Below are 72,089 nucleotides of genomic sequence, written 5' to 3'. Positions count from 1 at the left end.
TTCTCCACAGAGAGGTCCCTGCAGAGGGCATCCTCACACAAGACCTTCAAACGCTCCAGGCCATACTTGTCAGCAGCTGCCAGAACAGCATTTGCCATGCTGTGGAGGTCTGGTGCCTTCCCGGTGTAAATGAATTCCATCATTGCCTTGAAAACTTGCGGCTCCAGATCAAGGATCTCAACGCGTTTTTTTCTGCTTTCCTCCATGTCATTTTCAAACATAGCTCTGAAAACTGGAGAGCGAGCTGCTAAGATGGCCTTGTGAGCTCCGAAGTCCTGGCCAGCTACCACCAGGATGCAGTCAGTGAAGAGGGAATTCTCCCACAGCTGTCCTAGGTCATCTGCCATCGTGCACCTGGGAACCAGGAAACCTGGCACCGTGCTGTCCTCAGAGTTGATCAAGGAGTCTTGGACCGCCAGGTCCACATCGCAGAACACAGTGAGTTCATTGTCTGGGAGAAGCCAAGACTCCAGACTCAAGAGCAAATCTCGATGGATGAACTTTTTGAATCCCCAGTGTTGATTTGGTGTGAACTTGAAGAATCTTGGGCTTATCATTCCATTGGTTTTCTCTCTGTCGCCACTCCTGATCGAAAACTGGAACCTTGCCCATACTGGGCTCAATGTTAGGTGAACTGACAAGTAATCTTTGCTGTCTTCGTCGATCCCGTTAGTCCATACTTTCAAACACCATTTGTCGTTGTCACTGGATCCAGATGAGAAGGTTGGACTTTTAATGGCTTCCCCTATTTCCTGAAGCAGGAATCTGAAGTTGCTTATGGTCCAACTGTAAGAAAATTTCTGGACACTGATCTCTGTGTAGCCCCAACTTTCGGCTACCCGGTCTTCTGTCATATCTACTGAGGTAGTTTGAAAGTTAACCTGGATCCAAAATGAAGAAATAGGACTTTTCTTCTTCAACCTGGTGTCACAATTGCAGAGATCTGTAACAAGGAAAACAAATCCTCAGAGACTCATATAGTAGGAGGTTCAAACTTCAAGCTGAAGATCAGCAAGGCAAAGCAGCCAAGCCACTAGCTCTTGCCTCCTCATCAGGCACCATGAGCTCTCAACAAACATCACACTGCTGCTTCTCCTCAGCTTAACTGGAGACAACTATAGGACTGACTGCTGAAGACCACACTCCTAATTTTACACAATCTAGTGCTGGATAAAGGGCATGCGCTCTGTTAGTCCTTTAATTTGGTTTAATCTCATGTAGCCCTGGGTGTACTTGACCACAAAGAGAACCATCTGCATTTGTCTCCTGAGTCCTCAGAAGAAAGGTGTCTGTGTGGCTTCTCTGGGTAACTAATATGGGCGATTTCTAATTTTGATCTCCAGTGGCTTCAGAAATTGTAGGCTATATCTGTACTATCACAGATAGCGTTTAGTCATTTATTTCTGTTTTCCCCTGTTCCCACTTCTATGGGGCTGGAAACTTGGATATCTCTCTGAAAATTTCTATCAAGATTTCAAAAAGTTTCAAAGAAGAGAGTATAGGCTACTATGGAAAGTTACATCACTCGGATTTCTTTTCTAGAATGAATCTTAGGTCAATAGGTAACTATTTTGACAATTTTACTCAAATGTTGAATCATATGGAACATTTTATACACTTGTACCCAAAAGTGTTTTACTAGGCTTCTCTAGAGCAACAGAACATATTGAATGGACCTCTTGTGTGAAGAAAGGAGATTCACTAGAATGACTTAGGGCTGCATTCCTGTCAATCCCACAATGTCAGCTATGAAGGAAAAGTATAAGAATCCAGTACTTACTCAGTCCAGGAGGTAGGATATATCTGGTGTTCTTCAGTATATGCTGAAATTCAAATAAGCATTCTCTAATGGCAGTGAAGTGATGGACTTGCTGAAAGGTTAGTGCAAGCCGTCAGAGTGCTGCAACTTCCTTCTTGCATGTCTTTTATATGCTTCCAGAAGAAGGTGTATCCCAATTTAGGGTGTGTCTCCTAGCCTAAGATCTGGATTAAAGGTGTGTGTCTTCAGGCCTGGTGCTCCTGTTCTTATGCTTGTGTTTTCTACCTTCAAATTCAGTATTTGAAATGGATCTCCTACTCCAATTCATGCAAAACTTTCCTCACTGTTGTGCCATCCATTTTAGGATTTTTTAGTTAATTCCAGGGGTGTTCTATTTGGGAAGCAAGAATAACCATCACAAGTGCATTTTGCTTGCCCAAATTATTCTTCTATAAATAAAGAAATGATTTCATTTCCTACACATTTGTTATTTACTCTTCTTATGTTGTTAAACTTTCCTACCGCCCCACTGTGGTGACATATACCTTTAATCCCAGCCCTTAGGAGTCACAGGTAGGCATTTCAAGGCAAGCTTGGTATACAGAGATAGTTCTACAGTGACCAGAGCTGTTACACAGAAATACCTGTTTCTGAAAAAAGTTATCTTCCCATGAACATGATCCAGGAAGAGGACTTTTATTTCTGTCAGTTTTCACAATACGGAGCTCAGGATGGAAGAATCCATTCATGGTGGGCATTCATCAGGGTCAAGCAGGATCCTGTGAAAATGGCTGTCACCTTTTCTACATTTCATTTCATCCAAACTCACTTTCCTTTGGATGGCTCCACCAAATTTCACTGGTGGTCTTGCCCTTCATCTTTTGTTAATCCTCCTTGAACACAAATTCTGATCCACTTAAGTGTGTGCTATCAGAAGTCCCTAAAGGCCTCTTATTTTGCAATGCTAGTTGCCAGAACTAAGCTTATATTACCTCATAATTTTCATCCCTCACTTGTAAGTCTGTCCTCTTCAATCTTTGACCTCCCAGGCTTACTCTGCTAGACTTAAAATTTTAAAAGCCTTCTGGTTTGCAAAGGGTTCCGAATATATTCAGCAATTACGAAGTGCATCTTCCTTCAAATATGGGGTCTTGAAATTAACAAATATAATCCCTTCAAAGGAATGTTTTCTGAGATGGAGTACCTACTACCCTGACTCTGAATCCACCTAGCGAAAAATCACCTATGCTATTAAATGGCCAACTGCAATAATTCTACCAAAGTAACAAAAAAAGTAAAAATAAACAATCAAACCAATTGATTGAATTATCTTCTACTGACTGATAAGTAGTGTTGCAGACAGATTTACAGAGTGTCAGACTGGGAATGGCTGTGCTGATTCAATCAATGAACTTATTTCCTTATAGACTATGCTTAGAGATACTCTCCAAGATAAGATAACTGGAGAGACATGACATGTACAGAGAATTTTGATCAACACGCTACAGAAATCCCCTCTCTCCATGGTTTCTGTTGAACATAGTCTGAATTTCATGGAAAGTAGAATAATCTCTCATTTTAGGTACCAGAAGAATAAGCATGGAAGTTCTGTGGTTGAACAGGATAGAACGTAACACTCCACAAGGGGGCATATGACCTACTTAGACACAATGTAAGTGATTGACAGGAGAAGGATTTAGGATATTTATTAACCACTCTCATAGATGGGGCTGAAATACTTTTTCTAGGCATGACCCACATATAGCAGAGTCATTCATATTACTAGATAGCCAACTATAATAGATTGCAAAGTGAAAAAGCAAAAAATCAGGGATCTAAATCAATTGATTGATTTATCCTCTATGGAGGAAGCAGCAGCTTCGGGGCAGATTTTCAGGAGACCTAGGCTGGGAATTCCTGAGTGGATTGAATCACCGTGGTTATTTTCCTGGCCTTTAGGCGTAGTGAGTCCCTCCAGACACAATGCACTGGAGAGAGTTGACAGAAGAAGGGAGTAATTACACATCACATTCTAAGGGAAACCATCTCAAAATCCCATCTTCAGTAACTCTTGATTATATTCTGTGTCCTTTCAAAGCCAGAATACTGTCTCCCTTGTAAACATAGCACAGCAAGCCTAGAAGTTCAAAGTTAAAGGACAGAACCCACAAGTGAAGGACTAAAAATTATGAGGTAATGAGAAGCTAAATTTGGCAGTCAGCACGATGGCATAGATATATTTAGGATCTTCTCCACGCACACTTGTAAGGAAGAGTGTTTCCAAGAAGGATTACCTGAGAAGGAGGGGCAAGACCATCAATGAAATTTGGTGGAGTCATCCCTGGTACTGTGAGTCTGGAATACAAGGCAGTAAAAAAGTAGCTATTAAAAGAGTGGCCAGCCTGGCTCTGCTTCCTGCCACCGTATAAGAATTATTCCACCCTGACCTTCATATTTTGAACACTGAGACCCTTTCGGGTCAAAAAGCACCTCTTCCTTATCCAAGTTAATAGGAGGAATTTTTTCAAGACAAGATCTTTCTGTGTGACAGCTCTGGATGTACTGCTACAACATCTATAGACATGAGTGGTCTTGATTTCACAGAGTTCTTCCTGGCTGTGCCTCCAAGTGATTCGATTAAAAGGTTGGGGCACTACCACCAGTCTGGGAGGAATTCATATAACAATATGAAAAGAGCAAGTAACAACTGTGTAGGAAAGAACACCATTCCTTTATTTATGGACAATTCACTCCAGTAAACAAACTGCACTTGTGAGGGTTATTCTTGGTTGCCAAAGAGACCACATCCCAAATTAACTAAAATCCTAAAATGGAGTGGGCAACACTTTGAAATGTTTTGCATATGATCAAGAAGGCAGGTACACTTGAAACAGAAAATCTGGAGGTAGGGAGACACAAATATTTACCCTGGAATTCAAGGCCCAAAGACACACAACTTTAATCCAGATCATGAGGCCGGGAGACACACCCTAAATTTGGACACAACTTCTGCTGGAAGTATATAAAGGACATGGAGGAAGGAAGCTGATGCACTCTGCCTGCTTGCACTCACCTTGCTACAAGTCCATTCTTTCACTGGCATTACAGAATACTTGTTGGAATTCCAGCACATATTGTAGACCAGGGTACATATCTAAACTTCTGGATTGAGTAAGCACTGGATTCTTGGACTTTCCCTTAACAACTAGCCATTGTGGTATTAGTAGGACTGCATCCTGTAGGGAGAAATCCTGCTTAAAGAGGTACCTATATACTATGTTAGCAGTCAGCTTCATACCTAATATGATATCTCTAATCAGAGGATTGAGACACTGGGAAAAGGAAAATAACCTGTATGAATTATGGGCAGCTTAGAAAGGTGGATGCAAGATAAAAAAGTCATCCTTGAAAACATGATGTCTGAAATGCAAGACATGAAACATTTATGTAAGGAAGTTGAGGATATTAAGTCTGCCCATGCTACATTACAGACACAGGTAGAACACACTCATGGCCAAACAGAACCCAAAATTTGTTCCATGTCTGATGCCTTAAATGGAAAGAGAGCTAAGAACCAGGACAACATTAGCAATATGGCACAGATAATTTGCTCCATATCTCATGAATGTACTGCCACAGGCCAAAAGCTAGAGTCTGGGTTTTCATATTTAGAATGTAATTTACATGCCATTCAGATACTATCTAAGGATGGGAAGATTAAAGGTTTAGAAGCACATGTAAATGAAGAAACAAGACAAATGAACAATTCTATATAATTCTCAGAATCTTATATGATTCACCAGATTCAAAAAACAAACAGACAAGTAAATTAATGAAAGAATAAATATTATACATATATAGAGAAAAGAACTATCATGATAAACGGACATCAACATAGTCAACTTAGACATGTAGTAGTAAGGTCATTTCCAGACACTAGATCTCATTGGGACATGGCCTATCATATCATTAGTTTACTTAAAGTAAATTACCTAATTTTCACTTCCTCTTTTCCCCCAAAACAGTACTTATTTACCACTTCAAAGGGAAAGATTAATGCTAGGGCAGGAAAGATCGCTCTGTGTTATGAGCACTGGCTGCTTTTATAGAGGACCCGTGTCCAAACCCTAGCACCCACATGTGGGCTCACAACCATCTGTAAGTCTAGTTCCAGAGAATCCCAGGTCATCTTAGTCCTACATAGCCCCACATCTGCATGTCTAACTGACATCTGAGCACATAGAACTTGTGTGTGTGTGTGTGAGTGTGTGTGTGTGTGTGTGTGTGTGTGTGTGTGTGTGTATGAAAAGAAAATAGTAAAACGTTAAATTAAAATGGAAAATTAACATTTAGAACTTCCTTCCTGCAGGAAGAGGAGCTGACCAAGAGTAGCGATTCTTTTGGCCCCATGAATGTAGTTGTGGGACAGGAGGCTAGAAGTCTATGGGGTATCTGGCAGTGGAACCAGTATTTTCCCATAGTATACAGATGGACTTTGGGAGCCCATAACCTATGAAGGAATACTCTCGAAGCCTAGATACAATGGAATGGCCTAAGTCCTGCCCCTAAAGATGTAACAGATATTGATGGTCCCATATGGGAGTATTCAACCTCCATGAGGAGTAGATGATGTATAGTTGGGAAGGATGGGGGGTGGAGGATGGCAGAGAGAGAGAACTGGGATTTATATGTTAAATAAGATTTTTTAATTTAAATAAAAATTAATTTTACAGAAGAAACAACAAAATGACTAGAGAGTCTAAGTCTCATTCAAGGGCTACATCAAATAGCAATAATAATAACACTTCCTCTTCTTTTTTTTCTGTTTCTATTGGTTCATTCATGTTAGTTAACTGTCACAAACAAATTTCAGTGTTTCCCAAAATAATATACAAACAAAGGAAAAGTAGCCAGGAAGGTCTATTTCTTTCTTTAAACTGCATGTGACATGACAGAAAGCCAGCTACCAAGCAAACAGTGTCAGGTCTTTGTCCTTAACACAATGGGGAGCTTGGCTGTTCCTTATTTTCTGAGGTTCAACCCCAAACTCCACACTTGTAGACTAATTTGGAAAGTTGGAGTGGGGAAAAGAGAGTAAAGGGATTGAGTAAAAGGGAGACAAGTGAGGAGCAGATACCTACCCATTAGCCTGTTTGCACAAAGGACTGAATTCTCAATAGAGAGGGGAAGAAAGAAAAGCAAACCAATATAATCCCAAATCTTTTTCCCAACATCTAAAACCAGAACCATCTTTGTAGATCTCCCAAAGTTTCGCTAGTGCCTGATTTCTCTGTAACCCTAAAATGTCTCCCTCTATTATAGTATCTCCGTTGTTTTCTTCTATTCTTCCCCCAACTCAACTTTCTGCTCCCTCATGTCCTACTCAACCCACCTCTTCTCCCCGTCTCTTTCTCAGAGATCCCTCCTCTTTGCTCTGGTGCTCCCAATTTGCTCATAAAACATCAGAGTATTGGACATGGTAGCACCCACTGGAAGGAAACCTTGGTCCCTTATCCACAAGGAGAGACTTAGACACATTCTATCCCCATAGAAGAAGGGATGGGAAGAAGACAACATAAAAACACATTCAACAACAGAAAAAGCAATATGACAGCACCAGAGTCTAGGGACTCCACATTAACAAGACCTGAATATCCAAACACAGATGAAGCAGAAGAGAATGGCCGTAAAAACCACTTAATGAAAATGATAGAAGCCCTCATAGAAAATATGGGAAAATTCCTTAATGAAATTGAAGAAAAAACAAACCAAAAATACAAGAAACCAAGAATTCTCTTAAAGAAAGCCAAGAAAAATAATCAAACATATGAAGGAAACAGTTCAAACATGAAAAAATAAATGCAGACAATAAGCAAAACAAAGGCTAAGGTAAAATAGAAAAGCTTTGCATATGATCAGGAACTATAGATGCAAGTATAACCACAGAATAAAACACATGGAAGAGAGTATCTCAGGCATTGAAGATACACTAAGAGAAATAGACTCATGGATCAAAGAAAATGTTTAGGCAAAAATCACTAACAGAAAATATTCATGAAATATGGAACACTGCGAAAAGGCCAAGCCTAAAAATAATAGGTGTAGAAGAAAGAGAAAAGACCCAATTCAAATTGCAGAAACAGATTCACCAATAACATAGAAGAAAACTTTCCCAACCTAAAGAAAGACATGCCAATGAAAGTACAAGAACTCTACAGCACACCAAAAACAGTGAAAACAAAAGTTCCATTGCCACATAATAATTAAAACTCAAAACCCACAGAACATAGAAAAATATGAATAGCAAATAAGAAAAAAGATCAAGTAACATATAAAGGCAAACCTATTAGAATTATACTTGACTTTTCCATGGAAACACTGAAAGCCAGTAGGCCCTGGATAGATACTCTACCAACATTAAGAGACCCCGGATGCCAACACAGATAAATGTACCCAGCAGAATTTTCAGTCAATGCAGATGCAGAAAACAAGATATTCCGCGATATAAACAGATTTAAACAATACATACCCACTAATATAGTCATAAACAATGTTTTGGAAGGAAAACTCCAACGCAAGGAAGTTAACTACAACCAGAAAAACATAGGCAAGAGATAATCCCAGCTTACCAACAGCCAAAATATAAATGGGGTAGAAATCCACACAAAATTCCAAACCAACAACAAATCCAAAGCAAAATAGAATGAACAATCAATGTTCATTAATATCACTCAATATTAATGGTATTTATTCACCTTTACAAAGCACAGACTAACAGAAAAGCTCTTGAGAATAGAGTGGCTTTGAGAATTCTGTCTAAACTTCCACAACCAAGCAGAGCTCAATGGACTAAATTGGGTACTGCAAACAGAAAACCATGGAATCCACAAACTGATGGTAAAATTTTTATTCACTTTATATTGCTTTTGGTTAACAGAGATTGATACACCCATAGACACAAGAGGAGGACTTCACCCACCGTATCTCCAATGACAGATGTTTGAGAATTCACCCATGGATGCAGAGAGCTGAACTCAAGAACTGTTCTTCTGCAGGAGCAACAATTCCTTTGGCCAACTGAGTCAACCCTCCAGTCCCCACACACTGAGTTTGCAGGGAAAAACTGTCTCCTTCATCTTCTCTGTCTCTTGTAAGCAAACATGCATGTCTGTTTCATCCTTGGCTCTCAATCCTTCATCATATAATCTGCTCAGTCTTGTCCAGACAGGTTCCTCCAAAGAAACCCTGCAGGGAAGTGCTTGTGGCAAGCAACTGAATGGAAACCCAGTATCCAACTCATTGGATAATAAGCAAACCAGTCCAGTAACTGGGGATAGTATCTGGGAATCCACTGATCCCCATTCAACTCATTTAGAGGGGCATTAAAAGGCTGAGCCCCCATGCTGTCTTTCCCCAGGTACTCCGTATACACTAATGATGTACTGTAGTCTACACAGGTGGCCTGGGAACGAGGCTGGCTGCTGCTTCTGGAATACACCTGTAGGTCACAGCTGAGATGATCCTATGATTTCTTGAAGCGTTTGGGAGCGGGCTCCAGTAAAGAGCTATGAGCAGATGCCAAGGAGCTGAATGCTTCAGCCAACAAGTGGGGATGGGAGCCCACCATTTTCTTCCAGCTTGAGGTCTCAGAAACCTCAGAAGCATGAGCTGTAATGAAATCCAGTGCCTTGGTTTTCAGCTGTCCTGCACTGTGGAGGTCAGCTAGGAAGAGAGTGTGGGCAGCATTCTCCACAGAGAGATCCATGCGGAGGACATCTTCACACATGACCTTCAAACGCTCCAGGCCATACTTGTCAGCAGCTGCCAGAACAGCATCTGCCATGCTGTGGAGGTCTGGTGCCTTCCCGGTGTAAATGAATTCCATCATTGCCTTGAAAACTTGCGGCTCCAGATCAAGGATCTCAACGCGGTTTGTTCTGCTCTCCTCCATGTCATGTTCAAACATAGCTCTGAAAACTGGAGAGCGAGCTGCTAAGATGGCCTTGTGAGCTCGGAATTCCTGGCCAGCTACCACTAGGCTGCAGTCTGTGAAGAGGGAATTCTCCCACAGCTGTCCTAGCTCATCTGCCATCGTGCACCTTGGAATCTGGATACCTGGCACCGTGCTGTCCTCGCAGTTGATGAAGGAGTCTTGGACTGCCAGGTCCACATCGCATAAGACAGTGAGTTCATTGTGTGGGAGAAGCCAAGACTCCAGACTCAAGAGCAGATCTCGATGGATGAACTTTGTGAATCCCCAGTGTTGATTTGGCGTGAACTTGAAGAATCTTGGGCTTATCATACCATTGGTTTTCTCTCCCTCCACACTTACCATCGAAAACTGGACCCTTGCCCACACTGGGCTCCTGGGCAGCTGAGCAATGTTAGGTGAATTGACAAGTAATCTTTGCTGTCTTCGTCGATCCCGTTAGTCTGTACTTTCAAACTCCATTTGTCATTGACACTGGATCCAGATGAGAAGGTTGGACTTTTAATGGCTTCCTCAATTTCCTGAAGCAGGAATCTGAAGTTGCTTATGGTCCAACTGTAAGAAAATTTCTGGACACTGATCTCTGGGTAGCACCATCTTTCGGCTGTAGCATCTTCTGTCATATCTACTGAGGTAGTTTGAAAGTTAACCTGGATCCAAAATGAAGAAATAGGACGTTTTCTTCTTCAACCTGGTGTCACAATTGCAGAGATCTGTAAAAGGAAAACAAATACTCAGAGACTCATATTGGGGTTCAAGCTTCAAGCTGAAGATCAGCGAGGCAAAGCAGCCAAGCCACTAGCTCTTGCCTCCTCATCAGGTTGCATGAGCTCTCAATAAACATCACACTGCTGCCTCTCCTCAGCTTAACTGGAGATAACCATAGGACTGACTACTGAAGACCCTACTCCTAATTTTATACACTCTAGTGCTGGGATAATGGGCATGAGCTCTGTTACTCCTTTAATTTTGTTTAATCTCTTGTAGCCCTGTGTGTACTTGAGAAAGTACAAAGAGAACCATCTGCCTTTGTCTCCTGAGTCCTCAGAAGATAGGTGTCTGTGTGGCTTCTCTGGGTAATGAATATGGGTGCTTTCCTATTTTCATCTCCAGTGGCTTCAGGAATTGTAAGCTATATCTGTACTACCACTGATAGTGGTTAGTCTTTTATTTCTGTTTTCCCCTCTGTTCCCACTTCTATGGGGCTGGAAACTTGGATATCTCTCTGAAACTTTCTATCAAGATTTCAAAAATTTGTTTCAGAGAAGAGAGTTTAGGCTACTATGGATAGTTACATCACTCGGATTTCTTTTCTAGATTGAATCTTAGGTCAACAGATAACTATTTTGACAATTTTACTCAAATGTTGAATCATATGGAACATCTTATACACTTGTATCCAAAAGTGTTGTGCTAGGGTTCTCTAGAGCAACAGAATGTATCGAATGGACCTCTCTGGGTGAAGAAAGGAGATTCACTAGAATGACTTAGGGTTGCATTCCTGTCAATCCCACAATGTCAGCTGTGAAGGAAAAGTATAAGAATCCAGTACTTACTCAGTCCAGGAGATTGTATGTGTCTGGTGCTCTTCAGTAGATGCTGAAACTCAAATAAGCATTCTCTAATGGCAGTGAAGTGATGGACTTGATGAAAGGTGAGTGCAAGACCACAGACTGCTGCAACTTCCTTCTAGCATGTCTTTTATATGCTTCCAGAAGAAGGTTTATCCCAATTTTGGGTATGTCTCCTAGCCTAAGATCTGGATTAAAGGTGTGTGTCTTCAGGCCTGGTGCTTCTGTTCTTATGCTTGTGTTTTCTACCTTCAAATTCAGTATTTCAAATGAATCTCCTACTCTAACTCATGCATAACTTTCCCAACAGTTATGCCATCCATTTTAGGATATTTCGGTTAATTCCAGGGGTGGTCTATTTGGGAAGCAAGTATAACCATGACAAATGCATTTTGCCTGACCGAATTATTCTTCTAAAAATAAAGAAATGATTTCATTTCCTACACAGTTGTTATTTACTCTTTTCATGTTTTTAAATATTCCTACCGCCCCACTGTGGTGGCATGTACCTTTAATCCCAGCACTTAGGAGTCACAGGTAGGCATTTCTCTGTTAGTTCAAGGACAGCTTGGTATACAGAGATAGTTCTATAGTCTCCAGAGCTGTTACACAGAAATTCCTGTTTGTGAAAAAAGTAATCTTACCATAAGCATGATCCAGGAAGAGGATTTTTTTCTGTCAGTGTTCACAATATGGGGCTCAGGATGGAGAATCCATTTATGGTGGGCATTCATCAGGGTCAAGCATGATCCTGTGAAAATGGCTGTCACCTTTTCTACCTTTCATTCCATCCAAACTCACTTTCCTTTGGATGGATCAACCAAATTTCACTGGTGGTCTTGCCCTTCCTCTTCTGTTAATCCTCCTTGAACACAAATTCTGATCCACTTAAGTGTGTGTTTTCAGAAGTCCCTAAATACCACTCATTTTGCTCGTGCTTGTTGCCAGAACAAAGCTTCTCATTACCTCATAATTTTCATCACTCACTTGTAAGTCTGTCTTCTTCAATCTTGGACCTCCCAGGCTTACTCTGCTAGACTTAAAATTGTAAAAGCATTCTGGTTTGCAAGGGGTTCTGAATATTTTCAACAGTTACTGAACTGCCTCTTCCTTCAAATATGGGGTCTTGAAATTAACAAATATAATCCCTTCAAAGGAATGTTTTCTGAGATGGAACAGCTTGACTCTGGATCCAGCTAGTGAAAAATCGCCTATGCTATTAAATTACCACCTCCTATAATTCTGCCAAATTAAAAAAAGTAAAAATAAACAATCAAAACCAATTGATTGAATTATCGTCTACTGATAGATAAGTAGTGTTGTAGCCAGATTTACAGAGAGTCCGACTGAGAATGGCTGTGCTGATTCAATCAATGAACCTATTTCCTTGTAGTCTAGGCTTAGAGATACTCTCCAAGATAAGATAACTGGAGAGACATGACAAGTACAGAGAATTTTGATAAACACGCTACACAAGGAAACCCATCTAAATCCCCTCCCTCCATCATTTCTGTTGAATAGAGTCTGCATTTCATGGAAACTAGAATAATCTCTCACTTTAGGGACTAAAACATAAGCATGGAATTTCTCCATTTGAACAGTACAGAATCTACCACTCCACAAGGGAGTATATGACCTACTGAGACTTAATGTAAGTGATTGACAGGAGAAGGATTTAGGATATTCGTTAATGACTCTCATAGATGGGGCTGAAATACTTTTTCTAGGCATGATCATCTGAGAGGCAGGGAAAAGACCACCACTACAGTTTGTTGGAGTCATCAGGGGACTGTGGTTCTGGATAGTATATAGGGTAAGAAAGAGGAGAGCCACCATAAGGACTTCCTGTCTCTGCTTCACTCTCACAATTTATGGGCTCTCTATCTGATGTCTAGGGAGCATTTACAGATCACATTTGAAGGGAAACAATCTCGAATTCCCTTCTTCAGTAACTTGAATATATTCTGTGTCCTTTCATAGCCAGAATACTGTCTCTCTTGTAAACCTAGCACAGTAAGCCTACAAGTTCAAAGTTAAAGGACAGAACCCAAAGTGATGGATTAAAATTATGACGTAATGAGAAGCTGAATTTGGCAGTCAGCATGATGGAAAAGATGTATTTAGGATCTTCTCATCACACACTCTTAAGGAAGAGTGTTTCCAAGGAGGATTAACCCAGAAGGAGGGGCAAGACCATCAAAGAAATTTGGTGGAGTCATCCCTGGGACTCTGATTATGGAATACAAGGCAGGAAAAGTTTCTATTAAAAGAGTGTCCAGCCTGGCTCTGCTTCCTGCCACCGTATAGGAGTTATTCCACCCTGACCTCCTTATTTTGAACACTGAGACCCCTGAGGGTCAAAAAGCAGCTCTTCCTTATCCAAGTTAATAGGACGAATTTTTTTCAAGACAAGGTCTTTCTGTGTAACAGGTATGGATGTCCTGCTACTACCTCTATAGACCTGACTGGCCTGGTTTTCACAGAGATCTGCCTGCCTGTGCCTCCAAGTGATTGGATTAAAAGCTTGGAACACTGCCACCAGTCTTGGAGGAATTCTTATAACAATATGAGATGAGAAAGTAACAACTGTGTAGGAAAGAACACCATCCCTTTATTTATGGAAGATTCACTCCAGCAAACAAACTGCACTTGTAATGGTTATTCTTGGTTGCCAACTAAACCCCATTCAGAATTAACTAAATACTAAAATGGAGTGAGCAACACTTCCATATGTTTTACATAATATCAAGTAGGCAGGTCAACTTAAAACAGAAAATCTTGAGGTAGGAAGACAGAAACATTTACCCTGGATCTCGAGGCCCAAAGACACACAACTTTAATCCAGATCTTGAGGCTGGGAGACACTCCCTAAATTTGGACACACCTTCTCTGGAAGCATATACTAGCACCTGAAGGAGTGAAGCAGTTGCACCCTGCCTGCTTGCCATCATCTTGTCACAACCCAATTCTTTCAGTGGCATTACAGAATACTTGTTGTAATTCCAGCACATACTGTAGACCAGGGGACACATCCAAACTTCTGGACTGAGTAAGCGCTAGATTCTTGGACTTCCCTTAACAACTAGCCATTGTGGGATTAGCAGGACTGCATCCTGTAGGGAGAAACCCTGATTAAGAGGTACCTATATTCTATATTAGCAGTAAGCTTCATATCTAATGTGATATCTCTAACCAGAGGATTGAGACACTGGGTAAAGAAATAAGAACATGTATCAATTTTGGGCAGCTTGAAAGTTGGATGCAAGATATAAAAGCAATCCAGGAAAACATGATCTCTGAAATGCAAGACATGAATTGTTTATGTAAAGAAGTTGAGGATATTAAGTCTGGCCATGCTGCATTACTAACACAGGGAGAACAAACTCATGGACAAACAGAACCCAAAATTTGTTCCATGTCTGATGCCTTAAATGGAAATGGAGCTAAGAACCAGGACAGGATTAAAAAAATGGCACAGACAATTTGCTCCATATCTCATGAATGTACTCTCACAGGCCAAAAGCTGGAGTCTAGGATTGCATATATAGAAGGCAATTTACATGCCCTTCAATACTATCTAAGGATGAGAATATTAAAGGTTTAGAAGCATATATAATAGAAGAAACAAGACAAATTAATGATTCTACAAAATTCTCAGAATCTTATGTGATTCACCAGATTCAAACTGTCCATGAAACAGTGGAAACCGGGCTGCAAGGCTTGGATGACTCTGAAATGGATTCCTCCCAATCTGATGCACCTATTCCAATCAAACATCAGGAAAACCTGCCTAAGTTTGTTATGCATATACCACTTGTCTTCCCAGTTACCATGACAAAAAACTGCCATCAAAAAATATCAAATGGCCATGTCTCTCTGTGAACTGAAATCTTTCTCAAGGGGAGTGTTGTCTCATATAGTCTCCATAGCCTTTATGTCAAAGAAATATAAAATTTGTGGGCTACTTCTAAGAGAGTAATGCCGATTGATTGGGATGCATATTACCAGTTCTGCTTGAAAATTTGTCTCAAATACAGTGGAGGCCTTTATGTATAGAGGAAGCAATAGCCCTGGAGTTGCAAGAGTGAAGAAAGGTTATGAAGCTCCCCAAGGTAAGATTCTTGTTGAGAGTCTTTATGCTGACCTACAGGTTCAGGGTGGATAACCACATATTGTCCTTATGCAGGACAGCAGCCTTAAATGACTGGGACAAGGTTCATGAAGTAGGAAAAGAGTAGAATCCTATACTAAGATACTACAGAGACAAACAGAACAGTTCACTGACTTTTTATGAAGACTATCCTTTTTATGAAGACTATTTTCAGGCAGCAAATTTAGAATCTAGAAAAATACTCAGACAATGTCTAGCCTATGAAAATGCAAATCCACTATGTAAAAGAATACTTTTGCCTTTAAAGTTCAGATCATATCACAGGAAGAGTGGGTCTTGAGTACAGCTAATCTCCAGTCTAATGTCCAAGTCTCAAAAGCTTTCTAGGAAGAAGCAAACCCTAAATATCTAACAAGCCACCAAAAGGCCAGTAACTGTAGTGAAATAGGAACTTTGGTAAGAAGAGCAATTCTCAGAGGGTCAAGAAAGCATCAGGATAATAGGTGTTTTAACTTCGGCAGAATAGGACATATTAAGAGAAATTGTAGCCAAGGAAATACCAAAAATATATCATATAGAAGGCCTCCACCTCTTGAAGTTTCCCCTCCCTTCCCTTCTCCTTCCTGGCTGCCTCTTCGGTTTCCCTCCCACCCTTGTAGACTCTTCAGAGGGGGTAAGACCTACTTTGGGGAATCAACAAAGTCTGGTCTACTAAGTTTGCATACCATGGCCCTCCCTCATCTATCAAGATGGAACATGGTATCCCAGCATAGGGAATGGGCTCCAAAAACCAGTTTATGCACCTGGGATAGGACCTAGTGCCATTGCAAGTCCAACCCCGACAGATCAAGTCACATAACTGTCACCCGTATTCAGAAGGTCTAGTTCAGTCCCAAGCAGGTTCCCCAGCTGTCAATCCATTGTCTCATAGTCCATGAGCTCCCACTAGCTGTGGTCAGCTGTCTCTCTGGTTTTCCCCATCATGCTCTTGACATCCCTTGTTCATATGATTCCTCCATCCTGTCTAAAGTGAACTCCAGGAACTCTGCCCTGTGCTTGACTGTGGATCATTGGAACTGTTTCCATCAGTTTGTGGATGTAGGTTCTATGATGACAATTAAGGTAGTCATTAGTCTGGTTTAAGAGAAAGGCCTGTTCAGAAACCCTCTTCATTACTGCGAAGAGTCTTAGCTGAGTGTCATCCTTCTGGATTCCTAGGAATTTCCATAGCACCATGTTTCTCTCTAACCCCATAATATCTCCCTCTATCAAGATATCTCTTTCATTGCTCTCTCGCTCTATTCCTCCCCCAACTTAGTCTTCTTTATCCCTCATATTTCCATCCAGCATCACCTCCCTTCTACCCCCTCCAAGTTTACCCAGGAGATCTTAACTATTTTCCCTTCCTGGGGCCCTCCATGTGTGTTCCTCTTAGGGTCCATCTTTTTACCTAGCTTCTCTAGGGTTGTGCACTATAGTCTGGTTATCCTTTCCTTTACATCTAATACCCACTCATGAGTGAATACATACTGTGCTTGTCTTTCTGTGTCTCCCTAACCTAACTCAGGATGTTTTTTTCTAATTCTGTCAATTTGCTTGCAAATTACATGATGTCATTATTTTTTATGGCTGAGTAATACTCTACTGTGTAAAAGTATTACATTTTCTTTGAACATTGTTCAGACGATGAGCATCTAGGTGGTTTCCAGCTTTTGGCTATTACTAATAATGCTGCTATGAACATAGTTGAGCAAATGTCCTTTGACATCCTTTAGTCATATGCCCAAGAGTGGTATTGCTATGTCTTGAGGTAGATTGGAGTTTTCTGAGAAATCGCCAATTGATTTTCAAAGTGGCTGTACAAGTTTGCACTTTCTCCAATATGGAAGAGTGTTCCCCTTACTCCAAATCCTCTCCAGCATTAGCTCTTATCAGGTTTTTTTCATATCTTAGCCATTCTGATAGGTGTAAGATGATATCTCAGTCATTTTGATTTGCATTTCCCTGATGTCTAAAGATATTGAGCTTTTCATTAAATGGCCATTTGAGTCTTCTGTTGAGAATTCTGTTTAGATATGTACCCCATTTATAATTGGAATATTGGGTATTTTGTTGTCTAGATTCTTGAGTTCCTTGTATATTTTGGAGATCAGTCCTCTGTCAGATGTGAGGTTGGTGAAGATCTATTGCCAGTCTGTAGCTTGCCCTTTTGTCTTATTGACCATATCCTTTGCTAAGGCAGTCTCTTGACTTACAACACATATAGAACTCCACAGTCTATTGGAGACAGAGCCACCCTTTGTTGGGTACTCCTAGGGTATATAATAAAGCAAGCCAGAAGCAGCACTGTTCTGTGCCTCTTCTTTGACCCCTGAATTGCTTGTGTTCCTGCTCTAACTTCCTCTTGTGATGCACTATAAGCTGGTGGCTGAAACAATGCTGTTTTTTTTTCAAAGTAGCTTTTGGTAATGGTGTTTCATCACAGGAATGGGGAATAAATTAAGACAGCAGACAAATGAATTTTAATCAAAGACTAAGAAAGGTTCATGAATTTTAGTCACATCACTAGAGTTACACTTTGGTCTTCTACAAATTATATTGAAAGTTTATGACTGTCATCCAATATGGAACACCCTAATATTTTGAACATTTGTCACAGAAACACAGTGAAATGGGATGACTTCTTGATGGTTCTGGGTTTCTATAGGAAGCCAAGGAAGGATTAAGAAAGAAGAGAGAAAGACATGGAGATGACAATGTAGCTCAGGTGTAGAGAAATAGCCTAGTTATGGAAGGTACTGACTTATGTCTCCAACAAGACTTACACAGGCTCACATACCAACACACACATGCATTCATCCACTCCAAAGGTGAAGAGAAAACAACATTTCCTTTGAACATGTAAAGAGTATCAGAAGCTCATTGAAGCTTTCCATTGATTACTATTCAGATTATTACTATCACTAGGACCATGCACTCAGAATCCCCTACCTACAGACGTGTGTACTGCACTGTGTATAGATATCATGTTTCATTTCCTCATTTCAAAGGAGCAACTTTTACCTCACATGGAAATTGAGTAAAAAGTATGGAGGGTTGCATTCACACAGATTCTTCTTTTAGTATCATCTGTGTTAGTGTGGGCCTGTATTATAAGTGATATTTCTGTAGTGGTGCACTGAACAGCCTTCCCAGTGGCCATACATTCATGTTTCTTTCTTGAAAGATTTACAGTGTTGCAGCTGTGTTGGGAAGAGTTTAGAAAACAATACATGCTATGCATCTGTAGCTCTTAAAGCAATTTCTCTAAGAAAGACTAGTTAAGTCTCCACCATAAAGTAATTTAAAATAGAAAAAAAGATTCTGACCTTGTTGTTCATTTACTGGCAGCTTGCCTGCATGTGTTTCTAAGACAACTATCTCAAGAAAATGATTTGTTGAGTTCTTGGGGAGGAGATTCTAGAGAACACAGATGAAACATATGACAAGTACCACCTGACAACACTCCAGCTCCCCAGATTTTGCCAAGGTGCACTAGAAGATATATGAAATTCTTATATTTTTGTTTGGGACCCTAGCCTTTAAGGGTTGATCCATCTCTCCAGGCTATCAACAGTAAATTCTTGCAGCCGTTCGTTGCCCACTTTGTGTGTTTATATAGAACTCTGTAATTAATGTCCTTAATACAAAACTAATTTTCCTACTGTCTAATTTCTTTTCAAAATGATGACATCCATTGCTTCTGAAACTGTATTACAGCATCCTGTCTAACCACACAAAGCAAAAGTCACAGAACTTGCTCTCAACTTTCATGAATATGTTCTGACCAAAGTAAAGTTTATTGCCGAACAGCCAGAATAATATGTAATAGTTGTCTAACACTGATGTAATGAATAGATAACAGCCTAGAGGCACAGGAATTCATTAGTTTAGATGACTTGAGGTTGGGGTTTTCAAAGGACTCACATGGAGCCACCAGTAGTCAACTGGAGACTTTCCTTGATTTGGCTGCTAGATGGCACCACTTCCCTTGCCTTGATCTTTTTTAGGCCGTAATTGTCAAAGTATCTTGGCTGTTGATCATTTTTCTGACTCTTTAGTTTTTTCTTCCAAAGTCATTAGGTCCCCTGTGACACCATTATCCCACTCACAGAACACACAAGATGATCTTATCTCAAGACCTCAATGCTGTATGGATATGGGAAGACCAGGACTTCAAGCCCAGCCTTGCCTTAACAGTGAGTTTGAGGTCAGCCTGGCTTACCTGAGACCTACCAAAAAACAAACAAACAGACAAGTAAATTAATGAAAGAATAAAAATTAAACATATATGGAGAAAAGAACTATCATGATAAATGGACATCAACAAAGTCAGCTTAGACATGTAGTAGTAAGGTCATTTCCAGACACTAGATCTCATTGGGACATGACATATCATATCACTAGTTTACTTAAAGTAAATTACCTAATTTTCCCTTCCTCTTTCCACCCAAAACAGGAATTATTTACCATTTCAAAAGGAAAGATTAATGCTAGGGCATGAAATATGGCTCTGTGTTATGAGCACTGGCTCCTTTTATCAAGGACCTGTGTCCAACTCCTAGCACCCACATGTGGGCTCACAACCATCTGTAAGTCTACTTCCAGAGAATCCCAGGCCATATTAGTCCCACATAGCCCCACATCTGCATGTCTAACTGACATCTGAGCACACAGATATATATATATATATATATATATAATATATATATATATGTGTGTGTGTGTGTGTGTTGTGTGTTTGTGTGTGTGTGTGTGTGTGTGTGTGTTGTGTGTGTGTGTGTATGAAAAGAAAATAGTAAAAAGTTAAATTAAAATCGAAAATTAACATTTAGAACTTCCTTCCTGCCAGAAGAGGAGCTGACCAAGAGTAGCCATTCCATTGGTCCCTGAATGTAGGTGGGAGTTGAGAGGCTAGAAGTTTATGGGGCCTCTGTCAGAGAAACCAGTATTTTCCCCTAGTATACAAATGGACTTTGGGAGCCCATTAGCTACAAAGGAATACTCTCTCAGCCAAGATACAATGGAATAACCTAGGTCCTGCCCCCAAAGATGTAACAGATATTGATGATCCGCTATGAGAGGACTCACCCTCCATGAGGAGTGGATGGAGTATAGTTGGGAAGGCTGGGGTGAAGGGAGGATGGCAGGTAGAGAGAACTGGGATTTGTATGTAAAATAAGGTATTTTTAATCTAAATAAAAATTAATTTTACAAAAGGATCAAGAAAAAAATGAGTAGTGAGTCTAAGTCTCATTCAAGGGCTACATCAAATAGCAATAATAATAACATTTCCTCTTCTTTTTGTTTCTGTTTCTATTGGTTCATTCATCAGGATAATAGGTGTTTTAACTTGGGCAGAATAGGACATATTAGAAGAAATTGTAGGCAAGGAAATTCCAACAATATCTCATATAGAAGGCCTCCACCTCTTGGATTATATAGGAGATGAGGTAAGGGCAGACACTGGACCAATGAATGTAGACATACAAGGAAACCGGTTACAATTAAGAAACTCCTTGAGGGGTCTCTGGAAGTTCCCCACATTGAGAAAGGTCTAGTCATTCCCAGTCACTGTGGAGGACAATATCTCACAGGACAAATAGATAGTACATTGCCTATTGTAAAGAATGGCACCACTCTAGATGGTAGTTTGGCTAGGTATGAGGAATCAAATGTGACTGGAGGAGACAAAAAACTCATATTTTGGCAAACTTCTCTAAAGGATCAGAGGTCCCAGTTGAAAGTGAAAATAAAAATAAAGATATTTCTGGTTTGGTGGACACTGGGGTGGATGTGACTATTATAACCCAAAATCTTAATGACCTGCTGAAATTTCCAGGGGAAATTTCAACTACAGACAATAATTGGTGGAGAAGGACATGACTTAAAGCACTTAAAAATGGCCTTTTAAGAGGTCAAGGACTTAAACTACCCACAAATATTATCAGCTCAAGTGGAAAAACAATTACAATGGGTGAAAAACAGAATACTGAACGCACATGTAATCAATTGTGGACCCTAATTTATACTACATTCTTGTTATTTTACCATCCAGAGAATACACTTCAGGGATTCTGATGCAGTGGGAAGATATTATATTGGAATGAAATTTTCTGCCATGTAAACAGAATAATAAGCTAAAGACCTACATGGTAAAGATTTCTGATTTGATTCTAAAGGGCAAGTTAAGACTGCATACACTGATGGAAGAGATCCAGCAGAAATCATAGTTCCTTTAAAAGTGAGGAAATATCCTCCTTAGGAAAGGACAGTGAATGCTGGAATACACCTTGTACTAACTTTTTGGGAACAATTAGCAACAGTTTTCCCCAAACTGACAGAATTAAATTCATACAAAAAGACAATCTGGATTCTTCCACCTATTGTAAGAAAAACACCTATTTCTGGAGTCCCTACCTTTTACACTGATCTGAACAAATCAGGTAAATCAGGATATAAAGAAAGAGAGATAAGTAAAGTAGTTCAAAGTCTGTATAACTCTGTACAGAAGCCAGAATTATTATATGGTATTCTTGTGGTACTTATGGACTTTACAGAGCCTCTCAATATCGTTACTGATTTTCAATATGCAGACACATGTTTTTACACATCAAGACTGCTGAATTCATTCCTGATGATACAGAATTAACTTCACTGTCTAGACAAGTACAAGAAACAATCAGGAACAGCACCAATCTGAGATATGCAACAAACATCAGATCACTAAAGTGTCTACCAGGCCCACGATCACGAGGCAATGATGAGATTGATTGTTTATTAGTAGGAAGTATGTTAGACACCTCGGAATTTCATAAGAAACACCATGTAAATAACAAAGGTTTAAAAAATTTATTTGTCCAGGCGATAGTAAAAACAAGTATCCAACCTGTTCCTTCTATAATCAACCTCCATTGCCAACAAGCTGTAATCCTACAGGCATTCAGAGAAATGAGGTTTGTAAGATGGCTATCTTTCACTTTGCAGAAATTGGAAATTTAATATATGTACATCATACATTGTACAAAAATTTTGATGTGAGTGTATAAAGTATTCCAAATTTAAACTGTTGTGTATAATTGTTAAAATTACTTATTGACATAAGAATCAATCTATGTTCATCACAGCATTATTTGTAATAACCAGAAAGTGGAGGAATCCTAATTGCCCCCAAACCAAGAATGGATAAAGAAAGTGTGGTACATTTACACAAACGCATACTACTCATAGGGAAAATGAAATGACATCTTGAAATTTGCAGGCAAATGGATGAAACTAGAAGGAACCATCGTGAGTGAGGTAACCCAGCCACAGAAAGACAAACCTGGTATGTACTCACTCATATATGGTTCTTTATAGACATAGAGAAAAGGATTACCAGCAAACAATCCACACCTCCAGAGAAGCTAGGAAAGAAGGAGGACCTGCCTGAAGCCACTCCAAAAGGGGTATGGCCACCATTACATGTTCACCGGCAAGACAGCTCAAGATGCCAGGGAGCCTTATGGTTCTGCTAGCAGGTGTGGATGTCACCCAGCTGTTAATTCACACTATGAGATCTTAGAGACATCAGAAGCATGACCGGTAATAATATCTAGTAACTGTGCTTTAAGCTACTCTGGATAGTGGAGGTCAGCCAGGATGAGAGTGTGGGCAGCATTCTCCAATGAATGGACCCTGCAGAGGGCATCCTCTGTACCCAGCAGAATTTCCAATCAATACAATGCAGAAAACAAGATATTCCATGATATAACCAGATTTAAACAATACATACCCACTAATTTAGTCCTAAAAAATGTTTTGGAAGGAAAACTCCAACCCAAGGAAGTTAACTACAACCAGAAAAACACAGGGAAGAGATAATCCCAGCGCACCAACAGCCAAAAGACAAATGGGGTAGAAATTCACACACAACTCCAAACTAACAACAAATCCAAAGCAAAATAGAATGAACAATCAATGTTCATTAATATCCCTCAATATTAATGATATTTACTCACCTATAAAAAGCACTGGCTAACAGAAAAGCTCTTGAGAATAGAGTGGCCCTGAGAACTCTATCTAAAATTCCACAACCAAGCAGAGCTTGATGGACAAAATTGGTTACTTCAAACAGAAAAACCATGGAATCCAAAAACTGAATGTGAAATTTTTATTCAATTCATATTGCTTTTGGTTAACAGAGATGGATACACCCATAGACAAGAGAAGGACTTCAAGCCTCCGGATCTCCTGTTACAGATATTTGAGAATTCACCCATGGATGCAGAGAGCTGAACTCAAGAACTGTTCCTCTGCAGGAGCAACAATTGCGTTGACCATCAAAGTCAAACCTCCAGTCCCCACACACTGAGTTTGGAAAAAAAAAACTGTCTCCTTACTCTTCTCTGTCTCTTGTAAGCAAACATGCATGTCTGGTTCTTCCTTGGCTCTCAATCCTTCATCATATAATCTGCTCAGTCTTGTCCAGACATGTTCCTCCAAAGAAAACCTGCAGGGAAGTTATTGGGGCAAGCAACTGAATGGAAACCCAGTATCCAACTCATTGGATAATAAGCAAACCAGTCCAGTAACTGGGGATAGTATCTGGGAATCCATTGATCGATCCCCATGATTCAACTCATTTAGAGGCCCACATGCTGTCTTTCCCCAGATAGCCTGTATAAGCTACTGATGTACTGCAGTGTACCCATGTGGCCTTGGAAACGTGGCTGGTTGCTGCTTCTAGAATACACCTGTAGGTCACAGCTGAGAGGATCCTATGATTTCTTGAAGCGTTTGGGAGCGGGCTCCAGTAAAGAGCTGTGAGCAGATGCCAAGGAGCTGAATGCTTCAGCCAACAAGTGGGGATGGGAGCCCACCATTTTCTTCCAGCTTGAGGTCTCAGAAACCTCAGACGCATGAGCTGTAATGAAATCCAGGGCCTTGGTTTTCAGCTGCCCTGCACTGTGGAGGTCAGCTAGGAAGAGAGTGTGGGCAGCATTCTCCACAGAGAGATCCATGCGGAGGACATCCTCACACAAGACCTTCAAACGCTCCAGGCCATACTTGTCAGCAGCTGCCAGAACAGCATTTGCCATGCTGTGGAGGTCTGGTGCCTTCCCGGTGTAAATGAATTCCATCATTGCCTTGAAAACTTGTGGCTCCAGATCAAGGATCTCAACGCGGTTTGTTCTGCTCTCCTCCTTGTCATGTTCAAACATAGCTCTGAAAACTGGAGAGCGAGCTGCTAAGATGGCCTTGTGAGCTCGGAATTCCTTTCCAGCTACCACTAGGCTGCAGTCTGTGAAGAGGGAATTCTCCCACAGCTGTCCTAGCTCATCTGCCATCATGCACCTTGGAAACAGGATACCGGGCACCGTGCTGTCCTCGGAGTTGACGAAGAAGTCTTGGACATAAGACAGTGAGTTCATTGTGTGGGAGAAGCCAAGACTCCAGACTCAAGAGCAGATCTCGATGGATGAACTTTGTGAATCCCCAGTGTTGATTTGGCGTGAACTTGAAGAATCTTGGGCTTATCATACCATTGGTTTTCTCTCCGTCGAAACTCCTGATCCAAAACTGGAGCCTTGCCCGTACTGGGCTCCTTGGGCAGCTGAGCAATGTTAGGTGAACTGACAAGTAATCTTGGCTGTCTTCGTCGATCCCGTTTGTCTGTACTTTCAAACACCATTTGTCGTTTAAACTGGATCCAGATGAGAAGGCTGGACTTTTAATGGCTTCCTCTATTTCCTGAAGCAGGAATCTGAAGTTGCTTATGGTCCAACTGTAGGAAAATTTCTGCACACTGATCTCTGTGTAGCCCCATCGTTCGGCTGCACCGTCTTCTGTCATATCTACTGAGGTGGTTTAAGTTAATCTGGATCCAAAATGAAGAAATAGGACGTTTTCTTCTTCAACCTGGTGTCACAATTGCAGAGATCTGTAAAAGGAAAACAAATACTCAGAGACTCATATTGGGGTTCAAGCTTCAAGCTGAAGATCAGCGAGGCAAAGCAGCCAAGCCACTAGCTCTTGCCTCCTCATCAGGTTGCATGAGCTCTCAATAAACATCACACTGTTGCCTCTCCTCAGCTTAACTGGAGATAACCATAGGACTGACTACTGAAGACCCTACTCCTAATTTTATACACTCTAGTGCTGGGATAATGGGCATGAGCTCTGTTACTCCTTTAATTTGGTTTAATCTCATGTAGCACTGTGTGGTCTTGAACACAAAGAGAACCATCTGCCTTTGTCTCCTGAGTCCTCAGAAGGAAGGTTTCTGTGTGGCATCTCTGGGTAACTAATATGGGTGATTTCTTATTTTGATCTCCAGTGGCTTCAGAAATAGTAAGCTATATCTGTACTGCCAGAGATAGCTTTTAGTCTTTTATTTCTGTTTTCCCCTCTGTTCCCACTTCTTTGGGCTGGAAACTTGGATATCTCTCTGAAACTTTCTATCAAGATTTCAAAATTAGTTTCAGAGAAGAGAGTTTAGGCTACTATGGAAAGTTACATCACTTGGATTTCTTTTCTAGATTGAATCTTAGGTCAACAATTTTACTCAAATGTTTAATCATATGGAACATCTTATACACTTGTATCCAAAAGTGTTGTACTAGGGTTCTCTAGAGCAACAGAATATATCGAATGGAGCTCTCTGTGTGAATAAAGGAGATTCACTAGAATGTCTTAGGACTGCATTCCTCTTTTACCCACAATGTCAGCTGTGAAGGAAAAGTATAAGAATCCAGTACTTACTCAGTCCAGGAGGTTGTATGTATCTGGTGCTCGTCAGTAGATGCTGAAACTCAAATAAGCATTCTCTAATGGCAGTGAAGTGACGGACTTGCTGTAAGGTGAGTGCAAGACCACAGAGTGCTGCAACTTCCATCTAGCATGTCTTTTATATGCTTCCAGGAGAAGGTGTATCCCAATTTAGAGTGTGTCTCCTAGCCTAAGATCTGGATTAAAGGTGTGTGTGTTCAGGCCTGGTGCTTCTGTTCTTATGCTTGTGTTTTCTACCTTCAAATTCAGTATTTCAAATGGATCTCCTACTCTAACTCATGCATAACTTTCCCAACAGTTATGCCATCCATTTTAGGATTTTTCAGTTAATTCCAGGGGTGGTCTATTTGGGAAGCAAAAATAACCATGACAAGTGCATTTTGCCTGACCGAATTATTCTTCTATAAATAGAGAAATGAATTCGTTTCCTACACAGTTGTTATTTACTCTTCTCATGTTGTTAAATATTCCTACCGCCCCACTCTGGTGCCATATACCTTTAATGCCAGCACGCCAGAGTCACAGGTAGGCATTTCTCTGTTAGTTCAAGGACAGCTTGGTATACAGAGATAGTTCTACAGTCTCTAGAGCTGTTACACAGAAATTCCTGTTTGTGAAAAAAGTAATCTTACCATGAGCATGATCCAGGAAGAGAATTTTTTTTCTGTCAGTGTTCACAATATGGAGCTCAGGATGGAAGAATCCATTTATGGTGGGCATTCATCAGGGTCAAGCAGGATCCTGTGAAAATGGCTGTCACCTTTTCTACCTTTCATTCCATCCAAACTCACTTTCCTTTGGAAGGCTCCACCAAATTTCACTGGTGGTCTTGCCCTTCCTCTTCTGTTAATCCTCCTTGAACACAAATTCTGATCCACTTAAGTGTGTGCTATCAGAAGTCCCTAAAGACCACTCATTTTGCTCGTGCTGGTTGTCAGAACAAAGCTTCTCATTACCTCATAATTTTTATCCCTCACTTGTAAGTCTGTCTTCTTCAATTTTGACCTCCCAGGCTTACTCTGCTAGACTTAAAATTGTAAAAGCATTCTGGTTTGCAAGGGGTTCTGAATATATTCAACAGTTACTGAACTGCCTCTTCCTTCAAATATGGGGTCTTGAAATTAACAAATATAATCCCTTCAAAGGAATGTTTTCTGAGATGGAATAGCTATTACCCTGACTCTGAATCCAGCTAGTGAAAAATCGCCTATGCTATTAAATGGCCACCTGCTATAATTCTACCAAAGTAAAATGAAAAAAAAGTAAAAATAAACAATCAAAACCAATTGATTGCATTATCTTCTACTGACAGATAAGTAGTGTTGTAGCCAGATTTACAGAGAGTCAGACTGGGAATGGATGTGCTGATTCAATCAATGAACCAATTTTCTTGTATTCTAGGCTTAGAGATACTCTCCAGATAAGATAACTGGAGAGACATGACAAGTACAGAGAATTTTGATAAACACGCTACAGAAGGAAACCCATCTAAATCCCCTCGCTCCATCGTTTCTGTTGAATAGAGTCTGCATTTCATGGAAACTAGAATAATCTCTCACTTTAGGGACCAAAAAATAAGCATGGAAGTTCTGCGGTTGAACAGGACAGAATCTACCTCTCCACAAGGGAGTATATGACCTACTGAGACTCAATGTAAGTGATTGACAGGAGAAGGATTTAGGATATTCATTAATGACTCTCATAGAGGGGCTGAAATACTTTTTCTAGGCATGATCATCTGAGAGTCAGGGAAAAGACCACTACTACTGTTTGTTGGAGTCATCTGGGACTGTGGTTCCCGATAGTATATAGGGTAGGAAAGAGGAGAGCCACCCTAAGGACTTCCTGGCTCTGCTTCACCCTCACCATATATGGGCACTTTATCTGATGTCAACACTGTGAAAACTAAGACAAATGACATACTCATGAGAATCTTTCTTCCCTGATGCTGCACTCATTATTAAACCCACTTGAGATGGGTATATTTGGTTCTCAACTTGGCAATCTGGAATTAACAATACTCAAAAATGCAGAGCACAGCTGTGAGAAATTATTGCTTAAGTTGAAGTATACAGATCCACTTGAAATGGTTACTTTTAAGGGAAGAAGACACACACTCTTAATCTGGATCTAGAGGCTGGGAAGGCAACTTTACTTCAGCCCTGAATTTTATTAATTATTACACATTATTCATTATATACATATTCCTCTAGATAAGCATGTCTCTGCTCAACTATATTTAAAAAGTATGCAAAACTGAAATCTTGTTTTTTCTTTTATTTATTTTTTGTTTGTTTTAGTGTTTAGTGTTTAAGCCACTCAAAGAAAAATCAGCCTCATCTCAAATAAGTGCTTCCCTTGATCCACTTAAACTCCCTGAGTATTCCAGGCTGCCACTGAAGATTGCTTTTATGTCCTGAATATAATGTACAGCAGGACACCAGTGTTTCCCGCTGCAGAATCTGTCCTTTGTGGACATGGTCATATTTGAAGGAGTGGACATTAGGTTAGGGGTTGATTGAGATTGTCTTTGTTTTGTAGCGGGAAGCTTATTTAGTATGCAAAGACACAACTATCAAACTCAATAGATTTCAGCCACCTCAGTTTCCCAATGCAGGCCTAAGTCAGCAAGGGGTGCTTAGAATATCACATTTATTACATATTGAGAGAAAACATACTTATTTTGACACATTTCTAGTGAATATATGTTCACAATAACCTTCCTGTACATAAGCAATTCTCCAAATTTTATATAAATTAGAAACAATCTTATTTTACATATGAATCCCAGTTTCATCTCCCTCCCATTCTGCAATTACCCTCACCGACCCCCCCATCCCATACCCCATCCACTCCCCAGGGAGAGTAAGGCCTTCAATGAGGGAAACATAAAATCTGTCACACCCCCCCTTGTTTCTGGGCTAAGAGAGTATCCCTCCATGGGAAATGGGCTCCTGAAGTCCATTTGTGCACTAGAGATACATTCTGTAGAAAGAGTCACCTATGCTGGCAACAGAGCAGAGACATCCCCTGCTCTCATTGTGAGGAGTCTCTTTTATTCTCTTGATGAAACTTGCCTCTGTAGTTCCCGCTTGCTTACCTAGATTTTTGCTTTTTTCATTCCCTCCCTTTGTGTTTACTTTTTTGTTTCTACTTACAATTTCAAGTCTTGATCCATTTTTATTTCATTCTTTCAAATGTTTGTTTTCAGGTCTTTTTAAAAGGGATTTATTATTTTATTTTATTTGTGTTTGCTTTATCCTAGATTTCTTTAAAGAATTTATGTACCTCTTGTTAAGGGACTCTATTGTCATAAAGTTGGTTGTAAGGACTTTTACTTGTGCTTCAGCTGTGTTGGAATAGTCAGAGCTTGCTGAAGTGTGATATCAGCCTCTAGTGAAGATACAATGCCCTGGTTGTTATTGAGTTTTGTTTTGGGTTTTGGGGGCGGGGTGTAGTTTTCTTATGCTTTGCTTTGCTTTTACACTGGCATCTAGGATGCTGGGATTGCGGGATTATAGGTCTAGGTAATGGCTTCTGGAGTTGTTATGTTGCGGAGCTGTTCTGACTGTTGGTGTTCATTTCCTCTCTGGCAAGCCTGTGATTGATTGCTCTATGCTCTCTGGTAGGAGTTTCTCTTTGGACTTGATAGTTTTGGCAACTTGGATTTCTAGGTAAAACGTGTTTCTGAGTATTGGCAGCTGACACATAGAAATGGACATGGGATAGAGGTCTGAAGGGTTCATAGGAGGGAGTAGAGCACTGTTGTAGCAGAATCTGCTTATTTTGTCTCCTTGGAATAGGAAGATCCAGTGAAGAGAGATAGCCCCAGAAGGTCTGCTATAGCATTGCAGATGAGACTGTGGTTGAATATAGAGGAACAGAAGGAGAAGGGGAAATCTGTAGAAAGGTTGCTTGCATCCCTGGCAGGATTGGTTAATCTGGACTATCAGGGAGTTTGTGATATGTCTCCTCTTGTTTAGGTATTGTGTTTATACAGATATTTTACCTATAATAGTCAAAACTTACAATTAGATTAGTTAGGTTTTCTAGATATACAGAGATATATTTGAGATGGATAGGTATTCCTCAAACTTTTCAAAGACATACAGAAATATGGCATTTAAAAGGTTTAGGGTTTTTCTTGGCATTGAGACACAAGTGCTTCTGGCACACCAATTACATCAGAAAGGAGGATGGGCATCGAAGAAACTCGTTATAGAGTTTGCTTTCAACATGGCAAGATTAGCCATATGAGCAAGAAACTGCTCTTGCCTGGACTGTTTGGTGCTGTATAAACTGAACATACAGGCCCCACAAGAAAATGACTGCTGAACTTACAAAACAAGACAGTACTGAAGGGTTTTTGATAGAGTTAAATAGAGATAGTTATGGTTATAGTTTTCCTCAGTTATTATAAAAGATAAGTTATCTTTCTTTTTATTTAGACAAAAAAGAGGAAATGATGGGGAATGTACTGTGTTTGTTTCTCTTATTGACTATTACATAAAATACTGTTTGGCCAATGAAATGGCAAGTTAGGCAGCACTAGGAGTCAAATAGGATTCTGGGAAATGTAGTAGAGAAGTGATGATCCAGACAGGAAATGACATAGCAAGGAGACTCATATTGAAGCGAAGGAGAAACAGGAAGGGCCCTCTTTTCCCCTCCGCTCCTGTTCCAGCGGCATGATGTGATCCACTGACAAGGAGGGACACCAATAAGGGGTCCGATAAGATAAGTCTTATAGAATATGTAGATTTATGATAATGAAGACTGAGCTAGCAGATGAGAATCTTAGTCATTGGCCAAGCAGTATTGTACCTAATACAAGTTTCTGTGTATTCATTTGGGCGTAACTTGGGCGGGCGGCTGGCATAAAGCTCCCACATGGCGGTAGGGCTCCGTGTGGCGGAAAGATTTATAGAAACAGTGCCTCCTAAAGAGGAGGAGGGAGTTTAGAAGGGGATGGTTTGTGGAATCCACAGGAGATTGGGTGGGGGGCCAAGGGAATGAAGGGCACAGCTGGTGTTGTATTACAGAGCAGGGAGTAGGACTGGGCATTGAAGCTGAGGGAACCCAGGGAGAAGGGAAGATCTGCAGAAACCTCTCCATGTCCTCTGGTAGGCATGGTCTAGAGCTGTGGTTTTTACCCTGTGGGTTGCGGCACATTGGGGATCTAAGAATGCTTTCTTATGGAATATTACATATTCTACATATCAGATATTTACCTTATGTTTCACAATGGTAGCAAAATTATACTTCTACATAGCAAGGAAATAATGTTAGGGTCACCAGAAATGAGCAACTCTATTAAAGGATCCCAGCATTAGGAAGGTTGAGGACCTCTGGTCTAGAGATTATGGATTATTCATCACTCAATCCCCTGCAACATTTTCACTACAAATGAGACTTTGGCAAGTTTGGACCAAAACCTCCTCTATGTAAGATGGTGTATGATTTCTCCACTTTTAGATGCTCTTCTCAGTTTTCTTAAGAACGTGATGGGGTGTGTTCTACTCTGCCAATATTAAGTGCTAAGAAGGAAGAGAGGCTGTCTGATGCTGGTGTGGCAGTTAGGAGTTTGCACACACATGCCCAGCTTAACAGAGCTGAAAGGACAAAAATGGGGTTCTGTAAACAGAAACACTACTGGAATCCATAAACTGATTTAAACTTTTTATTCATTTCTTATGAGTTTGGGTAGAGTTTTGTATACTTTAGTTTGAGTACTGCAGAGTCAAGCCCAGCCCTCTTCTCCAACCCCATTATAATTCAATTACAGTTGCATTCATGCCTGAACAACCATAATTAATTTCCCCAGATTTGGTGTATACAATCCAGAGATCCCTTTCCTACCAGGAGTCATTGGTAAAAACACTAGCTGGTTCTTCTGGAAGATATAAGGTCACTGTTGCAGATGACATGTTAGTTGAAGATTGTTGCATTTCTTTTTGCTGTGAAACACTGTTTAATGATGCAAAAATGTGTTGCATTCTTTAATATTACATTTGTTTAACTCTGTGAAGATGTGATACTTTACCTGTCTAAAACACCTGATTGGACTACTAAGGAGCTAAATGGTCAATACCTAGGCAGAAAGAGAAATAGGGAGGACTGTCAGGCAGAGAAAGTAGAGAGGAGTAGAAATCTAGGAAGAGAAGAAAGAGAAAAGGAGAGAGGACCTCAGGGTCCTCCCACCCAGCTACAAAGCAAGCCATGGAGTAATATGTAAAGAAAGGTATATAGAATAAAGACAAAAGCCCAAAGGCAAAATGTAGATGGGATCATTTAAGTTAATGAAAGTTGCTAGGAAGCAGCCAAGCTAAGCCCAGGCATTCATAAGTAAGAATACGACTGCACATATTTGGGGTGTGAGTGGGAGAACCCCAAAAAACAAAGACCAAAGTGTAAAACCAATCAACTATAGATCACAGCTACCAGGGTTTTAGGACCTCTTCAAACATTTGAGAGAAGGCTCCAGAAGAGGGTCTAATGAAGATGCCTATAGGGGTCTTGCCCAGTAAACCTGTAATGGTGGCCACATCCCTTTGGGCATTGATTTAGGCAGAAGGACACAAAAAGAAGGAAAAGAAGCCACACCTCAAGCTTCCCTCTTTCTGCTTCCTGACTGCCTGAAGCCACGCCCAAAGAGGTATATCCACCAATACATGTTCACTGGCAAGAATTCTCAAAGATGCCAGGAAACAGTATGGTTCTGCTAGCAAGTAAGGATGTCACCCAGCCGTTAATGTACACTATAGATCTCAGAGACCTCAGAAGCATGAGCTGTAATAAAATCCAGTAACTATGCTTTAAGATACTCTGCATTGTGGAGGTCAGCCAGGATGAGTGGGTGGGCAGCATTCTCCCCAGAGCAGACCCTACAGATGGTATCCTCCTCACACATGACCTTCAAACACCCCAGGCCATACTTCTAAGCAGCTGCCAGGACAGAATCTGCCATGCTATGGAGGCCTGGTGCCTTCCCGGTGTAAATGAAGCCCATCATTGCCTTGAAGCCTTGTGGTTCCAGGTCATGAATCTCAACTCAGTTCTTTATGTTCTCCTCTTTGTCATGTTCAAACATGGCTCTGAAAACTAGAGAGTGAGCTGCTAAGATGGCATGGTGGGCTCTGAATTCCTGGCCAGATACCACAGGGCAGCACTCTGTGCAGAGGGAATTCTCCCACAGCACAGCTAGCTCATCTGCTGCCGTGCACCTTGGAACCTTGATCTGGGTGACATTTTCAGTCCAAAAATGTAGGACCATGTTTCTCTTGTATAGGAGAGTAAGCTCATCACCTGGATGAAGCCAATGTCCATAGGAAAAGAGGAAATCTGGAAGGATGAACTTTTCTGAATACCCACTGTTAGTCTGGAAAGGACCTAAAGACTCTTGGGTGCATCACACTTTGGGTTTTCTCTCCTTAGGTGCTTATGATCCAGAACTGGAACTTAGCCCAAATATAACTCTGTAGAGAACTGAGCAACACTAGGTAAACTGGCAGGAAACCTGTGCTTTCTTTGTCTACCACTTCAAATGTACTCTCAATAACCATTTCAGTTTGTGATTGACTCCTGATGAGAAAGTTGGACTTTTAATGGCTCCCTGAATATCCTCCAGAGAAAAAAGGAAGTGGCTGATGGCCCACCTGTAGGAGAATCTCTGTCAGTTTTGACTGCCTGGACCCTGACATTTTTGCAGGCAGCAGTTTGGATGTTGGACAGGATCCAAAAATGAAGAACTAGGATTTGTTTTCTCTTTACTCTGTGGGACACAATCAGACACATTTTAGATATTTAGTTTCTGTTTTCCCCTCTGTTCTCACTGAAATTCTCTATCTAATAATTAAGTATTAGTTTCAAAGAAGACAGTCTAGGCTATTTGGGACAGTTACATTATTCCATTTTTTTTCAAGATGGAATGTTAGGTCAATGGGTAACTGGTTTTTGACAATTACACACAACTGTGGAATCATTTGGGACATTTTATACACTCATATAAAATGTACTAGATTTCTTTACAGTAACATAACATATAAAATGAATCTATATATGAGGGAGACTCATTAGAAAGACTTATGTCTGCAGTCCTGCTAATCCCACAATGTGTACCTGTGAAGTAAAAGTACAAGGATTCAGTACTTAATCAGTCAAGGAGATTTGACCTGTCAACTGGTCTTGTGTACTGCTGCAATCCCCAAGAAGTTTCTCTAATTCCACTGAAGAAATTGGCTTGCTGCAAAGTGAGGGCAAACAGGCAGAGAACAACAGCTTCCTTCTTCAGTGTCCTTTATAAGCTTTCAGAAGAAAGCGTTGCCTAATTAAATGTGTGTCTTCTGGCTTCAGGATCAGAATGAGCCAGGTGGTAGCTGTGCACACCATTAGTCCGAACATTTGGGAGTCAGAGGCAGGTAGATCTCAGTGAGTTCCAGGCCAGCCTGGTCTGTAGAGTCAGTACAGGACAGCCTCTAGATATCAAAGAAGAGGCTTAGGGTTGTTTCCCCTTCTAGAAAGTGGATAGTAAAATGGTTCCCACATGGTTCCCACATCTTTCATCTCTTTCTTCTTGTCTTTGTGAGACATTCTAGGCCTAGAAAACACTGACATATGTTGAAAAATTCAGTCAGCTCAGAAATTGCCAAACCAGCCCTCCATAACTCTGGCTCATCCCTCAGTAGTATTCATCTATCAGTTGGTTTTGAGTTATTCAGTTTTGTTTCTCTACCTAGAATTCCTGAAGGTGGCAGAAACGTGTCATCAGAGTATCATCACCAGTGGGTTAGGTTCATTCAGGTCCCTCCTACCGCAAATCTGTTGTTTGAAAAGTTTGTGTTTGACCACTTCCAGAAACTCCATTTACAACAAAGATGGCTAAATGGTGAGCCCAGTGTTCCCTTGAGCTCCTGGAGATTTGTGTGAGGTAGGTGCCCCTCACAGGGGAAACTGAGCCCATCTGAGAAGAACCATGGGCTCTGCCCATAAGGTTTCTCATTCCACAGCCAACCACAGCTCTGAATCACCTGTGCTCACCTGTGATGAGTAGTCAGCACCATGACTTACAGAGGAGTTGCCAACATGGTGACAGGCAGTGAATGAAGACAATTTATCCATAACATCATGTTGGAGTCTCATTCTTTGTTTAGATTACTATTTTTCCATATACTATTCTTATTAATTCTTTGAGAATTTCACTCAAGCATGCAATGAATCTTGATCCTATTCATATTCCTTCTCAACTCCTCCAAGGTACCCCACCTTCTTTTAACTTCATGTCTTCTTTTATTTTACTCTTTTAATTGAAGAGTCCAGTGTGTGATGTTTTTATACTCTTGTGTGTAGCCATCCTAAAACCAGGGACAAACTTAGAAAAGCTAACTACCCTCCTGCTATAAGCCATCCATTGGACAGTTGGGTTTTCAAAGATGTGCAAAGAGCTCAAAAAGACTGTTGTACTTCCTTTTAAATTATATTTATTTATTTAATGGCTCTTTGCACTGATGTCTGTGTAGAATTTGTATTCCGTCCACACAGAGGAGTCCATAAAATGGTTTAGTTTTCCCTAGGAATAGAAAAATAGATAATTGAGATCTTCCATATGGGTTCTGGGAACTGTACTTGGTTCTTGTGGAAAAGCAGCCAGTGCTCTAAATAATTTGAGTCTCACCAGCTCAGTCATAAGCCCCCACACCATATGTTACTAAGCAGTCACTAAAACAAACCTGGTCTCTAAGCAGCTGTGCTAGCTGCCTTGGCGTGAACTTGACACAAGCTATGGTCATCTGGAGATGGGAACATCACTTAAGAAAATCCTCCATCAGATTGTCTATAGGACTGTCTCTATGGCATTTTCTATCCCCGAACAATTTTTTATACAGTCTCTCTATACACAGCTGGGGCTATCCTAGAAATCGCTATGTCGTCGATTAATCTGGCCTCTAAGTCGCAGAGATCTGTCTTCCTCAGCCTCCAGATTTCTGAGAACTCATAGATGCCTAAGGCATTTTCTTTATGTTGTTTATTTAAAAAATTTATTTTTCATTTAACTTAACCAACCCTAGTACCCCCTCCCTCCCCTTCTCCTACCTCCATGCCTCTTCCCTTTCTCTCCCACCCTTGTATACTCTTCTGAGGGGGTAAGATCTACTATGGGAATCAGCAAAGTCTGGCCTACTAATTTTGCCTACCATGCCCCTCCCCGCTCGATCAAGATGGAACATGTCATCCCACCATAGGGAATGGGCTCCAAAAAGCCAGTTTATGCACCTGGAATAGGTCCTAGTGCCATTAGCAGTCCCACCCTCACAGATCAATCACATAACTGTCACCCATATTCAGAAGGCCTAGTTCTGTCCCAAGCAGGTTCCCCATCTGTCAATCCATAGTCTCATAGTCCATGAGCTCCCACTAGCTGTGGTCAGCTGCCCCTGTGGTTTTGCCCATCATGCTCTTGACTTCCCTTGTTCATATGATCCCTCCACCCTGTCTTCAGCAGAACTCGAACTCTGCCCCCTGCTTGACTGTGGATCATTGCAACTGTTTCCATCAGTTACTGGTTGTAGGCTCTATGATGACAATTAGGGTAGTCACTAATCTGGTTTAAGGGAAAGGCCTGTTCAGAAACCCTCTTCAATATTGCGAGGAGTCTTAGCTGGGAGTCACCCTTCTGGATTCCTAGAAATTTCCCCAGCACCCTGTTTCTCTCTAACCCCATAAAGCCTCCCTCTATTAAGATATCTCTTTCATTGCTTTCCTCCTGTGTTCCCCCACTACTTGGTCTTCTTGATCCCTGATATTTCCATCCAACATCACCGCCCTTCTAACCCCTCCATGTTTACCCAGGAGATGTTAACTATTTTCCCTTCCTGGGGTTCTCCATGTGTGTCCCTCTAGGGTCCACCTTTTTACCTAGCTTCTCTGTGGTTGTGGACTGTAGTCTGGTTATCCTTTCCTTTACATATAATACCCACTCATGAGTGAATACATACTGTGCTTGTCTTTCTGTCTGGATTAACGAACTCAGGATGTTTTTTTTTTTTTTTTCTATTTCTGTCCACTTGCCTCAAATTTCATAATGTCATTGTTTTTTATGGCTGAGTAATACTCTATTGTGTAAAAGTATCACATTATCTTTGTCCATTCTTCAGATGATGGGCATCTAGGTTGTGTCCAGGTTCTGACTATTACTAATAATGCTGCTATGAACATAGTTGAGCAAATGTCGTTTGACATAATTGCGCATCCTTTGGTCATATGCCCAAGAGTGGCATTGCTATGTCTTGAGGTAGACTAATTACAAGTTTTCTCGGAAACCACCATATTGATTTTCAAAGTGGCTGTACAAGTTTGCACTTTCTCCAGTATTGGAAGAGTGTTCCCCTCACTCCACATCCTCTCCAGCATAAGCTCTCATCAGGGTTTTTTTTTGTATCTAAGCCATTCTGATAGGTGTAATATGATATCTCAGTCATTTTGATTTGCATTTCCCTGATGACTAAGGATGATGAGCTTTTCATTAAATAGCCATTTGAGTTTCTTCTGTTGAGAATTCTCCATTTAGATATGTACTCCATTTTTAATTGGATTATTGGGTATTTTGTTGTTGAACTGCTTGAATTCTTTATATGTTTTGGAGATCCATCTACTGTCAGATGTGGTGTTGGTAAAGATCTTTTCCCAATCTGTAGCCTGCCCTTTTGTCTTATTGACCATATGCTTTGCTAAGGCAGTCTCTTGACTTACAATCGATATAGAAGTCCATAGTCTATTGGGGGCAGAGACACCCTTTGTTAGGTACTCCCTGGGTATATAATAAAGCAAGCCAGTAAGCAGCACTCTTCAGTGCCTGTTCCTTCACTGATTGAGTTCCTGCCCTAACATCATCTTGTGGTGCATTGTATGCTGGAAGCTGAAACAATGCCTTTTTTTTTCAAAGTAGCTTTTGGTAATGGTGTTTCATAACAGCAATGGAGAACAAATTAAGACAGAAGACTCAAGAAATTTAATCACAGACTAAGAAAGGTTCATGAATTTTTCACATCAGGAGATTTGCACTTTGGTGTTTTACAAATAATATGGAAAACTAATAACTGTCATTCATATATATGGAACACCCTAACATTTTGAACATTTGTCACAGAAACACAGTGAAATGGGATGGCTTCTTGAAGGTTCTGGGTTTCTATGGGAAGTCAATGTAAAATGAAGAAATACGAGAGAAAGACAGGGAGATGACAATGTAGCTCAGGTGTAGAGAAATATTCTAGTAGGTGGAAGGTACTGACTTATGTCTCCAACAAGCCTTACACAGGCTCACATGCCAACACACACACACATGCATTCATCCACTCCAAAGAAGAAGAGAAAACAACACTTCCTTTGAACATGTAAAGAGTATCAGAAGCTTATTGAAGCTTTTGATTGATTACTATTAAGATTATTACAATCACTAGGACCATGCTCCCAGAATCCCCTACCTACAGATGTGTGGACTGCACTGTGTATAGATATCATGTTTTATTTCCTTAATGCAAAGGAGCAACTTTTACCTCACATGGAAATTGTGTAAAAATATGGAAGGTTGCACTCACACAGTTTCTTCTTTTAGTATCATCTTTATTAGTGTGTGCCTGTGTTATAAGTGATATTTCTGTAGTGGTGCACTGAACAGCCTTCACAGTGACCATACATTCCTGTTTCTTTCTTGAAAGAGTCACAGTGTTGCAGGTGTGCCGGTAACAGTTTAGAAAACAATACATGCTATGCATCTGTAGCTCTGTAAAGCACTTTCTCTAAGAAGGCCTAGTTAAGTCTCCACCATAATGTAATTTAAAATAGAAAAAAAGACTCTGATCTTCTTGTTCTGTTACTTGAAGCTTGCCCTCATCTGTTTCTAAGATGACTATCTCATGAAAATGATTTGTTGAGTTCTTGGGGAGGAGATTCTAGAGAACACAGATGAAACATATTTGCAATTTCAAATGGCAATGCCATTTGACCTTGTAGCATCTCTCAAAATAGGCAGATGACACCATAGATCAGTGAAATATATTTCAGGCAGTTGCGGATAAACAGAGGGGAAACCAAGTGTCACAGGATAGATTTGCAGCTGTCCAATTTGGTGAAGAAGTCAGTATAACTGAAACACACTCCAGGCAGCCTTACAAGACTTTGCAGCTACAATATTGATGTCCCATGGATCTGTGTACTCATTACATATCTGTCAATTACAAGCCATGGTTTCCTCTGAGAAGCTGATTCTGGACTCCTAGAATGGTCTTTTTCAAGGGGAAAGGTGGGTTTTCCGTATGACAAGTACCACCTGACAACACTCCAGCTCCCCAGCTTTCACCAAGGTGCACTACAAGCAATATCAAATTCTCATATTTTTGTATGGGAGCCTAGCCTTTAATGGATGAACCATCTCTCTAGACTATCAACTGCAAATTCTTGCAGCCTTTGGTTGCCCACTTTGTGTGTTTATGTAGAAAGCTGTAATTGCAGTCCTTAATACAAGACTAATTTCCCTACAATCTAATTTCTTTTCAAAATGATGACATCCATTGCTACTTACACTGTATTACAACATCCTCTCTAGACACAAAGCAAAAGTCACAGACTTGCTAACAACTTTCATGAATATGTTCTGACCAAAGTAAAGTTTATCACCAAACAGCCAGAATAATATATAATAGTTTTCTAATGCTGCTGTAATGAATGGATAGCAGGCTAGAGGCACAGGAATTCATTAGTTTAGATGACTTAATGTCAGGTTTCAAAAGGGCTCACATGGAGCCACCAGTAATCTACTGGAGACTTTCCCTGTTTGAGCCACTAGAGGGTTTGGGCCACTAGAGGGCACCACTTCCCTTGCCTTGATCTTTTTAGGCCACAATTGTCAAAGTATCTTGGCTGTTGATCCTTTTTCTGACTCTTTAGTTTTTTTCTTCCAAAGTCATTAGGCCCCCTGTGACACCATTATCCCACACACAGAACACACAAGATGATCTTTCTCAAGACCTTGACACTGTAGAATCGGATATGGGAAGACCAGGACTTCAAGCCCAGCCTTGCCTTAACAGTGAGTTTGAGGTCAACAGGTAACTATTTTGACAATTTTACTCAAATGTTGAAACATATGGAACATTTTTACACTTATATCCAAAAGTGTTGTGCTAGGTTTCTCTCGAGCAACAGAACATATGAGTGAAGAAAGGACTAACATAGAATGACATAGGGCTGCATTCTTGTTAATCACACAATTTCAGCTGTGAAGGAAAAGTATAAGAATCCAGTACTTACTCAGTCCAGGAGGATGGATATATCTGGTGTTCTTCAGTATACGCTGAAATTCAAATAAGCATTCTCTAATGGCAGTGAAGTGATGGACTTGCTGTAAGGTGAGTGCAAGCCGTCAGAGTGCTGCAACTTCCTTCTTGCATGTCTTTTATATGCTTCCAGAAGAAGGTGTATCCCAATTTAGGGTGTGTCTCCTAGCCTAAGATCTGGATTAAAGGTGTGTGTCTTCAGGCCTGGAGATCCCCTTCTTATGTTTGTGTTTTCTACCTTCAAATTCAGTATTTCAGATGGATCTCCTACTCCAACTCATGCAAAACATTCCTCAGAATTGTGCCATCCATTTTAGGATATTTTAGTTAATTCCAGGGTGGTCTATTTGGGAAGCAAGAATAACCATCACAAGTGCATTTTGCTTTCTGGAATTATTCTTCTATGAATAAAGAAATGATTTCACTTCCTACACAGTTGTTATTTACTCTTCTCATGTTGTTAAATATTCCTACCACATCACTCTAGTGCCGTACACTTAATCCCTGCACCTAGGAGTCACAGGTAGGCATTTCTCTGTTAGTTCAAGGCCAGCTTGGTATACAGAGAATTTCTATGACCACCAGAGCTGTTACACAGAAATACCTGTTTGTGAAAAAAAAGTAATCTTCCCATGAGCATGATCTAGGAAGAAGAATTTTTTCTATCAGTGTTCACAATATGGAGCTCAGGTCAGCCTGGCTTACCTGAGACCTACCAAAAAGCAAACAAACAGACAAGTAAATTAATGAAAGAATAAATATTAAACATATATGGAGAAAAGAACTATCATGATATACGGACATCAACAAAGTCAGCTTAGACAGGTAGCAGTACGGTCATTTCCAGACACTAGATCTCATTGGGACATGGCCCATCATATCACTAGTTTACTTAAAGTAAATTACCTGATTTTCACTTCCTCTTTCCCCCCCAAACAGGAATTAATTACCACTTCAAAGGGAAAGATTAATGCTAGAGCAGGAAAGATCGCTCTGTGTTATGAGCACTGGCTGCTTTTATAGAGGACCTGTGTCCAATTCCTAGCACCCACATGTGGGCTCACAACCATCTGTACGTCTACTTCCAGAGAATCCCAGGCCATCTTAGCCCCACATAGCCCCACATCTGCATGTCTAACTGACATCTGAGCACACAGAACATGTGTGTGTGTGTGTGTGTGTGTGTGTGTGTGAGTGTGTGTGTGTGTGTATGAAAAAAAAATAGTAAAAAGTTAAATTAAAATGGAAAATTAACATTTAGAACTTCTTTCCTGCAGGAAGAGGAGCTGACCAAGAGTCGAGATTCTATTGGCCCCCTGAATGTTGGTGTCAGTCGAGGGCCTAGAAGTCTATGGGGCCTCTGGCAGTGGAACCAGTATTTCCCCTACTACACAAATGGACTTTGGGAGCCCATTCGCTACGAAGGAACACTTTCTCAGCCTAGATACAATGGAATAGCCTACGTCCTGGCCCTAAAGATGTAACAGATATTGATGATCCGCTATGGGCGGACTCACCTTCCATGAGGAATGGATGGGGGTTAGTTGGGGAGCAAATAAGGAAAAACATCAAGTAACATATAAAGGCAAACCTATTAGAATTCTACCTGACTTTTCCATGGAAACACTGAAAGTCAGTAGGCCCTGGATAGATATTCTACCAACAATAAGAGACCCCGGATGCCAACCCAGAAAACTGTACCCAGCAGAATTTCCAATCAATACAATGCAGAAAACAAGATATTCCATGATATAACCAGATTTAAACAATACATACCCACTAATTTAGTCCAAAAGAATATTTTGGAAGGAAAATTCCAACCCAAGGAAGTTAACTACAACCAGAAAAACATAGGCAAGAGATAATCCCAGCTTACCAATAGCCAAAAGATAAATGGGGTAGAAATCCACACACAATTCCAAACCAACAACAAATCCAAAGCAAAATAGAATGAACAATCAATGTTCATTAATATCGCTCAATATTAATGGTATTTATTCACCTTTACAAAGCTCAGACTAACAGAAAAGCTCTTGAGAATAGAGTGGCTTTGAGAATTCTGTCTAAACTTCCACAACCAAGCAGAGCTCAATGGACAAAATTGGGTACTGCAAACAGAAAAACCAAGGAATCCACAAACTGATGGTAAAATTTTTATTCACTTTATATTGCTTTTGGTTAACAGAGATTGATACACCCATAGACACAAGAGGAGGACTTCACCCACCGTATCTCCAATGACAGATGTTTGAGAATTCACCCATGGATGCAGAGAGTTGAACTCAAGAACTGTTCCTCTCCAGGAGCAACAATTCCTTTGGCCAACTGAGTCAACCCTCCAGTCCCCACACACTGAGTTTGCAGGGAAAAACTGTCTCCTTTCTCTTCTCTGTCTCTCGTAAGCAAACATGCATGTCTGTTTCATCCTTGGCTCTCAATCCTTCATCATACAATCTGCTCAGTCTTGTCCAGACAGGTTCCTCCACAGAAACCCTGCTGCCATGGGCTTGGGTCAAGCAACTGAATAGAATGCCAGTATCCAACTCATTGGATAGTAAGCAAACCAGTCCGGCAACAGGGTATAGTATTTGGGAATCCACTGATCCCCATTCAACTCATTTAGAGGGGCATTTAAGGGCTGAGCCCCCATGCTGTCTTTCCCCAGATACTCTGTATACACTAATGATGTACTGTAGTCTACACAGGTGGCCTGGGAACGAGGCTGGCTGCTGCTTCTGGAATACACCTGTAGGTCACAGCTGAGAGGATCCTATGATTGCTTGAAGCGTTTGGGAGGGGGCTCCAGTAAAGAGCTGTGAGCAGATGCCAAGGAGCTGAATGCTTCAGCCAACAAGTGGGGATGGGAGCCCACCATTTTCTTCCAGCTTGAGGTCTCAGAAACCTCAGAAGCATGAGCTGTAATGAAATCCAGTGCCTTGGTTTTCAACTGCCCTGCACTGTGGAGTCAGCTAGGATGAGAGTGTGGGCTGCATTCTCCACAGAGAGGTCCCTGCAGAGGGCATCCTCACACATGACCTTCAAATACTCCAGGCCGTACTTGTCAGCAGCTGCCAGGACAGCATCTGCCATGCTGTGGAGGTCTGGTGCCTTCCCGGTGTAAATGAATTCCATCATGGCCTTGAAAACGTGCGGCTCCAGATCGAGGATCTCAACGCGGTGTTTTCTGCTCTCCTCCATGTCATTTTCAAACATAGCTCTGAAAACTGGAGAGCGAGCTGCTAAGATGGCCTTGTGAGCCCCGAATTCCTGTCCAGCTACCACCAAGCTGCAGTCTGTGAAGACAGAATTCTCCCACAGCTGTCCTAGGTCATCTGCCAGCGTGCACCTGGGAACCAGGATACCTGGGACCTTGCTAGCCTTGGAGTTGATGAAGGAGTCTTGGATTTCCAGCTCCACATCGCATAAGACAGTGATTTCATTGTCTGGGAGAAGCCAAGACTCCAGACTCAAGAGCAAATCTCGATGGATAAACTTTGTGAATCCCCAGTGTTGATTTGGCGTGAACTTGAGGAAACCAGGGGTTATCATACCATTGGTTTTCTCTCCGTCGACACTCCTGATCCAAAACTGGAGTCTTGCCCGTACTGGACTCTTTGGACAGCTGAGCAATGTTAGGTGAACTGACAAGTAATCTTGGCTGTCTTCGTCGATCCCGTTTGTCCGTACTTTCAAACACCATTTGTCGTTGACACTGGATCCAGATGAGAAGGTTGGACTTTTAATGGCTTCCCCTACTTCCTGAAGCAGGAATCTGAAGTTGCTTATGGTCCAACTGTAGGAAAATTTCTGGACACTGATCTCTGTGTTGCCCCATCGTTCGGCTGCACCGTCTTCTGTCATATCTACTGTGGTAGTTTGAAAGTTAATCTGGATCCAAAATGAAGAAATAGGACTTTTTCTTCTTCAACCTGGGGTCACAATTGTAGAGATCTGTAACAAGGAAAATAAATCCTGAGAGAATCATTATTATGATTAAAGTCTGTTTATTCAAGGAGACACCAGGGCAAAACACATTCCAGAGCTAGGTTATAGAACCCAGCAAGCGCGGCCAAAACTAAAAGGGGGCCAGGGTCCCCACATGCAGCCCCTTCAGAAGCTCCCTTAGGTCACCCTGGCTTTCCTTCACCACGCCCTTATGGGCGAGTCTGGATTCCACCTGGTACCTCTCCCAGGACTATTGGGCGGGGCTAGGGTGTCTCCCTACAAATCATAGTGGTGTTCAAGCTTCAAGGTGAATATCAGCCATGCAAAGCAGCCAAGCCACTTGCTCTTGCCTCTACATCAGGCTCCATGAGCTCTCAACAAACATCACACTGCTGCGTCTCCTCAGCTTAACTGGAGATAACCATAAGACTGACTACTGAAGACCCCACTCCTAATTTATTACACTCTAGTGCTGAGATAATGGGCATGAGATCTGTTACTCCTTTAATTTGGTTTAATCTCTTGTAGCCCTGTGTGTACTTGAACACAAAGAGAACCATCTGCATTTGTCTCCTGAGTCCTCAGAAGAAAGGTGTCTGTGTGGCTTCTCTGGGTAACTAATATGGGTGCTTTCCTATTTTGATCTCCAGTGGCTTCAGAAATTGTAAGCTATATCTGTACTAACACTGATAGTGTTTAGTCTTTTATTTCTGTTTTCCCCTCTGTTCCCACTTCTATGGGGCTGGAAACTTGGATATCACTCTGAAATTTTCTATCAAGATTTCAAAATTAGTTTCAGAGAAGAGAGTTTAGGCTACTATGGAAAGTTAAACCACTCGGATTACTTTTCTAGATTGAATCTTAGGTCAACAGGTAACTATTTTGACAATTTTACACAAATGTTGATACATATGGAACATTTTTACACTTATATCCAAAAGTGTTGTGCTAGGGTTCTCTAGAGCAACAGAACATATGGAATGAACCTCTCTGGGTGAAGAAGGAGACTAACCTAGAATGACATAGGGCTGCATTCTTGTTAATCACACAATTTCAGCTGTGAAGGAAAAGTATAAGAATCCAGTACTTACTCAGTCCAGGAGGATGGATATATCTGGTGTTCTTCAGTATACGCTGAAATTCAAATAAGCATTCTCTAATGGCAGTGAAGTGATGGACTTGCTGTAAGGTGAGTGCAAGCTGTCAGAGTGCTGCAACTTCCTTCTTGCATGTCTTTTATATGCTTCCAGAAGAAGGTGTATCCCAATTTAGGGTGTGTCTCCTAGCCTAAGATCTGGATTAAAGGTGTGTGTCTTCAGGCCTGGAGATCCCCTTCTTATGTTTGTGTTTTCTACCTTCAAATTCAGTATTTCAGATGGATCTCCTACTCCAACTCATGCAAAACATTCCTCAGAATTGTGCCATCCATTTTAGGATATTTTAGTTAATTCCAGGGTGGTCTATTTGGGAAGCAAGAATAACCATCACAAGTGCATTTTGCTTTCTGGAATTATTCTTCTATGAATAAAGAAATGATTTCACTTCCTACACAGTTGTTATTTACTCTTCTCATGTTGTTAAATATTCCTACCGCCCCACTCTGGTGCCATATACCTTTAATCCCAGCACCCCGGAGTCACAGGTAGGCATTTCTCTGTTAGTTCAAGGCCAGCTTGGTATTCAGAGAATTTCTATGACTGCCAGAGCTGTTACACAGAAATACCTGTTTGTGAAAATAAGTAATCTTCCCATGAACATGATCTAGGAAGAAGACTTTTTTTCTATCAGTGTTCACAATATGGAGCTCAGGTCAGCCTGGCTTACCTGAGACCTACCAAAAAACAAACCAACCGACAAGTAAATTAATGAAAGAATAAATATTAAACATATATGGAGAAAAGAACTATCATGATATACGGACATCAACAAAGTCAGCTTAGACATGTAGCAGTAAGGTCATTTCCAGACACTAGATCTCATTGGGACTTGGCCCATCATATCACTAGTTTACTTAAAGTAAATTACCTAATTTTCACTTCCTCTTTTCCCCCAAACCAGGGGGAATTATTTACTACTTCAAATGGAAAGATTAATGCTAGAGCAGGAAAGATCGCTCTGTGTTATGAGCACTGGCTGCTTTTATAGAGGACCTGTGTCCAATTCCTAGCACCCACGTGTGGGCTCACAACCATCTGTACATCTACTTCTAGAGAATCCCAGGCCATCTTAGCCCCACATAGCCTCACATCTGCATGTCTAACTGACATCTGAACACACAGAACATATATATGTGTGTGTGTGTGTGTGTGTGTGTGTGTGTGTGTGTGTGTGTATGAAAAGAAAATAGTAAAAAGTTAAATTAAAATGGAAAATTAACATTTTGAACTTCCTTCCTGCAGGAAGAGGAGCTGACCAAGAGTCGAGATTCTATTGGCCCCCTGAATGTTGGTGTCAGTCGAGGGCTGACTTCTAGAGTCTATGGGGCCTCTGGCAGTGGAACCAGTATTTTCCCCTAGTACACAAATGGACTTTGGGAGCCCATTCGCTACGAAGGAACACTCTCTCAGCCTAGATACAATGGAATAGCCTACGTCCTGTCCCTAAAGATGTAACAGATATTGATGATCCGCTATGGGCGGACTCACCCTCCATGAGGAATGGATGGGGATTAGTTGGGGAGCAAATAAGGAAAAACATCAAGTAACATATAAAGGCAAACCTATTAGAATTCTACCTGACTTTTCCATGGAAACACTGAAAGTCAGTAGGCCCTGGATAGATATTCTACCAACACTAAGAGACCCCGGATGCCAACCCAGAAAACTGTACCCAGCAGAATTTCCAATCAATACAATGCAGAAAACAAGATATTCCATGATATAACCAGATTTAAACAATACATACCCACTAATTTAGTCCAAAAGAATATTTTGGAAGGAAAACTCCAACCCAAGGAAGTTAACTACAACCAGAAAAACATAGGCAAGAGATAATCCCAGCTTACCAATAGCCAAAAGATAAATGGGGCAGAAATCCACACACAATTCCAAACCAACAACAAATCCAAAGCAAAATAGAATGAACAATCAATGTTCATTAATATCGCTCAATATTAATGGTATTTATTCACCTTTACAAAGCACAGACAAACAGAAAAGCTCTTGAGAATAGAGTGGCTTTGAGAATTCTGTCTAAACTTCCCCAACCAAGCAGAGCTCAATGGACAAAATTGGGTACTGCAAACAGAAAAACCATGGAATCCACAAACTGATTGTAAAATTTTTATTCACTTTATATTGCTTTTGGTTAACAGAGATTGATACACCCATAGACACAAGAGGAGGACTTCACCCACCGTATCTCCAATGACAGATGTTTGAGAATTCACCCATGGATGCAGAGAGTTGAACTCAAGAACTGTTCCTCTCCAGGAGCAACAATTCCTTTGGCCAACTGAGTCAACCCTCCAGTCCCCACACACTGAGTTTGCAGGGAAAAACTGTCTCCTTTCTCTTCTCTGTCTCTTGTAAGCAAACATGCATGTCTGTTTCATCCTTGGCTCTCAATCCTTCTCATACAATCTGCTCAGTCTTGTTCAGACAGGTTCCTCCATAGAAACCCTGCTGCCATGGGCTTGGGTCAAGCAACTGAATAGAATGCCAGTATCCAACTCATTGGATAGTAAGCAAACCAGTCCGGCAACAGGGTATAGTATTTGGGAATCCACTGATCCCCATTCAACTCATTTAGAGGGGCATTTAAGGGCTGAGCCCCCATGCTGTCTTTCCCCAGATACTCTGAATACACTAATGATGTACTGTAGTCTACACAGGTGGCCTGGGAACGAGGCTGGCTGCTGCTTCTGGAATACACCTGTAGGTCACAGCTGAGAGGATCCTATGATTGCTTGAAGCGTTTGGGTGGGGGCTCCAGTAAAGAGCTGTGAGCAGATGCCAAGGAGCTGAATGCTTCAGCCAACAAGTGGGGATGGGAGCCCACCATTTTCTTCCAGCTTGAGGTCTCAGAAACCTCAGAAGCATGAGCTGTAATGAAATCCAGTGCCTTGGTTTTCAACTGCCCTGCACTGTGGAGGTCAGCTAGGATGAGAGTGTGGGCTGCATTCTCCACAGAGAGGTCCCTGCAGAGGGCATCCTCACACATGACCTTCAAATACTCCAGGCCGTACTTGTCAGCAGCTGCCAGGACAGCATCTGCCATGCTGTGGAGGTCTGGTGCCTTCCCGGTGTAAATGAATTCCATCATGGCCTTGAAAACTTGCGGCTCCAGATCGAGGATCTCAACGCGGTGTTTTCTGCTCTCCTCCATGTCATTTTCAAACATAGCTCTGAAAACTGGAGAGCGAGCTGCTAAGATGGCCTTGTGAGCCCCGAATTCCTGTCCAGCTACCACCAAGCTGCAGTCTGTGAAGACAGAATTCTCCCACAGCTGTCCTAGGTCATCTGCCAGCGTACACCTGGGAACCAGGATACCTGGGACCTTGCTAGCCTTGGAGTTGATGAAGGAGTCTTGGATTTCCAGCTCCACATCGCATAAGACAGTGATTTCATTGTCTGGGAGAAGCCAAGACTCCAGACTCAAGAGCAAATCTCGATGGATAAACTTTGTGAATCCCCAGTGTTGATTTGGCGTGAACTTGAGGAAACCAGGGGTTATCATACCATTGGTTTTCTCTCCGTCGACACTCCTGATCCAAAACTGGAGTCTTGCCCGTACTGGACTCTTTGGACAGCTGAGCAATGTTAGGTGAACTGACAAGTAATCTTGGCTGTCTTCGTCGATCCCGTTTGTCCGTACTTTCAAACACCATTTGTCGTTGACACTGGATCCAGATGAGAAGGTTGGACTTTTAATGGCTTCCCCTACTTCCTGAAGCAGGAATCTGAAGTTGCTTATGGTCCAACTGTAGGAAAATTTCTGGACACTGATCTCTGTGTAGCCCCATCGTTCGGCTGCACCGTCTTCTGTCATATCTACTGAGGTAGTTTAAGTTAGTCTGGATCCAAAATGAAGAAATAGGACTTTTTCTTCTTCAACCTGGGGTCACAATTGTAGAGATCTGTAACAAGGAAAATAAATCCTGAGAGAATCATTATTATGATTAAAGTCTGTTTATTCAAGGAGACACCAGGGCAAAACACATTCCAGAGCTAGGTTATAGAACCCAGCAAGCGCGGCCAAAACTAAAAGGGGGCCAGGGTCCCCACATGCAGCCCCTTCAGAAGCTCCCTTAGGTCACCCTGGCTTTCCTTCACCACGCCCTTATGGGCGAGTCTGGATTCCACCTGGTACCTCTCCCAGGACTATTGGGCGGGGCTAGGGTGTCTCCCTACAAATCATATTGGTGTTCAAGCTTCAAGGTGAATATCAGCCATGCAAAGCAGCCAAGCCACTTGCTCTTGCCTCTACATCAGGCTCCATGAGCTCTCAACAAACATCACACTGCTGCGTCTCCTCAGCTTAACTGGAGATAACCATAAGACTGACTACTGAAGACCCCACTCCTAATTTATTACACTCTAGTGCTGAGATAATGGGCATGAGATCTGTTACTCCTTTAATTTGGTTTAATCTCTTGTAGCCCTGTGTGTACTTGAACACAAAGAGAACCATCTGCATTTGTCTCCTGAGTCCTCAGAAGAAAGGTGTCTGTGTGGCTTCTCTGGGTAACTAATATGGGTGCTTTCCTATTTTGATCTCCAGTGGCTTCAGAAATTGTAAGCTATATCTGTACTAACACTGATAGTGTTTAGTCTTTTATTTCTGTTTTCCCCTCTGTTCCCACTTCTATGGGGCTGGAAACTTGGATATCACTCTGAAATTTTCTATCAAGATTTCAAAATTAGTTTCAGAGAAGAGAGTTTAGGCTACTATGGAAAGTTAAACCACTCGGATTACTTTTCTAGATTGAATCTTAGGTCAACAGGTAACTATTTTGACAATTTTACACAAATGTTGATACATATGGAACATTTTTACACTTATATCCAAAAGTGTTGTGCTAGGGTTCTCTAGAGCAACAGAACATATGGAATGAACCTCTCTGGGTGAAGAAGGAGACTAACCTAGAATGACATAGGGCTGCATTCTTGTTAATCACACAATTTCAGCTGTGAAGGAAAAGTATAAGAATCCAGTACTTACTCAGTCCAGGAGGATGGATATATCTGGTGTTCTTCAGTATACGCTGAAATTCAAATAAGCATTCTCTAATGGCAGTGAAGTGATGGACTTGCTGTAAGGTGAGTGCAAGCTGTCAGAGTGCTGCAACTTCCTTCTTGCATGTCTTTTATATGCTTCCAGAAGAAGGTGTATCCCAATTTAGGGTGTGTCTCCTAGCCTAAGATCTGGATTAAAGGTGTGTGTCTTCAGGCCTGGAGATCCCCTTCTTATGTTTGTGTTTTCTACCTTCAAATTCAGTATTTCAGATGGATCTCCTACTCCAACTCATGCAAAACATTCCTCAGAATTGTGCCATCCATTTTAGGATATTTTAGTTAATTCCAGGGTGGTCTATTTGGGAAGCAAGAATAACCATCACAAGTGCATTTTGCTTTCTGGAATTATTCTTCTATGAATAAAGAAATGATTTCACTTCCTACACAGTTGTTATTTACTCTTCTCATGTTGTTAAATATTCCTACCGCCCCACTCTGGTGCCATATACCTTTAATCCCAGCACCCCGGAGTCACAGGTAGGCATTTCTCTGTTAGTTCAAGGCCAGCTTGGTATTCAGAGAATTTCTATGACTGCCAGAGCTGTTACACAGAAATACCTGTTTGTGAAAATAAGTAATCTTCCCATGAACATGATCTAGGAAGAAGACTTTTTTTCTATCAGTGTTCACAATATGGAGCTCAGGTCAGCCTGGCTTACCTGAGACCTACCAAAAAACAAACCAACCGACAAGTAAATTAATGAAAGAATAAATATTAAACATATATGGAGAAAAGAACTATCATGATATACGGACATCAACAAAGTCAGCTTAGACATGTAGCAGTAAGGTCATTTCCAGACACTAGATCTCATTGGGACTTGGCCCATCATATCACTAGTTTACTTAAAGTAAATTACCTAATTTTCACTTCCTCTTTTCCCCCAAACCAGGGGGAATTATTTACTACTTCAAATGGAAAGATTAATGCTAGAGCAGGAAAGATCGCTCTGTGTTATGAGCACTGGCTGCTTTTATAGAGGACCTGTGTCCAATTCCTAGCACCCACGTGTGGGCTCACAACCATCTGTACATCTACTTCTAGAGAATCCCAGGCCATCTTAGCCCCACATAGCCTCACATCTGCATGTCTAACTGACATCTGAACACACAGAACATATATATATATGTGTGTGTGTGTGTGTGTGTGTGTGTGTGTGTGTGTGTGTATGAAAAGAAAATAGTAAAAAGTTAAATTAAAATGGAAAATTAACATTTTGAACTTCCTTCCTGCAGGAAGAGGAGCTGACCAAGAGTCGAGATTCTATTGGCCCCCTGAATGTTGGTGTCAGTCGAGGGCTGACTTCTAGAGTCTATGGGGCCTCTGGCAGTGGAACCAGTATTTTCCCCTAGTACACAAATGGACTTTGGGAGCCCATTCGCTACGAAGGAACACTCTCTCAGCCTAGATACAATGGAATAGCCTACGTCCTGTCCCTAAAGATGTAACAGATATTGATGATCCGCTATGGGCGGACTCACCCTCCATGAGGAATGGATGGGGATTAGTTGGGGAGCAAATAAGGAAAAACATCAAGTAACATATAAAGGCAAACCTATTAGAATTCTACCTGACTTTTCCATGGAAACACTGAAAGTCAGTAGGCCCTGGATAGATATTCTACCAACACTAAGAGACCCCGGATGCCAACCCAGAAAACTGTACCCAGCAGAATTTCCAATCAATACAATGCAGAAAACAAGATATTCCATGATATAACCAGATTTAAACAATACATACCCACTAATTTAGTCCAAAAGAATATTTTGGAAGGAAAACTCCAACCCAAGGAAGTTAACTACAACCAGAAAAACATAGGCAAGAGATAATCCCAGCTTACCAATAGCCAAAAGATAAATGGGGCAGAAATCCACACACAATTCCAAACCAACAACAAATCCAAAGCAAAATAGAATGAACAATCAATGTTCATTAATATCGCTCAATATTAATGGTATTTATTCACCTTTACAAAGCACAGACTAACAGAAAAGCTCTTGAGAATAGAGTGGCTTTGAGAATTCTGTCTAAACTTCCCCAACCAAGCAGAGCTCAATGGACAAAATTGGGTACTGCAAACAGAAAAACCATGGAATCCACAAACTGATTGTAAAATTTTTATTCACTTTATATTGCTTTTGGTTAACAGAGATTGATACACCCATAGACACAAGAGGAGGACTTCACCCACCGTATCTCCAATGACAGATGTTTGAGAATTCACCCATGGATGCAGAGAGTTGAACTCAAGAACTGTTCCTCTCCAGGAGCAACAATTCCTTTGGCCAACTGAGTCAACCCTCCAGTCCCCACACACTGAGTTTGCAGGGAAAAACTGTCTCCTTTCTCTTCTCTGTCTCTTGTAAGCAAACATGCATGTCTGTTTCATCCTTGGCTCTCAATCCTTCTCATACAATCTGCTCAGTCTTGTCCAGACAGGTTCCTCCATAGAAACCCTGCTGCCATGGGCTTGGGTCAAGCAACTGAATAGAATGCCAGTATCCAACTCATTGGATAGTAAGCAAACCAGTCCGGCAACAGGGTATAGTATTTGGGAATCCACTGATCCCCATTCAACTCATTTAGAGGGGCATTTAAGGGCTGAGCCCCCATGCTGTCTTTCCCCAGATACTCTGAATACACTAATGATGTACTGTAGTCTACACAGGTGGCCTGGGAACGAGGCTGGCTGCTGCTTCTGGAATACACCTGTAGGTCACAGCTGAGAGGATCCTATGATTGCTTGAAGCGTTTGGGTGGGGGCTCCAGTAAAGAGCTGTGAGCAGATGCCAAGGAGCTGAATGCTTCAGCCAACAAGTGGGGATGGGAGCCCACCATTTTCTTCCAGCTTGAGGTCTCAGAAACCTCAGAAGCATGAGCTGTAATGAAATCCAGTGCCTTGGTTTTCAACTGCCCTGCACTGTGGAGGTCAGCTAGGATGAGAGTGTGGGCTGCATTCTCCACAGAGAGGTCCCTGCAGAGGGCATCCTCACACATGACCTTCAAATACTCCAGGCCGTACTTGTCAGCAGCTGCCAGGACAGCATCTGCCATGTTGTGGAGGTCTGGTGCCTTCCCGGTGTAAATGAATTCCATCATGGCCTTGAAAACTTGCGGCTCCAGATCGAGGATCTCAACGCGGTGTTTTCTGCTCTCCTCCATGTCATTTTCAAACATAGCTCTGAAAACTGGAGAGCGAGCTGCTAAGATGGCCTTGTGAGCCCCGAATTCCTGTCCAGCTACCACCAAGCTGCAGTCTGTGAAGACAGAATTCTCCCACAGCTGTCCTAGGTCATCTGCCAGCGTACACCTGGGAACCAGGATACCTGGGACCTTGCTAGCCTTGGAGTTGATGAAGGAGTCTTGGATTTCCAGCTCCACATCGCATAAGACAGTGATTTCATTGTCTGGGAGAAGCCAAGACTCCAGACTCAAGAGCAAATCTCGATGGATAAACTTTGTGAATCCCCAGTGTTGATTTGGCGTGAACTTGAGGAAACCAGGGGTTATCATACCATTGGTTTTCTCTCCGTCGACACTCCTGATCCAAAACTGGAGTCTTGCCCGTACTGGACTCTTTGGACAGCTGAGCAATGTTAGGTGAACTGACAAGTAATCTTGGCTGTCTTCGTCGATCCCGTTTGTCCGTACTTTCAAACACCATTTGTCGTTGACACTGGATCCAGATGAGAAGGTTGGACTTTTAATGGCTTCCTCTACTTCCTGAAGCAGGAATCTGAAGTTGCTTATGGTCCAACTGTAGGAAAATTTCTGGACACTGATCTCTGTGTAGCCCCATCGTTCGGCTGCACCGTCTTCTGTCATATCTACTGAGGTAGTTTAAGTTAATCTGGATCCAAAATGAAGAAATAGGACTTTTTCTTCTTCAACCTGGGGTCACAATTGTAGAGATCTGTAACAAGGAAAATAAATCCTGAGAGAATCATTATTATGATTAAAGTCTGTTTATTCAAGGAGACACCAGGGCAAAACACATTCCAGAGCTAGGTTATAGAACCCAGCAAGCTCGGCCAAAACTAAAAGGGGGCCAGAGTCCCCACATGCAGCCCCTTCAGAAGCTCCCTTAGGTCACCCTGGCTTTCCTTCACCACGCCCTTATGGGCGAGTCTGGATTCCATCTGGTACCTCTCCCAGGACTATTGGGCGGGGCTAGGGTGTCTCCCTACAAATCATATTGGTGTTCAAGCTTCAAGGTGAATATCAGCGAGGCAAAGCAGCCAAGCCACTTGCTCTTGCCTCTACATCAGGCTCCATGAGCTCTTAACAAACATCACACTGCTGCGTCTCCTCAGCTTAACTGGAGATAACCATAAGACTGACTACTGAAGACCCCACTCCTAATTTATTACACTCTAGTGCTGAGATAATGGGCATGAGATCTGTTACTCCTTTAATTTGGTTTAATCTCTTGTAGCCCTGTGTGTACTTGAACACAAAGAGAACCATCTGCATTTGTCTCCTGAGTCCTCAGAAGAAAGGTGTCTGTGTGGCTTCTCTGGGTAACTAATATGGGTGCTTTCCTATTTTGATCTCCAGTGGCTTCAGAAATTGTAAGCTATATCTGTACTAACACTGATAGTGTTTAGTCTTTTATTTCTATTTTCCCCTCTGTTCCCACTTCTATGGGGCTGGAAACTTGGATATCTCTCTGAAATTTTCTATCAAGATTTCAAAATTAGTTTCAGAGAAGAGAGTTTAGGCTACTATGGAAAGTTACACCACTCGGATTTCTTTTCTAGATTGAATCTTAGGTCAACAGGTAACTATTTTGACAATTTTACTCAAATGTTGAAACATATGGAACATTTTTACACTTATATCCAAAAGTGTTGTGCTAGGGTTCTCTAGAGCAACAGAACATATGGAATGAACCTCTCTGGGTAAAGAAGGAGACTAACCTAGAATGAAATAGGGCTGCATTCTTGTTAATCACACAATTTCAGCTGTGAAGGAAAAGTATAAGAATCCAGTACTTACTCAGTCCAGGAGGATGGATATGTCTGGTGACCTTCAGTATATGTTGAAACTCAAATAAGCATTCTCTAATGGCAGTGAAGTGATGGACTTGCTGAAAGGTTAGCACAAGCTGTCAGAGTGCTGCAACTTCCTTCTTGCATGTCTTTTATATGCTTCCAGGAGAAGGTGTATCCCAATTTAGGGTGTGTCTCCTAGCCTAAGATCTGGATTAAAGGTGTGTGTCTTCAGGCCTGGAGATCCCCTTCTTATGTTTGTGTTTTCTACCTTCAAATTCAGTATTTCAGATGGATCTCCTACTCCAACTCATGCAAAACATTCCTCAGAATTGTGCCATCCATTTTAGGATATTTTAGTTAATTCCAGGGTGGTCTATTTGGGAAGCAAGAATAACCATCACAAGTGCATTTTGCTTTCTGGAATTATTCTTCTATGAATAAAGAAATGATTTCACTTCCTACACAGTTGTTATTTACTCTTCTCATGTTGTTAAATATTCCTACCGCCCCACTCTGGTGCCATATACCTTTAATCCCAGCACCCCGGAGTCACAGGTAGGCATTTCTCTGTTAGTTCAAGGCCAGCTTGGTATTCAGAGAATTTCTATGACTGCCAGAGCTGTTACACAGAAATACCTGTTTGTGAAAATAAGTAATCTTCCCATGAACATGATCTAGGAAGAGGACTTTTTTCTATCAGTGTTCACAATATGGAGTTCAAGATGGAAGAATCCCTTTATGTTTTGCATTAAGCTGGTCCAAGCCGGATACTCTGAAAAAGGTTACCTTCTTTCCTAACTTTCATTCCATCCAAACTCACTGTGGCAGTGATGGCTCCACCAAATTTCACTGGTGGTCTTGCCCTTCCTCTTCTGTATATCCTCCTTGAACACAAATTCTGATCCACTTAGGTATATGGTATCAGAAGTCCCTAAAGTCCTCTTATTTTGCTCTCATTTTGCTTGTTGTCAGAACAAAGCATCTCATTACCTCATAATTTTCATCCCTCACTTGTAAGTCTGTCCTATTCAATCTTTGACCTCCCAGTCATACTCTGCTAGACTAAAATTGTAAGAACATGCTGGTATACAAAGCGTTCAGAATATATTTACAGAATAGTTACTGAAGTGCATCTTCCTTCAAATATGGGGTCTTGAAATTAAAAAATTGAATCATATAAAAGAATGTTTTCTGAGATGGAATAACTATTACCCCGACTTTGAATCCTCCTAGTGAAAAATCACCTAGGCTATTAAATGCCCACCTGCTATAATTCTACAAGAGTTAAAAAAAAAGTAAACATGAACAATCAAAACCAATTAATTGAATTATCTTCTGCTGACAGATAAGTAGTAATGTAGCCAGATTTAAAGAGAGTCAGACTGGGAATGGCTGTGCTGATTCAATCGATGAACCTATTTCCCTGTAGTCTTGGCTTAGAGCTACTCTCCAATATAACATAACTGGAGAGACATGATATGCACAGAGAATATTGATCAACACACTACCGAATGAAATTTTTTTGAATATTCTCCCTCTATGGTTTCTGTTGAATATAGTCTGCATTTCAAGGAAACTAGAATAATATCTCACATTAGGGACAAGAAGAATAAGCATGGAAGTTCTGCTGTTGAACAGGACAGAACCTACCAGAAGACGAGGGAGTATATGACCTTGTGAGACTTAATGTAAGTGATTGACAGGAGAAGGATTTAGGATATTCATTAACCACACTCATAGATGGGGCTGAAATACTTTTTCTAGGCATGATCATCTGAGAGGCAGGTAAAAGACCACCATTACAGTTTGTTGGAGTCATCCAGGGACTGTGGTCTGGATAGTATATAGGGTAAGAAAGAGGAGAGCCACCATAAGGGCTTCCTGGCTCTGCTTTACTCTCAAAATTTATGGGCTCTTTATCTGATGTCTATTCTGTGAAAACTAAGACTGCTGAAACTGTCAGGAAAACCCTTCTTCCCTGATGCTGTTTATAGCAGCACTCATTCTAAACACACTTAAGATGACTATTCTTGATTCTCAACCCTCAATATCTGGTTTAATAATACTCAAAGATGCAGACCACACCTGTGAGAAATTATTGCTGAAGTTGAAGCAGACAGATCCATTTGAAATGGTTACTTTTGAGGGAAGAATACACACACCCTTAATCTGGATCTAGAGTCTGTGAGGACTTTACATCAGCCCTGACTTTTATTAATTATTACACATTATTCATTACTTATATATTCTTCTTGATGAGCATGTCTCTGCTCAACTATGTTTAAAAATTGTGCAAAACTGAAGTCTTATTTTTTCTTATATTTATGTTTTCTTTTTTTTCATAGATTAATCCACTCAAAGAAAATCGGCCTCATCTCAAATAAGTGCTTCCCTTGATCCATTTGAACTCCCTGAGTATTCCAGGCTGCCACTGCAGATGGCTTTTATGTCCTGAATATAATTTACAACAGGACACCAGTGTTTCCTGCTTCAGAATCTCTCCTTTGGGGACAGGTTCATATTTGAAGGAGTTGACATTGGGTTAGGGGTTGATTGAGATTGTCTTTGTTTTGTAGAGGGAATCTCATTTAGTATGCAACGACACAACTATAAAACTCAGTAGATTTCTGCCACCTCAGTTTCCCAATGCAGGCCTAAGTCAGCAAAGGATGCTTAGAATATCACATTTATTACATACTGAGAGAAAACATACTTATTTTGGCACATTTCTAGTGAATTTGTGTTCACAATAACCTTCCTGTACATAAGCAATCCTGCCAAGTCTGTCTCAAGGGTTTCTTAAACTGAATGTGTTAACCACTACACACATAATGAAAAACAACTTTTCCCCTGATTTTCATTGTCTCCCTTACTGTTTTTGAAATGGTGTGTCTTTACACAGCCTTGACTGTCTTTGGGCTCACTCTTAGACAAGGTTGGCTCAAAAACATAGTAATCTGCCTACCTCTGACTTCTGAGGACCAGATTTAAATACTTGAATTTTTAAATCATAAAATAGACAATAGTAAGAGGGTTGGAACAGGTAGGAAGAAGAGATAGTAAAAAGTACTTGTAAGTGTATGAAATATATGTGGTACACCCTATGGACCCTAGCTCTTCAGAGCCTGAGGGAATGGAATCCTGAAACATCTGGCCTGGGCTGTACACTGAGTGGTTCCAGGCAGAAAGAGATTGAAGAAAACTTCAGGGAGAATAAAGACACTTCTCTTGATCCCATTCTCTGTGTTTCTGTGTGTCTGTCTGTCTCTCTGTATATATATATATATATATATATATATATATATATATATATATATATTCTCTCTCTTGCATGTGTGTTTGAATTTCTGTGTGATTGTATGTCTTTCTATGTGTTTCAGTCAGTTTCTTCCCTGTAATGACCAATGGCTTTCTCTGGTGATGAAGACACTTGTGTTGATTAAGACTTGTGCATCCCCTTGTTGGTGGCCTGAAACCTTTGGCTGTTCCAGGCCACCAGAGTCCCACATGCCTGAAATTAAAGCTCCTCCTGTCCCATTCCTGTAGTGACAGAACCTATAAACATTTCCTGTACTGCAGCCTCAGTGGAGGTTCTCAGTTTCCCCCATGAAAAGCTGCTCTCCTCTCCAGGGCCATGCTCATTGGAGCTCTTGGCTGGCAATGTAAAGCACTTATTTTGCAAATGTGTGGTCCTGCAGTGACTACCTTCATGTCAAATGACACACTTGAGGGAATGGGTATCTGTCACCCTGACTGTAAACCCATATATAGCAGAGTCATTCATATTACTAGAAAGCCAACTATAATAGATTGCAAAGTGAAAAAGCAAAAATTGAGGGATCAAAATCAATTGATTGATTTATCCTGTATAGAGGAAGGAGCAGCTTCGGCACAGACTTTCAGGAGACCTAGGCTGGGAGTTACTGAGTGGATAGAATCACCATGGTTATATTCCTGTGCACTAGGCCTACTGTGTCTCTCCAGACACCATGCCCTGGAGAGAGTTGACAGAAGTAAGGAGCATTTACAGATCACAATGGAAGGGAAACCATCTCAAATTCCCTTCTTCAGTAACTTGAATATATTCTGTGTCCTTTCAAAGCCAGAATACCGTCTCCCTTGTAAACCTAGAACATTAAGCCTACAAGTTCTAAGTTAAAGGACAGAACCCAAAAGTGAAGGATTAAAATTATGATGTAAGGAGAAGCTGAATTTGGCAGTCAGCATGATGGCATAGATGTATTTAGGATTTTCTCATGGAACACTCTTAAGGAAGAGTGGATCCGAGAAGGATTATCCCAGAAGGAGGGGAAAGACCATCAATGAAATTTGGTGGAGTCATCTCTGGGACTCTGATTCTGGAATATATGGCAGGACAAATTTGCTATTAAAAGAGTGTCCAGCCTGGCTCAGCTTCCTGCCACCCTATAGGAGTTATAGGGTGACCTACTTATTTTGAACACTGAGACCCCTGAGGGTCAAAAAGCACCTCTTCATTATCCAAGTTAATAGGAGGAATTTTTTTCAAGACAAGGTCTTTCTGTGTAACAGGTATGGAGGTCCTGCTACTACCTCTATAGACCTGAGTGGCCTTGATTTCACAGAGATCTGCCTGCCTGTGCCTCCAAGTGATTGGATTAAAAGCTTGGAACACTGCCACCAGTCTTGGAGGAATTCTTATAACAATATGAGAGGAGAAAGTAACAACTGTGTAGGAAAGAACACCATCCCTTTATTTATGGAAGATTCACTCCAGCAAACAAACTGCACTTGTAATGGTTATTCTTGGTTGCCAACTAAACCCCAATCGGGATTAACTAAATATTTAAATGGAGTGAGCAGCTCTTCCATATGTTTTGCATGGATCAAGTAGGCAGGTCAACTTAAAACAGAAAATCTTGAGGTAGGAAGACAGAAACATTTACCCTGGATCTCGAGGCCCAAAGACACACAAATTTAATCCAGATCTTGAGGCTGGGAGACACACCCTAAATTTGGACACACCTTCTGCTGGAAGCATAGAAAAGCACCTGAAGGAGGGAAGCAGTTGCACCCTGCCTGCTTGCCATCATCTTGCCACAACACAATTCTTTCAGTGGCCTTACAGAATAATGGTAATTCCAGCACATACGGTAGACCAGGGGACACATCCAAACTTCTGGACTGAGTAAGCGCTGGATTCTTGGACTTTCCCTTAACAACTAGCCATTGTGGGATTAGCAGGACTGCATCCTGTAGGGAGAAACCCTGATTAAGAGGTACCTATATTCTATATTAGCAGTAAGCTTCATACCTAATGTGATATCTCTAAACACTGGGAAAAGAAATAAGAACCTGTATCAATTTTGGGCAGCTTAGAAAGTTGGATGCAAGATATAAAAGAAATCCAGGAAAACATGATCTCTGAAATGCAAGACATGAATTGTTTATGTTAAGAAGTTGAGGATATTAAGTCTGGCCATGCTGCATTACTAACACAGGGAGAACAAACTCATGGACAAACAGAACACAAATTTTGTTCCATGTCTGATGCCTTAAATGGAAAGAGAGCTAAGAACCAGGACAGGATTAGCAAAATGGCACAGTCAATTTGCTCATTATCTCATGAATGTACTGACACAGGACATAAGCTGGAATCTAGGATTGCATATATAGAAGGCAATTCACATGCCATTTACCTACTATCTAAGGATGAGAATATTAAAGGTTTAGAAGCATATATAAATGAAGAAACAAGACAAATAAAAGATTCTATAAAATTCTCAGAATCTTCTATAATTCACCAGATTCAAACTGTCCATGAAAACAGTGGAAGCCAGGCTGCAAGCCTTGGTTGACTCCAAAACGGAATCCTCCCAATCTGATGCACCTATTCCAATCAAACATCAGGAAAACCTGCCTAAGTTTGTTATGCATATACCACTGGTCTTCCCAGTGACCATGACAAAAAACTGCCATCAAAAAATATGGAATGGCCATGTCTCTCTGTGAACTAAAATCTTTCTCAAGAGAAGTGTTGTCTCATATAGTTTCCATAGGCTATATGTCAAAGAAATATAAAATTTGTGGGCTACTTCTAAGAGAGTAATGCCAATTGATTGGGATGCATATTACCAGTTCTGCTTGAAAATTTGTCTCAAATACAGTGGAGGCCTTTATGTATAGAGGAAGCAATAGCCCTGGAGTTGCAAGACTGAAGAAAGGTTATGAAGCTCCCCAAGGTAAGATTCTTGGTGAGAGTCTTTATGCTGACCCACAGGTTCAGGGTGGATAACCACATATTGTCCTTATGCTGGACAGCAGCCTTAAATGACTGGAACAAGGTTCATGAACCAGGAAAAGAGTAGAATCCTATTCTAAGATACCACAGCGACAAACAGAACAGTTCACTGACTTTTTATGAAGACTATCCTTTTTATGAAGACTATTTTCAGGCAGCAAATTTGGAATCTAGAAAAATACTCAGACAATGTTTAGCCTATGAAAATGCAAATCCACTATGCAAAAGAATACTTTTGCCTTTAAGTTCAGATCAGCATCACAAGAAGAGTGGGTCTTGAGTACAGCTAATCTCCAGTCGAATGTCCAAGACTCAAAAGCTTGCTAAGAAGAAGCAAACCCTAAGTATCTAACAAACCACCAAAAGGCCAGTGACTGTAGAGAAACAGGAACTTTGGTAAGAAGAGCAATTCCCAGAGGGTCAAGAAGGCATCAGGATAATAGGTGTTTTAACCTCGGCAGAATAGGACATATTAGGAGAAATTGTAGCCAAGGAAATACCAACAATATATCATATAGAAGGCCTCCACCTCTTGAAGTTTCCCAACCCTTCCCTTCTCCTACCTCACTGCCTCTTTGGTTTCCCTCCCACCCTTGTACACTCTTCAGAAGGGGTAAGACCTACTTTGGGGAGTCAACAAAGTCTGTTACACTAAGTTTGCATACCATGACCCTCCCTGCTCTATCAAGATGGAACATGGTATCCCAGCATAGGGAATGGGCTCCAAAAACCAGTTTATGCACCTGGGATAGGACCTAGTGCCATTGCCAGTCCAACCCCAACAGATCAAGTCACATAACTGTCACCCATATTCAGAAGGTCTAGTTCAGTCCCAAGCAGGTTCCCCAGCTGTCAATCAATTGTCTCATTGTCCATGAGCTCCCATTAGCTGTGGTCAGCTGTCTTTCTGTTTTTCCCCATCATGCTCTTGACATCCCTTGTTCATATGATTCCTCCATCCTGTCTAAAGTGAACTCCAGGAACTCTGCCCCGTGCTTGACTGTGGATCATTGCAACTGTTTCCATCAGTTAGTGGATGTAGGTTCTATGATGACAATTAGGGTAGTCATTAGTCTGGTTTAAGAGAAAGGCCTGTTCAGAAAACCTCTTCATTATTTCGAGGAGTCTTAGCTGAGTGTCATCCTTCTGGATTCCTAGGAATTTCCATAGCACCAGGTTTCTCTCTAACCCCATAATGCCCCCCTCTGTCAAGATATTGCTCTTTCATTGCTCTCTCCCTGTATTCCTCCCCCAACTTGGTCTTCTTGATCCCTCATATTTCCATCCAGCATCACCTCCCTTCTACCCCCTCCAAGTTTACCCAGGAGATCTTAACTATTTTCCCTTCCTGGGGCCCTCCATGTGTGTCCCTCTTAGGGTCCACCTTTTTACCTAGCTTCTCTAGGGTTGTGGACTATAGTCTGGTTATCCTTTCCTTTACATCTAATACCCACTCATGAGTGAATACATGCTGTGCTTGTCTTTCTGAGTCTGGATTACCTCACTCAGGATGTTTCTTTCTAGTTCTGTCAAATATTTTGCAAATTTCATAATGTCATTGTTTTTTACAGCTGAGTAATACTCTACTGTGTAAAAGTATTACATTTTCTTTGAACATTGTTCAGACGATGAGCATCTAGGTTGTTTCGAGGTTCTGGCTATTACTAATAATGTTGCTATGAATATAGTTGAGCAAATGTCCTTTGATATAATTGTCCATCCTTTGGTCATATGCCCAAGAGTTGTATTGCTGTCTTTAGGTAGATTGATTCCGAGATTTCTGAGAAATCGCCATATTGATTTTCAAAGTGGCTGTACAAGTTTGTACTTTCTCCAATAATGGAAGAGTGTTCCCCTTACTCCAAATCCTCTCCAGCATTAGCTCTTATCAGGTTTTTTTGTATCTTAGCCATTCTGATATGTGTAAGATGATATCTCAGTCATTTTATTTGAATTTCACTGATGTCTAAAGATATTGAGCTTTTCATTAAATGGCCATTTGAGTCTTCTGTTGAGAATTCTGTTTAGATATGTACCCCATTTATAATTGGAATATTGGGTATTTTGGTGTCTAGATTCTTGAGTTCCTTGTTTATTTTGGAGATCAGTCCTCTGTCAGATGTGAGGTTGGTGAAGATCTTTTGCCAGTCTGTAGCCTGCCCTTTTGTCTTATAGACCATATCCTTTGCTAAGGCAGTCTGTTGACTTACAACAGATATAGAAGTCCACAGTCTATTGGGACAGAGCCACCCTTTGTTGGGTAATCCTAGGGTATATAATAAAGCAAGCCAGAAGCAGCACTGTTCTGTGCTTCTTCTTTGACCCCTGGCTTGCTTGTGGTCCTGCCCTAACTTCCTCTTGCGATGCATTATAAGCTGGTAGCTGAAACAATCTTGTATTTTTTTCAAAGTAGCTTTTGGTAATAGTGTTTCATCACAGGAATGGAGAACAAATTAAGACAGCAGACAAATGAATTTTAATCAAAGACTAATCAAGGTCCATGAATTTTAGTCACATCACTAGAGTTACACTTGGGTCTTCTATAAATTATATTGAAAGTTTATAACTGTCATCCATATATGGAACACGCTAACATTTGAACATTTGTCACAGAAACAAAGTGAGATGGGATGACTTCTTGATGGTTCTGGGTTTCTATAGGAAGCCAAGGAAGAATGAAGAAAGAAGAGAGAAAGAGAGGGAGATGACAATGTAGCTTGGTGTAGAGAAATAGCCTAGTATATGGAAGGTACTGACTTATGTCTCCAACAAGACTTAAACAGGCTCACATACCAACACATACATGCATTCATCCACTCCATAGGTGAAGAGAAAGCAACACTTCCTTTGAACATGTAAAGAGTATCATAAGCTCATTGAAGCTTTCCTTGATTACTATTCAGATTATTACTATCACTAGAACCATGCTCTCAGAATCCCCTACCTACAGATGTGTGAACTGCACTGTGTATAGATATCATGTTTCATTTACTTATTTCAAAGGAGCAACTTTTACCTTACATGGAAATTGTGTAAAAAGTATGGAGGGTTGCATTCACACAGTTCCTTCTTTTAGTATCATCTAGTTAGTGTGGGCCTGTATTATAAGTGATATTTCTGTAGTGGTGCACTGAACACCCTTCCCACTGGCCATACATTCCTGTTTCTTTCTTGAAAGATTTACAGTGTTGCAGCTGTGCTGGTAAGAGTTTAGGAAACAATACATGCTATGCATCTGTAGCTCTGTAAAGCAATTTCATTAAGAAGGACTAGTTAAGTCTCTACCATAACATAATTTAAAATAGAAAAAAGTTTCTGATCTTGTTTTTCTCTTACTTGCAGCTTGCCCACTTCTGTTTCTAAGACAACTATCTCAAGAAAATAATTTGTTGAGTTCTTGGGGAGGAGATTCTAGAGACACAGATGAAACATATGACAAGTACCACCTGACAACACTCCAGCTCCCCAGATTTTGCCAAGACGCAGTAGAAGAAATATCAAATTCTTATATTTTGTTTGGCAGCCTAGCCTTTAAGGGTTGATCCATCTCTCCAGCCTATCAACAGTGAATTCTTACAGCTGTTCATTGCCCACTTTGTATGTTTATATAGATACTCTGTAATTGAAGTCTTTAATACAAGACTAATTTTCCTACTATCTAATTTTTTCAAAATGATGACATTCATTGCTTCTAAACCTGTATTACAGCATCCTGTCTAGACACAAAGCAAAAGTCACAGAACTTGCTAACAACTTTCATGAATATGTTCTGACCAAAGCAAAGTTTATTGCCAAACAGCCAGAATAATATGTAATAGTTGTCTAACGCTACTGTAATGAATGGATAACAGCCTAGAGGCACAGGAATTCATTAGTTTAGATGACTTGAGGTTGGGGTTTTCAAAGGACTCACATGGAGCCACCAGTAGTCTACTGGAGACTTTCCCTGATTTGGTCACTAGACGGCAGCACTTCCCTTGCCTTGATCTTTTTTAGGCCACAATTGTCAAAGAGTCTTTGCTGTTGATCCTTTTTCTGACTCTTTAGTTCTTTCTTCCAAAGTCATTAGGTCCCCTGTGACACCATTATCCCACTCACAGAACACACAAGATGATCTTATCTCAAGACCTCAACACTGTATTCATATGGGAAGACCAGGACTTCAAGCCCTGCCTTGCTTTAACAGTGAGTTTGAGGTCAGCCTGGGTTACTTGACACCTACCAAAAAACAAACAAACAGACAAGTAAATTAATGAAAGAATAAATATTAATCATATATGGAGAAAAGAACTATCATGATAAATGGACATGAACAAAGTCAGGCAGACATGTAGTAGTAAGGTCATTTCCAGACACTAGATCACATTGGGACATGACATATCATATTACTAGTTTACTTAAAGTAAATTACCTAATTTTCACTTCCTCTTTTCCAACCAAAACAGGAATTATTTACCATTTTAAAGGGAAAGATTAATGATAGGACAGGAAAGATGGCTCTGTGTTATGAGCACTGGCTGCTTTTATGGAGGACCTGTGTCCAACTCCTAGCACCCACATGTGGGCTCACAACGATCTGAAAGTCTACTTCCAGACAATCTGAGGCCATCTTAGTCCTACATAGCCCCACATCAGCATGTCTAACTGACATCTGAGCACACAACCTGTGTGTGTGTGTGTGTGTGTGTGTGTGTGTGTGTGTGTGTGTGTGTGTGTGTATGAAAATTACTTAATGACTGGGACAAGGTTCATGAACAAGGAAAAGTGTAGAATGCTATACTAAGATACCACAGAGATGAACAGAACAGTTCACTGACTTTTTATGAAGACTATCCTGGGCAATAGATTTGCAGGCAGCAAATTTAGAATCTATAAAAACACTCAGACAATGTCTAGCCTATGAAAATGCAAATCCACTATGCCAAAGGATAATTTTGCCTTTAAGATCAGATCAGCAACACTGGAAGTGTGGGTCTTGCATGCAGCTAATCTCAAGTCTAATGTCCAAGACTCTAAAGCTTGGTAAGGAGAAGCAAACCCTAAATATCTAACAAGCCACTAAAAGGCCAGTAACTGTACTGACATGAACTTTGTTAAGAAGAGCAATCCCCAGAGGGTCAAGAAGGCATCAGGATAATAGGTGTTTTAACTTCAGCAGAATAGGACATATTAGGAGAAATAGTAGGCAAGGAAATTCCAACAATGTCCCATATAGAAGGCCTCCACCTCTTGGATTATGTAGGAGACGTGGTAAGAGCAGACACTAGACCAATGAATGTAGATCAACCAGAGACATACAAGGAAACCTCCTACAATTGGGAAACTCCTTGAGGGGACTCTGGAAGGCCCCTGCTTCGAGAAAGCTCTGATCATTCCCAGTCACTGTGGAGGACAATCTCTCACAGGACAAATAGATAGTACATTGCCTATTGTAAAGAATGGTATCACTCTAAATGGTAGTTTGGCTAGGGATGAGGAATCAAATGTGACTAAAGGACAAAAAACACATATTTTGACAAACTTCGCCTTTAGAGTTGAAAGTAAAAATAAAAATAAAGATATTTCTGGTTTTGTGGACACTAGGGTGGATGTGACTATTATAACCCAAACTCTTAATGACCCGCAGAAATTTTTAGGGGAAATTTCTCAACTATAGACAATGATTGGAGGAGAAGGATATGACTTAAAGCACCTAAAATGGCCACTAAAGAGGACAAGGACTTAAACAATCCACAAATATTATCAGCTCAAGTGGAAAAACAATTACAATTTGTGAAAAACAGAATACTGAATGCACATGTAGACCATTGTTGACCCAAATATAGACTTTATTCTTGTTATTTTACCATCCACAGAATACCCTTCAGGGATTCTGATGAATTGGGAAGACATTATATTGGAATGAAATTTTCTGCCACATAAACAGAATAATAAGCTAAAGACATACATAGAAAAGATTTCTGATTTGATTCCAAAAGGCAAATTAAGACTTCATCAACTGACTGGAAGAGAACCAGCAGCAATCATAGTTCCTTTAAAAATGAGGAAATTTTCTCCTTAGGAAAGGACAATGAACACTGGCAGACACCTTCTACTGACTTTTTGGGAACAATTAGTAACAATTATCCCCAAACTGACAGAATTAAATTCATACAAAAAGACAATCTGGATTCTTCCAACTATTGTAAGAAAAACACCTATTTCTGGAGTCCCTACTTTCTACACTGATGTTCACAAATCAGATAAATGAGGATATAAATAAAGAGAGATAAGTAAAGTAGTTCAAAGTCTGTATAACTCTGTACAGGAGGCAGGATTATTATATGGTATTCTTGTCGTACTTATGGACTTTACAGAGCCTCTCAATATAGTTACTGATTTTCAATATGCAGACACAATTGTTTACACATCAAGACTGCTGAATTCATTCCTGATTATACAGAATTAACTTCACTATCTACACAAATAGAAGAAACACTCAGGAACAGCACCAATCTGATATATACAAGACACATCAGATCCTAAAAGGCACTGCCAGGCCCACTAGCACAAGGCAATGATGAGATTGATTGTTTATTAGTAGGAAGAGTCCTAGAAGCCTAGGAATTTCATAAGAAACACTATATAAATAGCAAAGGTTTAAAAAAGGCTTTCTCTAAGGAGATAGTGAGAAACAATCCAACCTGTTCGTTCTATAATAAAGCCCCATTGCCAATAAGCTGTAATTCTACAGACATTCAGAGAAATGAGGTTTGGTAGATGGCTATCTTTCATTTTACAGAATTTGTAAATTTAAAAAATGTGCATCATATATTGAACAACACTTTGGATTGAGAGTATAAAGTATTCCAAATTTAAACAGTTGTGTATAATTGCCAAAATTGCTTATTGACATATGAATCAATCTATGTTCATCACAGCATTATTTGTAATAACCAGAACATGGAGACAAACTAAATCCATTTCGGAGTCATCCAAGACCTACAGCCTGGCTTCCACTGTTACATGTACAGTTTGAATCTGGTGAATCAAATAAGATTCTTAGAATTTTGTAGAATCATTCATTTGTCTTGTTTCTTCATTCATATATATGCTTCTAAATCTTTAATATTCTCATCCTTAGATAGTATCTGAATGGCATGTAAATTGCCTTCTAAATATGCAATCCTAGACTCCAACTTTTGGCCTGTGGCAGTACATTCATGAGATATGGAGCAAATTGTCTGTGCCATATTGCTAATCCTGTCCTGGTTCTTAGCTCTCTTTCCATTCGTGGCATCAGACATGGAACAAATTTTGGGTTCTGTTCCTCCATGAGTTTGTTCTCCCTGTGTTAGAAATGTAGCATGGCCAGACTTAATATCCTCAAATTCTTTACATAAACTATTCATGTCATGCATTTCAGAGATCATGTTTTCCAGGATGGCTTTTATATCTTGCATCCAACTTTCTAAGCTGCCCCAAATTCATACAGGTTCTTTTTTCTATTCCCAGTGTCTCAATCCTCTGGTAAGAGATATCACATTAGCTATGAAGCTTACTGCTAATATAGAAGATAGGTACCTCTTAATCAGGGTTTCTCCCTACAAGATGCAGTCCTGCTAATCCCATAACGGCTAGTTGTTAAGAGAAAGTCCAAGAATACAGCGCTTAGTCAGTCCAGAAGTTTTGATGTGTCTCCAGTTCTACAGTATGTGCTGGAATTATAACAAGTATTCTGTAATGCCACTGAAAGAATTGTGTTGTGGCAAGGTGATGATGGCAAGCAGGCAGGGTGCAACTGCTTCCTTCCTCCATGTCCTTTTCTATGCTTCCAGCAGAAGGTGTGTCCAATTTAGGGTGTGTCTCCCAGCCTCAAGATCTGCATTAAAATTGTGTGTTTTTGGGCCTCGAGATCCAGGGTAAATGTTTGTGTCTTCCTCCCTCAAGATTTTCTGTTTCAAGTTGACCTGCCTAATTGATCTTATGCAAAACATATGGAAGAGTTGCTCACTCCATTTTAGTATTTAGTTAAATCCAAATGTGGTTTAGTTGGCAACCAAGGATAACCATTACAAGTACAGTTTGTTTGCAGAAGTGAATCTTCCATAAATAAAGGGCAGCTGAGCAATATTAGGTGAACTGACAAGTAATCTTTGCTGCCTTTGTCGACCCCCTTTGTCAAGATACTTTGACAATTGAGGCCTTGAAAAAGGTCAAGGTAAGGGAAGTCGTGCCCTCTAGCGGCCAAAACAGGGAAAGTCTCCAATAGACTACTGGTGGCTCCATGTGAGTCCTTTGGAAACCCCAAACTTAAGTCATCTAAACTAATGAATTCCTGTGCCTCTAGGCTGTTATCCATTCATTACAGCAGTGTTAGACAACTATTACATATTATTCTGGCTGTTTGGTGATAAACTTTACTTTGGTCAGAACATATTCATGAAAATTGTTAGCAAGTTCTATGACTTTTGCTATGTGTCTAGGCAGGATGCTGTAATACAGTTTCAGAGGCAATGGATGTCATCATTTTGAAAAGAAATTAGATAGTAGGGAAATTAGTCTTATATTAAGGACTTCAATTACAGAGTTCTGTATAAACACACAAGTGGGCAACAAATGGCTGCAAGAATTTGCTGTTGATAGGCTGGAGAGATGGTTCAACCCTTAAAGGCTAGGCTCCCTAACAAAAATATAAGAATGTGATATTTCTTCGACTGCACCTTGGCAAAAGCTGGAGAGCTAGAGTGTTGTCAGGTGGTACTTGTCATATGGAAAACGAACCTTTCCCCTTGTTAAAGACCATTCTAGGAGCACAGAATCAGCTTCTCAGAGGAAACCATGGCTTGTAATTGACAGATATGTAATGAGTACACAGATCCACCGGACATTAATATTGTATCTGTAAAGTCTTGTCAGGCGGTCTGTTGTGTGTTTCAGTTACATTGACTTCTTCACCAAATTGGCGAGCACAAATCTATCATGTGACATTTGGTTTCTCCCCTGTTTATCCACAACTGCCTTTGAATATATTTCACTGATCTTTGGGGTCATCTGCCTATTTTGAGAGATGCTGCTGGGTAAAATGGCATTGCTATGTGAAACTGCAAATATGTTTCATCTGTGTTTTCTATAATCTCATCCCCAAGAACTCAACAAATAATTTTCTTTAGATACTCGTCTTAGAAACAGATGAGGGCAAGCTGCATGTAACCGAACAACAAGATCAGAATTTTTTTTCTATTTTAAATTATTTTATGGTGGAGACTTAACTAGGCCGTCTTAGAGAAAGTGCTTTACAGAGCTACAGATGCATAGCATGTATTGTTTTCTAAACTCTTACCGGCACACCGGCAACACTGTGAATCTTTCAAGAAAGAAACAGGAATGTATGGCCACTGGGAAGGCTGTTCAGTGCACCACTACAGAAATATCACTTATAACACAGGCCCACACTAATAAAGATGATCCTAAAAGAAGGAACTGTGTGAGTGGAAAGCTCCATATTTTTTACTCAATTTCCATGTGAGGTAAAAGTTGCTCCTTTAAAATAAGGGAATAAAACATGATATCTGTACACAGTGAAGTCCACACATCTGTAGGTAGGGGATTCTGGGAGCATGGTCCTTCTGATAGTAATAATATGAAGAGTAATCAATGAAAAGCTTCAATGAGCTTCTGATACTCTTTACATGTTCAAAGGAAGTCTTGTTTTCTCTTCTCTTTTGGAGTGGATGAATGCACATGTGTGTGTTGGCATTTGAGCCTGTATAAGTCTTGTTGGAGACATAAGTCAGTACCTTCCAAATACTAGGCTATTTCTCTACATCTGAGCTAAATTGGCATCTCTCTGTCTTTCTCTCTTCTTTCTTCATTCTTCATTGGCTTCCCCTAGGAACCCAGAACCATCAAGAAGCCATCCCATCTCACTGTGTTTCTGTGACAAATGTTCAAAAAGTTAGCGTATTCCATATAAGGATGACAGTTAAAAACTTTCAATATAATATGTAAAAAACCATAGTGTAACTCTAGTGATGCAACTAAAATTCATGAACCTTTCTTAGTCTGTGATTAAAATTCATTA

The 72,089-nt window shown here is 40.8% G+C and overlaps 6 protein-coding genes across 6 annotated transcripts in view; all 6 read right to left on the bottom strand.

Annotated features, from left to right (window-relative positions):
* LOC100751233 (speckle-type POZ protein-like) overlaps positions 1-854 on the bottom strand; it is a 1,077-nt gene extending 223 nt beyond the window's left edge. The window contains exon 1 of the mRNA XM_035438659.1: positions 1-854. This exon is cut by the window's left edge and continues 223 nt beyond it. Within this exon, the coding sequence (XP_035294550.1) occupies positions 1-854 (854 nt within the window).
* An 8,427-nt stretch (positions 855-9,281) lies between these two features.
* LOC100751526 (speckle-type POZ protein-like) lies at positions 9,282-10,372 on the bottom strand. The gene is given in 2 exon segments (XM_035438658.1): positions 9,282-10,114; positions 10,117-10,372. Coding segments are annotated over 2 exon segments (1,089 nt in total).
* A 13,857-nt stretch (positions 10,373-24,229) lies between these two features.
* Positions 24,230-25,304, bottom strand: LOC100751817 (speckle-type POZ protein-like). Its single transcript, XM_027399014.1, is given in 2 exon segments — positions 24,230-24,860; positions 24,862-25,304. Coding segments are annotated over 2 exon segments (1,074 nt in total).
* An 18,036-nt stretch (positions 25,305-43,340) lies between these two features.
* LOC113833843 (speckle-type POZ protein-like) lies at positions 43,341-44,431 on the bottom strand. The gene is given in 2 exon segments (XM_035438657.1): positions 43,341-43,534; positions 43,537-44,431. Coding segments are annotated over 2 exon segments (1,089 nt in total).
* Positions 44,432-48,412: 3,981 nt separating this feature from the next.
* On the bottom strand, positions 48,413-49,504 carry LOC113833820 (speckle-type POZ protein-like). The gene has a single exon (XM_035438656.1). It carries the CDS (start codon positions 49,502-49,504, stop codon positions 48,413-48,415), a length of 1,092 nt encoding a protein of 363 aa, XP_035294547.1.
* A 3,981-nt stretch (positions 49,505-53,485) lies between these two features.
* LOC113833821 (speckle-type POZ protein-like) lies at positions 53,486-54,577 on the bottom strand. The gene has a single exon (XM_035438655.1). It carries the CDS (start codon positions 54,575-54,577, stop codon positions 53,486-53,488), a length of 1,092 nt encoding a protein of 363 aa, XP_035294546.1.
* Between the last annotated feature and the right edge of the window lie 17,512 nt (positions 54,578-72,089).

Source organism: Cricetulus griseus, chromosome 2, assembly GCF_003668045.3.
Source record: "Cricetulus griseus strain 17A/GY chromosome 2, alternate assembly CriGri-PICRH-1.0, whole genome shotgun sequence".
In the NCBI taxonomy this organism is placed as follows: Eukaryota; Metazoa; Chordata; class Mammalia; order Rodentia; family Cricetidae; genus Cricetulus; species Cricetulus griseus.
Note: the sequence above shows the minus strand (reverse complement) of the source record. Positions and strands in the feature narration are given on the sequence as shown.

Bases quoted from the DNA above. Each gene is read 5' to 3' on its own strand.
- LOC113833820 (XM_035438656.1), bottom strand. From the start codon at position 49,504: ATGACAGAAGACGGTGCAGCCGAACGATGGGGCTACACAGAGATCAGT.
- LOC113833821 (XM_035438655.1), bottom strand. From the start codon at position 54,577: ATGACAGAAGACGGTGCAGCCGAACGATGGGGCTACACAGAGATCAGT.